The sequence below is a fragment of the Muntiacus reevesi genome, chromosome 5 (genome assembly GCF_963930625.1).
Source record: "Muntiacus reevesi chromosome 5, mMunRee1.1, whole genome shotgun sequence".
NCBI classification, from domain to species: Eukaryota; Metazoa; Chordata; class Mammalia; order Artiodactyla; family Cervidae; genus Muntiacus; species Muntiacus reevesi.
The window spans coordinates 46,964,709-47,032,670 of NC_089253.1; the positions used below are offsets into that span (position 1 = coordinate 46,964,709).

At 63.3% G+C, this 67,962-nt stretch overlaps 3 protein-coding genes and 1 long non-coding RNA gene across 5 annotated transcripts in view; all 4 read left to right on the top strand.

Annotated features, from left to right (window-relative positions):
• Positions 1-3,235, top strand: part of TH (tyrosine hydroxylase) — a 6,250-nt gene extending 3,015 nt beyond the window's left edge. Inside the window, exons 6-13 of the mRNA XM_065936760.1 lie at positions 144-194; positions 505-650; positions 755-890; positions 992-1,061; positions 1,470-1,526; positions 1,728-1,823; positions 2,069-2,202; positions 3,076-3,235. Of these exons, the coding sequence (XP_065792832.1) occupies positions 144-194; positions 505-650; positions 755-890; positions 992-1,061; positions 1,470-1,526; positions 1,728-1,823; positions 2,069-2,202; positions 3,076-3,235 (850 nt within the window). The remainder of the gene's footprint in view (positions 1-143; positions 195-504; positions 651-754; positions 891-991; positions 1,062-1,469; positions 1,527-1,727; positions 1,824-2,068; positions 2,203-3,075) is intronic.
• Positions 3,236-5,633: 2,398 nt separating this feature from the next.
• On the top strand, positions 5,634-6,374 carry INS (insulin). The gene is made up of 2 exons (XM_065938014.1): positions 5,634-5,820; positions 6,244-6,374. The coding sequence occupies exons 1-2, from the start codon at positions 5,634-5,636 to the stop codon at positions 6,372-6,374; spliced, it is 318 nt and encodes a 105-aa protein (XP_065794086.1).
• An 18,483-nt stretch (positions 6,375-24,857) lies between these two features.
• IGF2 (insulin like growth factor 2) lies at positions 24,858-34,121 on the top strand. Of its 2 annotated transcripts, none has more exons than XM_065938011.1 (4): positions 24,858-25,319; positions 28,003-28,168; positions 29,853-30,001; positions 30,155-34,121. In XM_065938011.1, the coding sequence occupies exons 2-4, from the start codon at positions 28,012-28,014 to the stop codon at positions 30,386-30,388; spliced, it is 540 nt and encodes a 179-aa protein (XP_065794083.1). In that variant the 5' UTR covers positions 24,858-25,319; positions 28,003-28,011; the 3' UTR covers positions 30,389-34,121. The 2 variants fall into 2 exon arrangements, with proteins under 2 accessions (XP_065794083.1, XP_065794084.1); XM_065938012.1 differs by lacking the exon at positions 24,858-25,319 and adding an exon at positions 26,151-26,295.
• Positions 34,122-65,195: 31,074 nt separating this feature from the next.
• LOC136168898 (uncharacterized) overlaps positions 65,196-67,962 on the top strand; it is a 15,103-nt gene continuing 12,336 nt past the window's right edge. The window contains exon 1 of the long non-coding RNA XR_010663353.1: positions 65,196-65,576. This is a non-coding gene — a long non-coding RNA (uncharacterized lncRNA). The remainder of the gene's footprint in view (positions 65,577-67,962) is intronic.

Here is a 67,962-nt window from a genome sequence, read left to right on the forward strand (position 1 = left end):
GCAGCAGGGAAACCTCGGCCCAGAGAGGTTAAGCAAGGCGCCTCAGCCACACAGCCGGCGGGGCGCTCAGCCTGGGCCCCTCCCGTCCACTCCCCACACGTCCTCCCTGAGGGGGCCTGGACTGACTGCAGACCCCTCCCCAGAGGCGACCCCATCCCCCACGTGGAGTACACGGCCGAGGAGATCGCCACCTGGTGAGAGTCCGTGGCAGAGGCGGGCCGGGCGGGCACAGGGGCCCGGGGAGGACCCGCAGGACCCCGTGCGGAGGCAGTGGCCTCCAGGAGGACAGACGAAGTCCAAGGGGAGGAGGGACTTCCCGGGGCCCCCACAGCTCCCCCAAACCCCCCCAAAGCCGCGCCCAGTGGCCGGCTTCTTGGGCTGGGAGAGACCTGCAGTGCGAGGCTGCCGGGGCCTGCCGGGGGCAAAGCAGAGCCCATGGGGTGGGGGCGCTCTGGATGCAGGGAGGGTCTGGGGCAGGCGCCGGCCTGAGCCCCTGGCCCGCAGGAAGGAGGTCTACTCCACACTGCGGGGCCTGTACCCCACCCACGCCTGCCGCGAGCACCTGGAGGCGTTCGAGCTGTTGGAGCGCTTCTGCGGATACCGCGAGGACCGAATCCCGCAGCTGGAGGACGTCTCCCGCTTCCTGAAGGGTGCGGTGCCCGCGCAGGATCCCCAGGGCCGCAGCCCGCGCCCGGCCACCCCCTCCGCCCCCGCCACCCTGCCCCTGACCGCCCCCCCCACCCTGCCCCAGCAGAGCGGACCGGCTTCCAGCTGCGGCCCGTGGCCGGCCTGCTGTCCGCACGGGACTTCCTGGCCAGCCTGGCCTTCCGCGTGTTCCAGTGCACCCAGTACATCCGCCACGCCTCCTCGCCCATGCACTCCCCCGAGCCGTGAGTGACCAGACCCCGCCCCCGGCCCGCGGGGGAGGGCGGGAGGGCGAGTCTGGGGTTCGGGGGACCCCAGCCCCACCCACTCTCCGCCCCCAACACAGGGACTGTTGCCACGAGCTGCTGGGGCACGTGCCCATGCTTGCCGACCGGACCTTCGCCCAGTTCTCCCAGGTGGGTCCTGGGGGCCTCGGGAGCCCGGTCCCCTGAGGGGCCGCCCACCAGTGGCCTCCCCCCCCACACCCCCGGGATGCACAGTGACCCCCCGGGCCGTGAGGCTCCAGGGGGCGTGCGTGGTCCTGGAATGGAGGGCTGGGTGGCCAGGGCCGGGCGTGCTCAGGCCCGCGCGGGCAGACCACCTTAGCTCATTGTCCGGGAAGAACCCTCCCCACGGCCCCAGGGTCCAGGCTGGGGCCGCCTCCCGGGCCTCGTGCTGCCACCTGCTGGCGCTCCCAGGAACGGTGGGGAGCGGTCCCGGGCCCCCAGCAGATCCAGGAGGCTCTCTGCACCCTAGCAGCATCCAGGAGACCCCAGGGGGGGCCGCGGACACCCCCAGCACCCTCACCGCTCCCCCCTCCACAGGACATCGGGCTCGCATCCTTGGGGGTGTCGGACGAGGAAATTGAGAAGCTGTCCACGGTGGGTTGTGTCCCCCGCAGGGCCCTGGGCTCAGGCCGGGCCCGCTTGTGCAGGCTGAGGTCTCTGCTTCTCGTGCCGTGACCCCCCCCACCCTGGAGCCGGCTCAGCTCTGCCCAGGGCTGGGGGGTGCCAGGGCCTCGGTGAGCGGGACAGCTGTGCTGACCACAGCGTCTCCCACCGACCCCGCCACTGCCCCATCAGCTATACTGGTTCACCGTGGAGTTCGGGCTGTGCAAGCAGAACGGGGAGGTGAAGGCCTACGGAGCGGGGCTGCTCTCCTCCTACGGGGAGCTCCTGGTGAGAGCCCCCCTGGGAGGGCCGGGGCCTGGGCCCGGCAGGCAGGACCACCGTGGCCGTCCTCCCAGACTCAGGCCTCCCGGGAGGCTGAGCAGGGGGCTGCCGTACTGGGGGGCCCCCACCGTCTCCCACACGCACCATCCCCAGGTCTCGGGAGGACCCTCGAGGGGCGGGCGGGTGCCAGTCGGGCTCTGGGGCTCCAGCCCCCTCGGGTCCTGAGAGCCCGGCCCCCCGCCTCCCGCCAGCACTCCCTTTCCGAGGAGCCCGAGATCCGGGCCTTCGACCCTGACGCAGCGGCCGTGCAGCCCTACCAGGACCAGACCTACCAGCCCGTCTACTTTGTGTCCGAGAGCTTCAGCGATGCCAAGGACAAGCTCAGGTGGGCTGAGGCTGCCGGGCAGAGACCCCCGCCCCCGCAACACTGCGCCTCCCAACTGGGCAAGCCGGTCAGCAGGCCGGGCCTGCAGACCCATTTCACAGGGGAGAAAGGGCGGATCTCAGTTACAGCGTCCCTCCCGCAGCGAGACCCCCTGCGAGTCTGGGGAGGGAGACCTGCAGGGTTGGTGGCCAGCTGAAGGCCAGACTTTTAGAAGGTGGAGTTTGACTCCGTAAGACAGATGTGTCTGACCTTGTAAGACGGATCCTTCCTGGTCTCCTGCCCTCTGAGCACCTGGGGCTGTGGGTGGGGGGGACAGAGACGGGAGGCTCTGCTGGGATGGCTGAGGGCCGGGGGGGAGCCTGGCGGGTCCTGGGCTCGGGGCGCAGTGGCCAGCATTCCCCAGGGGAAGGGGCAGAGCCCGACACACCCGACCCGGTCACCCTCGGGAGGGGCCTCTTTCAAGCCAGACTCCCGTTGTCAGGAGGGAAACTGAGGCCCAGGATCTACTGAGCCTGGAGTAAAGGGGTTGTGGATCTCACACGCGAGCTTATGGACAGGGACATAACGGACTCTCCAGAGCACACGTCTGGAGGCCTTCCTGGAGGAGGAGGCCTGGCTGCGCCTCCCTCGGGAAGGAGCAGGGCGGGATGGAGAGCCTGGCAGAGGTTCGCCTGGAAAAGGGCCTGTCCTCCCCGCCCCTTGCAGGAGGCCTTGGTCCCCAGATTTGTCTGGGTGGCTGGACAGAATGAGCTTTGGGGTCCTTGGGCTCAGAAAAGTCCTGGGGCTCTGAGCCCGCTGTGATGGGGGAGACGGGCCCCGCACCCCGGCTCCTCCCCACTGGTGACTGAGGGTCCCTGCGGCTGGCCCCCCCAGGAGCTACGCCTCCCGCATCCAGCGCCCCTTCTCTGTGAAGTTTGACCCGTACACGCTGGCCATCGACGTGCTGGACAGTCCCCACGCCATCCGGCGCGCCCTGGACGGCATCCAGGATGAGATGCATGCCCTGGCCCACGCTCTGAACGCCATCAGCTAGACGCGAGGCGCCAGCCACAGGCCCCGGTGGGTCGGCCTGGGGCTCCCGGCCTCCCCCCGCCCCCGCCTGCCCTGGCCCCGCCCACATGATGGGTTGGCTCACGGGGAACCCCAAGAGCCCATGGAGACCCCTCCTGCCAGAGGCACCTGCCCAGCGCTTGCCAGCTGAGTCGGCGTCTGTCCCGCAAGCTGCCCCTGTGCTGTGCCGCCCGCTTGCAACCTCAATAAAAGAGAGACTCATCCCTGAGTGCCCGCCTGGGGTCTTTGTCTAAGCCACGGGCTCCGCGCACAGCCCCAGGGCCCCACACGCTGCCCCGGCCCCGCTCAGAGGCTCCCCCGCTGCCCGCCTCCTCCAGGCAGCCTCGGGGTCATCCGCTCACCCAGAGGACCAGCCCGCCCCGAGCCACCAGCAGCCACAGAGCGCTGCGGGGGTCGGGCTGAGCTGTCCCGTCTCCGTGGGGTGATGGCCTGGCGGCGGGGGGCTGGTCTGGGCTCCAGGGACAGGGCTCACAGCTGCAGTCTCCAAGGCAGAGCTGCAGGCTGAGCCCCCCGATCCTCACACCCCGCCTGCTCAGAGCGGGACCTGGGGACGGCCCCCACATAGGACGTAGCAGCGGGGAGCTCTGCTGGACTGGCTCTGGGGGACCTCCCCGGGCCTCAGTCACCCAGCAAGGTGGGCCGGTGCTGGATTCTGCGCTCTGTTTACTTGCCCAGTCCAGACACAGCCTCCAGCTAGAACCTCCAGCTTCCTCCAGGACTGGCCCTCGAACCAGCAGCCTAGGGCTGCCCAGGAAGGGGTTGGCTCCACTGCCAGGACCCTGGCTCGAAAAGCTCTGAGGATGTTAATCCCGGGAACTCCTGCACTTTGGTTAAGACCTTGCAGGCAACGCCCTCCCCTCTCGTCCTCCCTGGGGGGGGTCTGTCCCTCCAGCCGCATCTCAAGCGCCGGGTTTGTGACCAGCCCTTCTGTAGTCATGTCCCACAGTCACTCCTGGGGTGACGTGCGCCGCTGAGACCCCGGGGAAGGGCCGAGGGCTGGCTCACCTCCCGCCTGCTCCGCTGGGCCCTGGGCCTTGCGCTGCCCCCGGGTCTGTCTGCATCCAGCCTCCTGCCTGGCACACCCCTCTCTAAGAGGCCACGGGATCTCGCCCGGCTTCAGGGGGGCCTCCGGACACCGTGATGTCCTGGGAAGACAGGCCCCAGACCCTTCCTTGGAGTCGGCGAGCCGCCAGGGTCCAGGCCTAACCCAGGGCACCGCAGGGGAGTAGCCCAAATAACAGCCAAGGGTTGCGAGGGGGTTGGGGGCTCGTCAGACGGGCTCAGCCCTCCGGGGCTTCCCTGGTGGCTGAGTGGTGAAGGCTCTGCCTGCCAACACAGGATACACAAGTTCGATCCCTGGTCTGGGAAGATCCTGTACTCCTCTGAGCAGCTGAGCCCGGGAACCACAGCTGCTGAGTCTGTGCCCTGGAGAGCAGCCCCCTCGCTCCACTAGAGAAATGAAGGCCCAGCGCAGCCAAACATTACATAAACAAAATTACATATATATAGAAGAAAGGGTCCAGCCCGGAAGAGATGGGCAGGGCCTCCAGGAAGAGGGGCGGGGCCGGGAGGGCAGCCGGGCGGGCGGGTGGGAGCCCCTGCGGCCTCCACACTGAAGATGAGAATCGGGGCCAGCCTGAGGGGCCTCACGACTGTGGGTCCCCGGGTTCAGCCCCTCAGCATCCCCTGGGAAGCTGGGGGTCTTGGCAGGCCACTGTGCTGGGGTGGCCCGCTGCCCACCCCTGGACCGCCGCCAGGTCCTCGGGGCCGCCCAGGGACACAGCAGGGGTCCTTCTTGCCCCCGCTGCCTGGACTAACGTGGACGATGGGGACCAGGCTGGCCGGGCAGAGGACTTCGCCCCCATCGGTGCGAGGGGACAGCTTGGCGTGGATCGGGCCCCTCATTAAGACTCTAATGACCCCACGGCCCCGAGAGGTGCTGACGACCAAGGAGAGGTTCCTGCAGACCCAGCAGTGGGGAAATGATCCAGAAACTGCAGCCTCAGCCCCCGGACCATCTGCCGCACTCTTGGAGGCCCTGATGACGGGCCCAGCGGCGGGCTCAGGGGCTATAAAGCCAGCAGGGCACAGCAGCCCCCCGCCCTCAGGACCGGCTGCATTCCAGGCTGCCAGCAAGCAGGTCGGTCCGCGGGCTCCGCGCACGCCGGGGTCTGGGGCTGCCCCGCTGGGACTCAGGGCGTCGGGGCCCAGGTCCGCGGAGCGGCAGGAGGACGTGCGCTCTCTCGGAGCACCCGGGGGGCCTGACCAAGGGTGCTGGGTGGCGGGCGGCCCCGACCGAGGGTCCCAGGCGCCCCCCCGGCCTCAGCCCCCGCTGTCCCCCAGGTCCTCGAAGCCCCGCCATGGCCCTGTGGACACGCCTGCTGCCCCTGCTGGCCCTGCTGGCGCTCTGCGCCCCCGCCCCGGCCGGCGCCTTCGTCAACCAGCACCTGTGCGGCTCCCACCTGGTGGAGGCTCTGTACCTCGTGTGCGGGGAGCGAGGCTTCTTCTACACGCCCAAGGCCCGCCGGGAGGTGGAGGGCCCCCAGGGTGAGCCCCCGCGCCCCTGGCCCCCGCCCTGGCCTCCGGTGGGCGCCTGGCGGGAGATCAGGGGAGATTTTTAAGAAGGAAAATGATGCTCTCCTGGCCATATCCTCGATGTGACAGGCTCCCTGGGGGCTGAGCCAGGACGACCCCCAAGGGGGCCTTACCCCCTTCACCCTGCCTTCTCACCGGGGCCCCCTCCTCCCATGAGGGCAGCTCTGGGGGCATCTGATGACACGAGGCCAATCCGGGGGCCGAGGGTTTTGGTGGGTGGCCCTTGGTGGCGATGGGGGGGTGCCTATGGGAGACGCCCCATGACCTGGAGAGGCGGCCCCGTCCTGGGTGGGCTGTCCAGGGCCAGTGGGTGGGGGAAAGGGCGGCCGGGCAGGGCGGGCAGGGGTCTCCTGCTGGCTAACCGTCTCCCCGCAGTGGGGGCGCTGGAGCTGGTGGGCGGCCCCGGCGTGGGCGGCCTGGACGGACCCCCGCAGAAGCGCGGCATCGTGGAGCAGTGCTGCACCAGCATCTGCTCGCTCTACCAGCTGGAGAACTACTGCAACTAGTGCGCCCGGCGCCCCGGCCCCGACGCCAATAAATCGCTTGACAAGCTCTGCTGTCGTGTCTGTGTGGCCTGGGGTCCGCGGCGCCCGTGGGGAGGGGCCGAGGAGGGTGGGGGCCCCCGGCCCGAGACCCCTTTCTGTTCTCACTGCGTCAGCATCAGCGTCTCCAAGCTGTCTCCACGCGAGCTGGGTGCCCGGGGTGGGGCCCTCCACGGCGGCGAACTCCCATCCTCAGGGGTCCTGCTCGCAAGGTGGGCTCCGCGGGGCACCCACCCAGGTCACCACCAGTCATACCAAGAGCCCGGGGCTGCCCAGGTTGGCCACGGCTCCGGAGGTCAGCGGCTGACCTGGCTGTACCAAGGCCTGGCCGGCATGCCGGCCGCCTAGGCCAAACCAATCCCCTCCTCTCCTGAAGGCGCCACCCGGGCCGGGGCTTGGGGTGGCAGGGCCCGGGGCCGGGTGTCTGGGCTCCCCTGGCTGCAGACCACTCAGAGGCCGGCCTGGCGCCCCGCTGGCGGGGCGGTCCTGCGTGTGCCCCGAAGGCTCTCACCCTGTCACCCCCTCCCCGGGGCACATCAGCACCCCCAGGGCCTCCAGAAGGCCCCGCCCCGGGGGAACGCCAGGGTTGTGCAGGCAGGTGGCCGGCCGGACACTGGACCCGGAAGAGGAGGGAGCGGGGGGCTGGGACGAGCCGTGATCTGCCCGCGGGCTCACGCGGGCGGGCCTGTGCACGCAGGTCGGGGCAGGGGCGCCCCGCAGGAGCTGAGGTATGTGGGTGCCTGGACCGGGGGCAGCTGGGGCTGGGAAGTGGGCGGCTGGTCATCGCCAGGCTGCCCTCAAGGCCCTGCCGGCCAGTGAGACCCTGGGGACCATCTGGATGCTCCCCTCCCCCTCAGGTGCCAGCAGACTCTGTAGAGAGGGCTAGGAGGCCGTTGGGGTCCCGGGGTGCGTGGGGCCATCCCAGGATACCCTGGGTGACGCGGGCTAGGGGGCCGGGGGAGGTGCGTACGGGGGCAAAGCTGTGGGTCGCGGTATGTCACGGCCCCCCACAGGGGCCTGCCTCCCTGACCCCCCGAGACTGGGGACCAGCCCCCCGAGTCTCTTCCACTAGTCCCTGGGCCTGGGTGATGTGGTTTTGAGCAGGAGGGCTGGAGGCCCTGGCATGAACAGGTCACAGAGGCAGGGAGGAGCAGCTGCCAGGTCTCCCTGGGCCCCTGGGGCCAGGACAAGGTCAGACTGGGTCTCCTGCGCAGCGCCCCTTGGCCGCTGAACCCCACAGGCCCCTGCCTCCCGGAGCCCGCATGCCCCCACGGCAGCCCGGCCCACGGACCTTGGCTCTGCCACCCGCCCAGGCCCTGGCTCCGCCCCTTCTGGGAACTGGAGGCCCGTCCTGGCTGCCCTTGGGACCTGGGCTTCACCGGCCTGCGGGGCTGACGGTGGCCACCCGCCGTGTCCGGCCCCGCGTATCACCCTGCTGTGGCTGTGGGGTCCAGGGGCCGAGAACGGCCCCCCACGGCCGGCTCACTGCCCCGGGCGTCTGTTCCGCGGGGAAGTGTCCTCACACGCGGCGGGGGTGGGCTGCTGCTCCTGCGCTCCTAGCGGGGCCCCGAGGCTGGGGTCAGGCCCTCCGGCATCCACCCGCTAAGGGCCTTTGCTGATGTGGCCGCCTCCAGGCTGGCCCCCCAGATCGTGTCTGCTCCTGGCACAAGGGAGCTGGCACCTACGCCTGGCCGTGTTTGCCTTCTCTGGGTGGCAGTAAATATTTACCGTCCCCGCTATTCTCCGGGCCCTGAGAAGGGCATGGGAGGTGGGCGCCAGGATGCTGCGCTGGGCCCCTCCCTTGAGGGTCCAGGGCCTACTGGGGGCCAGGCCGGGAAGAGGGAGAAAGACCAGGAAACAGTGGCTCGAGGGCCTCAGAAGACCCCGTGCAGGGCCCAGGCTGAGCCCCGGGCAGAGTCTGCGTCCAGCTAGGCTGGGAGTCCTCACCCTGGGGAGCCTGCCCCTTGACCCCGGCGGTGGGCCCCTGTCCACGCCAGGCGGGCGGTCAGAGCGGTCATTCGCAGGTAGAACCAGCAGAGGGCACCAGAGCCTCACTTTTGCTGCACTTGCTTCGTGCTGGGCGGCAAGTCCCAGCGGAGCCCCCTCTGCAGGGGGCCATTGCCCCCGCCGTCCACATTCCCAAGCGCCGGCACACAGGGGCCGTGCGGGACGCCCAGCAGGCTGGCTCCTGGGGCCTCTGGAGGACGCAAGCCTTAGGAAGGAGAGAGGGTGCCCAGGCCTCACCGCCTAGTCAAGCCGGCCCTCTAGAGCCCAGGTTCCCTGGGGGAGCAGCTGGACAAGGTGCTGGGTCCCCAACATTCTGGGTCACGTCTCCAGGAGAGTCTGACCCTCTGGCTGCAGAATCAGACCTGGGCCAGGAGGCCGTGGGGGTGGAGGCCAGTTCCAGAGGGGATGCTGGGGGCAGGGGGTGGCCGGGGGCCCGGGAGCTGCGGAGAGAGCAGGCAAGCGGGGTGGTGGGGCGCCCGCCCGCCCCTCTCCACAGAGGCTCAAACGCCGCACTCCCTGCCATCTGCTGCTGTCGGGGATCTGACCCAGGCAGCCCGTGGAGGGGTCCCCAGTGTGGCCCCCAGAAGCTGGGCCTGGGACTCTCACCACTCAGTGCCCACCCTCCAAGGCGCAAGGCTGAGATATGGAGTCCTGGGGGCACCCCTGGGCCCTCAGGATTGGGGTGGAGGTGGGGGCGGCCTCCAAGGCCCCCTCACACAGAGATGCTCAGACCCTGGGTCGTCCACTCCTAGCGGGGCCTGGCTCTGTGCTTTGCCTCCACGCTCACAAGATGGGGGTCAAGAGCCACAAGCCCAGGGCGGCCCCACCCTCCCGCCCCCCGTGGCCGAGGCTGCAGAGCCCTCGGAACCTCGTGGTGGTGGGAAGGGCGCATTCCGCCCGCCTCGCTCTGACCCCCTTCCTGGCCCATCTGTTTTTGGAAAACAGAGCCGGCACCCCCGGGGTGGCCCTGCAGCCCAGGGCTGTTCACACTGCGTCTCAAAGCACACGGTTTTCTTCAAAGTCCGGCCTCCCTTCAGAGCTTGACCCCGCTCCAGCCCGGCCTCCCCGGAGCACCCTGCCGGCTGCCCACAACCAAGGCCTGCTTGCCCGGGGACCTTGGAAGTCCCCTTCCCTCTCTAGGCCTCAGGTTCTGATCTGGAGGTCAGGCTCGGGAGGTGGCTCGGTGGGCAGCCAGAATAGGGCTGGGAGGAAGGGAACCTGAGGGTCCAGGTGAACCCGAGGACCTGAATCCACGACCCAGGCCTACCTGGTCCTACTCATCCTCTGTGGTCCCCCACGGCCCCCCAGGCTCCTCTGCTCCCCTAGAGTCCCCCACGGCCCCCGGCCTCCTCTGCTCCCCTAGAGTCCCCCACAGCCCCCCAGCCTCCTCTGCTCCCCTACAATCCCCCACGGCCCCCTGACCGCCTCTGCTCCCCTACAGGCCCCCATGGGCCCCAGCCTCCTCTGCTCCCCTACAGTCCTCCATGCAACCCCCCCGGCCTCCTCTGCTCCCCTACAGTCCCCCATGGGCCCCCCGGCCTCCTCTGCTCTCCTACAGTCCTCCACATTCTCCCCGGCCTCCTCTGCTCCCCTACAGTCCCCCATGGCCCCCCAGCCTCCTCTGCATCCTTACAGACCTCCGTGGTCCCCCCGGCCTCCTCTGGTCCTCTGTAGCACCCCCATGAGGTCTGTCAGCTCAGCCTGTCCAAGAAGGCTTCCAGGGTCAGGGAGAGGGAGAGGGTGGAAGGTGGGCTTGCTCCTTGAGGCCTAGATGAGGGGTCTGCGTTTGGCTGCCTGCTGGGGTGCTTCCCGGACTCAGGCCGGCTGTGGGGACAGAGCGACACAGAGACCAGGCTCCAGGCCGTGGAGGAGCCAGCAGAGGAACGGAAGAGAGGAAGGCTGAGCGCGGCGTCCTCCAGCTGCTCAGGTCAGAGGAGGGTAGAACAGGCAGGCTGGGAGGCTTCCTGAAGGAGGTGTCCCGCGTCCCCAGTCAGGGGCCGTGACCTTAAGATCGAGTCCACACTTGGCTGCCTCTGCCGCAGGTGCAAACCAAGCCTAGGGATCGCCGTGGGGCGGTTACAGCCGGCCCCGCCCTCCCTGCAGCTGCGCGGGGAGCCGTGTTCATGCTGAGATGGCGTCCTCCAGGCCCTGGCCACAAAGATGGCACGGGCTGAGGTCTGGAGGACACAGGGGGCCAAGTCCTGTGGGTACCTCAGCTCCCCAAAAGCCATCTGCCTGCTGGGGCCAGCAGGAGGGTCCACTGCGGGCCAGTGCGGGGCTGAAGGGTGAGAGCTGGTAGGCAAGGCAGGCTGGGATTAAGTCCTTGCTCTGACTGTGTGGTTTTGGCCAAGTTACTCAGCATCTCTGAGCCTTGGTTTCCTCATCCATCGCAAGGAAACCCAAGGAGACGCTCCCTGTTGTGGTGGCAGAGGGTCCAGCAGGGCCACACGTGTGAGTGAGGGCCCCCAGGCCTGCGGCCGTGGTGACGGCAGGTCCTCCGAATCGCATCCTCGGCTCCTGCCCAGCGGGACAGGCCGTGGCCTCAGACGTCCTCCCCGGCCCCAGCGTGTGCCACGTCGTCCCCCACGGGCGAGGCGTGTGGGCAGGCGGGCCCAGGGCGGGCGGCCCGTGTAGTTAGCGTCCTGCGGCTCCGCACTCTGCATCTCCAGCAGGTTTCTTCCCCTCTCTGGGCCTCAGAGCTCCGCAGGCCCGCTGCTCCTCCAGGCAGCAGAGGCAAGAGGCAGCTGACTCTCCTTCCACAGCAAAGGAGCAGGCCCCAGGGCTACCAGGGTGCCCCGTGGGTGCGGCTGCCAGGCGGAGCAGCCCCCCAGGGGAGGAGGCCCAGGGCTCGGGGGCCTGCGCGGCCCACCTGTCTTGAAATGAGTTGGAGGGCTGGCTGGGGCAAGGAGCGAGCATCCCAGCGGGCCTGGGGGCTCCTGTTTCCCCGGGACCAGGGCCAGGCTCCCTCCCCCCAAACTCCAGAGCCCTCTCAGTGGCAGGCTCTGCCTGCAGGGGATGGAGGGGATGACAGGGGTCCCAGAACCAGCCTGGCCGTGACTCGGCTACCAGCGTCCAGGAAAGAATGCTCGTGTGGTGAGGGGAGTCAGGGGCAAACATACCTTCACGTTGAGACAGTATAATGATGAGCAATGATAAACACGTGCTTTATCAGTAGGGGGGCTGGGCTGGGCACCGACCTGTGGGCGTCCACCTGTGAGGTCCGAGGGACGCGGAGACCCCGGGGTGACGGGCTCGCCCCTGCAGCCTCCGGGTCCCCTCACGCCCCGTCCTCTCCCGGCCTGGAGACCCCTCAGGCCTCCCGCTGTTTCCACGCTGCCCGGGGCAGCCTCACCCTGGCCTCCCGATGGGGCGGGGCTCTTGGGACAACTGTGAGTTCAGGATGGGGGCTCTGTTACCCCCTGCTCTTGGGTTTGGTGAGCTGGCTCCTCTGTTATCCTCCCAGCAATACCCAGTTCTAGAAAAGCCAGGTGCTTTCTCAGAAGGCTGTGGTTGCACTTCTCGAGGTGGCCACGAGGTGTCAGGCTTGGGTCAGGTTTGGAAAGCAGCGCAGGGCGCGGGGGTCAGGCGCCAGAGTCAGCCCCCCACTGCCTGAGGACGGGCTGGGGGCGGGCTGGGGGGAGCGGCCCCGAGCATCCTGCTCCAGAGCCTTTCAGTAATCTGACGGGTTGTATTCAGGTATAAACATAAAGCAGTTTTCTCTAATTCTCAGAACACGGTGGATGCTTCAGGAAGGCGTCCCCGGCTCAGCAGTGCTTGGGTCACCCACCTTGCCACACCCTTGGGGTGGGGGCCCCCCAGGACCTCCCTCCACCATCGGTTCTGTAATGCCAGGGCGGGGGCCTGATGAGAGCCTCAGGCCCGATGCAGAGGTGCAGAGCCCACCTGAACCCCAGCAGTGCAGGAGGCCTCGCCCTTGTGGGAGTCACCCCAAACCTTCCGGGGAGCGCTGTAATTCTAGAAGTGGCCACCAGGTGTCAGCATGAGGCCACTTAAGCCGCCAAAGGGAGGAGACACGCGGCTGGGGCTTTCTAGGAGTCTCCGAAGTCTGTCCTGCATGAACAGGGTCTGACCAGAGCCCTAGGCCGGGGTACCCCCTCCCAGGCCCAAGAGACAGGGGGGCAGCAAGGCTAGTGTCGTGAGGGGTCCCCGGCACCCCAATTTGCCTCTTCCTCCCAGCCCGTTCTCTCCCCGTGGGCCTCGTGGTCCCACCATGGATGGCAAATAGAAGGTCAAGCTGAAGGTCACAGCCCTTACAGCCGCTTTGCCTCCAGCCCTGCCTCAGCGGCACCGAGCTGTGGCCAGTCCTGGGGGCCTCCCCACCCCGAGCCCCTTTCTCTGCTCCCCTTCTTTGCTTAAACACTCTGGGGCTCGAGGTTCTGATGGAGTGAAATCGCCCTGCTTGGGTGTGGTCCCCTCTGGGGCTGTGTCAGAAACGGGGATCTGGGCTAGGGGCAGGGCTCAGATCCAATGCACTGGTTTAGGGGTGGGGGTCCCCCATTTCCAGGGGTTTGATCTGGGGGTTTGAGATGCTTCTCCCCTTTCAGCCCCTTAGCTGCCCACCTTCTTGATTCCTTGTGTGTGTGTGTGTGTGTGTGTGTGTGTGTGTGTGTCTTTCTTGAATTTGTTACAACATTACTTCTGTTTAATGCTTTCCATCTTTTGGCCTTGAGGCATGCGGGATCTTAGTTCCCCTGACCAGGGACTGAACCCGCAAGCCTTGCACTGGAAGGCGAAGTCTTCACCCCTGGACCACCAGGGAGGCCCCCCACCCTCTCAGTTCGGGGATACTCCCCTTGGTGGGCCTCTCATGCAGCCTCATTATCTGGCATGGGGTCAGCCTTTTCCCCTCACTGGCCCCACCTTAGTCGTGGGAAGCTCCAGCTAAGGCTTCCCATATGGATCGGCAAGGAGCTCCCTTGTGACATCTGGGCATCTTGCAGCAGACCCCAGGGGGCGGGGGTGTGTGGCACAGGCTGTGAAAACTCTAAGCCACAGAGTCCCCAGACAGGGCCAGAGTGGCATGAGCAAGTGACTGCTGCACCCCCAAAATTGTGGGGTGCCTCACACACTGACTCCCCTCTGTGTGAGTTGGGCCTGACTCAGGACCTCTAGCACCCTTGCACTCCTCTCCTGCCCAAGAGCCCAGGGGATGGTACGGCTCTGGGACTTCTGCATCTTGTCTAGGACACTCCCACCAGATCTGAGTACCCCAGCCCCAAGTCTGACTCTCTTCCCCACTGAAAGCCCTGTCCTCCTATCAGATGAGCTATCCCTCCAGCTAAGAAGGGAGTTCAGATGAGGGCTTGAAAGATGAAGGGAGAGGAGAGAATTAATGCCAGCCCAGGCTGGCAGGCTGGGGCACGAGGACACAGGGAGGGTGGGGGCCAGCGACCTGCAGGGAGCCACACGCACCTTTGCCTCCGGACGCACCCTGGCTCTGCCCCCTGCTCTACCTGAAGGCTCCGGGAGGAGATGAAGTTCCCAGTGAGGCTTGGTCCAAGCCGCCTGGGGCTTCACCCAGCTGTTGACACTTCTGGGTCCCAGGCTCAGCTGGAGTGCTGGCCAAGCTCAGAAGGCTGTGGACCCAGTCAACCCTCCCGGGGCGCCTGTGAGCAGGACGTGTTGCTTGGTACCTGCTAGTACCACTAGCTGCGGCAGCCTCAGGGCCTTGCTCCACACCTGTGGGGTGGCGGGGGTGTCAGATGCCACCAGGGGAGAGAGAAAGCCCCCAGGCGTGCCCCCTGCCTCTGGAAGGAGGACAAACCTGGCCGCGCTGTGTTGCAGCTGCATTGGGAGCCCCTGAGGGAAGATTTTTCTGACCATTCTCGAACGCTGATTTTTCCCCAAGATGGCCCACCCCCATTTAACCCGTGCCACGCCCACTGGCATGCCAGGGGGGGGGTCAATCAAGGGAGGACCCGCCCACCCCCACCCCCCTCCACAAAGCCCCACCTCCCAGCTGGCAGCGAGTACTTTCGGCTAATGCCCATGCCCACTAACACCTTTCTGCCAGGCCAAGGGTGGGCCAAGTCTCCACCCCTGATGTGCCATGCCCTCACGTGGGAAGGCGCCAGGGCCAGTTGCTCCAGCAGGCCGAGCAGCACCAAGTTGGCGCAATGCTGCCTAAATTTGGAGGGGTTTGGGGAGCGGCGTGGGGCGGGGATGAGGTCAGGGGTACACCATAGATCCCGCTGGCATTTGGGCAGGCGCTCCATGGTGGAGAGGCTCGTCTTCTGGGGGCCATTACAATGCAGGCTCTCAAAGTGCCCTTCACCGTGTCTCCAGCCTCAGCCTCATCCCCCTCCTCTGCCTCCCGGTCAGGCTGCTGGAGGGTCTGAGCACCCCCTGCCTTGGCAGCGAGCGCTACTGCTGGCCCGGCCAGCGGTCACCTGCCCGGCAGCTCCCACAGAGAGCCCGGGGCATCAGCGACTTCCTGGTCCTCTTTGTCCACTGCCCGGGAGCCTTGGGGGCAGCACAGCGGTTACAGCACAGGTGCCTGGGCTTCCCTCCCTCGCACGCGCCCCTCTGGGTGCTAAGAAAGCTGCCTTCAGAGCGCTCAGGGAGCAGTGGGCGGGGGGCAGTTGGCAGGAGGGGGCGGGCCCGTGCTGCCAGAGGGCTCGGGCGAGCTCCCACTTTGGAGGGGACAGGACAGGTGGGGAGGGGACCCTTCAGGGGAGCTGCCTAGAGCCACAGGGGCTTTTGCATGGGAAACACGCTTTCCTTCACTGAGCTGGCAAAATGGGAGGGGTGGGCTGGAGCGTGAGGGCACAGCTGCTTTTGGAAAAGTAAAAGGATTTTCCTGTGTGAGAGGTTCCCTCTGGCTGCGCCCCGCCTTCCCCGATCCCAGCCAGAGACAAGCAGGATGCTGCAGCGGGACTGAGACCCCGAGGTCTGGGAGTTGTTTCCCACACCCCTTCTCTCCCCACTCCCTGCACCGCCCCTCCCCCAGAGAATCCCACCGTGTAATTGGAGAGGATGGTGAGAAGGACCAGGGAGGGGTGCTGCGCCTTGGGGTCCCAGAGCAGAGTCTAAAGAGGACCGCTTCTCTCCTGCTGACAGTGTTCCGGCTGCCCTGGGTGGCTTTGTTTTGTGCATGGAGTGTGCGCCTCCTCCACCCAGACTCCCATGTGTTGTATGTGGGAAAGCAGTTCACTTCCCCAGAGGAGCGCAGGCTCCCACCACCCTCAGCTGCCCCCCCAGGGCAGAGGTGTGTGTGCCTACCTCCCTCCTTGCTTCCATTCAAGGTGGGAATGTGCTGGGGTAGAGGGGGGAGTGATGTTGCATGCTGTGACCCCTGAGGCAGGCTGTCTGTGTGCGCCCGAAGCTCAGGCAGAAGTCCGCCGCAGGGAGGGGCAGCCTGTCCCACGGACGGGTCTCCAGCTGCTCCCGTGGGACCCTCTGCAGGCCTGGCCTCAGGGAAGCCCAGCTCTAGTGAGCTGTGGACACGTTTCCCCCTCCCTTCTTCAGAAAAGGCAGAGCTGGGGAGCCAGAGGGACAGGCAGGGGAGCCATCACCCAAACCCTGACAAGGTGACCCGAGGGCCTCTCCGCCTGACGGCCAGCGGAGGGGCAGGGGCCAGGGCCCTGGCTGTGTGTGTGCGTGCACGCGTGTGGATTTGTTTTAAAAGACACTGTCTCAGGAACACCCCTCTGCTCTCCCCCAGGGGACAAAGAGTCGCTACTGAACTTGAGGAAGAGAAGGTGGCCTCCGGCTCCCAACCTCAGGGCCCCACACCCACGCCAGGTCAGCCCTTTGCCCAGGCCGCCCCCTGGCCAGAGCCCGTGGCCGGCCAGAAACACCAGCCCAGAGGTCAGCTGCTGTGACCTGCGGCTCGCGATCCCCACCCGCTCAGAACCGAGGCCAGCGGCCCCAGCCCTCAGAGGTGAGTGCTCCGGACGCCCCAGGCAGGACGGCGTGCCGCCGGCTCTGGACAGCGGCCTGCTGTCCTCCAGGGCTCAGAGCCCCGCCTCGGGAAGCTCCAGTTGCCATCACCCCTTTCACAAGGAGTGGAGCCTCCAGGAGGCTGGGTTCGTATCAGGGTGACACAGCTGGAATCTGGGGTTCAGATGGTCGGCTCCTGGGGGCTCAGCTGCAGGCAGAGCAGGCCCCCTGCCCTCTGGGCAGCGTGGTCCTCGGAGGGGGACTCCTGGTAGAAGGACAGAGGGACGGGGAGGGGGCAGCCCAGGGGAGAGGCAAGGGTGACGGGTGAGGACAGAACTGGAGGAAGGAGCGTGCAGGCAGAGATCTCCAGCAAGTTGGGGAGGAATCCTGGGAGGCCCCCGGAAAGCTGGGCTCAGCAGGGCATGCCAGACCCGGCCCTCCCTGCCCTGGGCCGCTGCTGTGGGGCCTCACACGGGTGGTTTGACCTCTCTGTGTCCCCATCTATCAAAGCAGGGGGGCAGTCGCAGAGCGGGTGGTTACTGTGTGGTAGAATGAGGCTTCCTGTGTGTGCCTTGGGGAACGGAGGGGGACTCTGGAAAGGCTGGGGGACAGTCAGACCCTCCTATTACGCTGCTGGATGGAGCCGGGGTGGGGGCAACAGGCTGAGCCGCCCCAGAGCGGGCCTCGCTCCAGGGTCTCTGGAAGCGGAGGATGGGGGCTGTGTTCCCGGTCCTGACCCCAAAGCCACAGAGGTCACTCTTCAGGGCCTGCCGTGGGACCCAGCAGGTGCCCCCTTGCAGGCCGATTTGCCCACCGGAGAGAAAGAGAGAGAAACTGAGAATGTTTTTCAAAGGTGTCTTTAGTTCAGACTCTACATAGAACGGTACAACAGTGGCCGCGCCTGGGTCCTTGCAGCCTGGGGGCCTGGTGCCCCACACTCGTGCGCGCTGCCGGCGTTGGCCTGTGGATCAGGGCTGGTGGTGCCTGGGGCGGGTTGGCTTGTGCCGTCGTGGGGTCCTGCCATTCCGTCCAGCTGCCGCCTGGGTCCCCGGGCTTCCAGCCCTGCTGCTGGGAGCAGGCGCATCCCTCCGGCATCCAGTGCAGGGTGCTCACCCCTGGCGGCGCCAGGCGCCCTGTGGGGGCTGAGAAAGGAGGCGCTCAGGGGACTCCTGGAGAATGAGCTGGGTTTGTAGAATGCTGGGCTTGGTCCCAGGGAGGTGGGGAGCGACCAGCTCGGAGCCAGAGCCGGGGGAGGAAGCGGGGAAAGGGAAGGCAGGCTGCAGGGCAAGCGGGAGCAGGGAGCCGCCGCAGAGCTGGAGCCTGGAGGGGCTGGGCTTCCTGGGGTGAGTCCGAGTCTCGGGGATGAGTGTCCTCTTGGAGTATGGCTGGCACATCAGTGGGGGAACCAGGGCTGCTGCAGAGCGGGAGGGAGGGGCAGGTGGTGGTGCCTGGGGCCGAAGTTCCCACCAGCCAAGCCCTGTGCTGGGGGAGACCCCTGTCCCACAACACACCAGGGCCGTGCCCCTCCTACTGTGGTGGGGGCTGAAGTTGGGGCGACCTGGGCGGCTGGTCCGGCCGGGAGTGGCTAGTGCCCGTTGAGCACCACGGTGACCCGGGTCTGCCCCCGACAGCCCTGCCCCTTTAGCTGCACTGGTGAGTAAATGAGGCGCGGGCTCAGCCTGCACAAGAAGTGCCCCGTGCCCCCTCCCGGCCCGTGGCCGGGGCCAGCACCCAGGGTGGCCTCTGCCTTCCTACCTCCAAGGTCCAGGCACGTGTCTCCAAGCACCGGGCCGCAGCATCTCCAGGGCTGGAGCCTGTTCCAGACTGAAAACAGGGAAGGGTCCCCAAAGGGCACACACCCCCCAGCATGAAGACACCCAGAAAGCCCCACGGACACACACCTCACCCCGGCCCCCCACCGCCCCCAGCCTGGGAAGCAGGCCTGGAGGAGAGGTGGGGAGCCCAGAGCAGGGCCAGGGAAGCGGAGACCCTCACCCGCTCTGGGGTCCCAGGGAGCTGAGGTCTGCAGACAGACCCTTTAAAAACACTCCTCACCCCCAAATGCACAAGCAGCCGCCCTGCCAGGCTTCCCGGGGAGCCCCCTCCTCACCCTCCCTTCCTTAGGCGAAGGCCGGACGCCGGGGCCTGGGACTGCAGAAGGCTGGTGGGGAGGGAGCAGGGCAGTGATGGGTGGGGGGGAGACAGGCCAGATGTTCTTGGAATGGACACGGGGTGATTGATGTGGACTGGAATTTGAAGGGGGAACATTCCCCACGTGCCTTGGGCTCCGGGTGGAAAGTGGGCTGCTTTTTTCATGGTGGGGGGGGGTCCTCCCCATCTTGCCAAACTCCTCTGAAAGAGCCGCCTCAGTCCTGCCCAGGCCCCACACCTGTCCAGGGCATTAACCTCTGCCTCTCCAGAAGGTCAGGCTCTGGGATGCCCCCTTTCTAGCTAGGGTCCCTTTGTGGGGTGACCATGGGGACAGATATCAGCTGGTGAGCTGGTCCTGAGGCCCCATCATCCTGCTGCCACCAGCAGCACCCCCACGCTGGCAACACCCTCAACCCACAGATGCGCAGGAGGCAGCCGCCCCCCACCCGCAACACTAATTCCAAAGGGGTGATCCCGTTCCCACCAGTGCGTGGGGCTGGGTAGGATTCAGCGTTCCTCTTGTTTGTCTTAAGGAACTAGACTTTCACAGCCGGGAAAGGGAGGCTTGCCGTGAACATTCTCTTAGAGAAAACGAAAGGAGACCCCTGACCCCCGCCACCATCAGTCCTGTCTCCCCCCGCCCCCCATTCTCCTCCTCTTCCCTAGTCCTTCAACTCTCTCGCGTTATCAAAACAAAATTGGGTTCGCCCTCGTCGAGGGGCCGAGAAGGCCCGGACGGCGCTCGTGGAGCGCCGGGGGTGAGCGGGGACGGCCGCCGGGGGTGCTCCGGGGCCCCCCAAACCGAGCTGGGGACGAGCCTGCCCGCGGCGGTCGCCGGGCCGCGGCTTCGCCTAGGCTCGCAGAGCGGAGCGCGTGGGGCGCGGCGGCGGCGGGGAGCCCGCGGGCCTCCTCGGAGGCAGCCGAGCGGGGAGCCCAGAGCCCCCCGGAAAGCCAGGGAGCAGCGCCCCGTCGCTCCCCCGCCGCCCCGGCGTGCCTCCCTTCCACCCGACGCGCCGCCGCACGGAAGCGCTCTCAGGGGCGAGGAGGCAAAATCGGGAGAAGCCACGTGCCAGCCCCGCCGGGGCGGCGGGCGTCCCAGGGAGACCCGCTCGCCGCCCTGGAGCCGCCGCCGCCGCCGCCGCGCGCAGCCCGCGCCCCGATCCCCGGGGAGGGCGCCGCCGCTCCGCGCGAGTCCCTGGGGCGGTGGATCCGCAGCGTCGCGGTGCCTCCCTGGCCGGAGCTCAGCCTGCCAACGAAGCTCTGCATGCCCAGGGTCCCGGCTCATCGAGCCACAGCCACCGCTCCTCCTGACACAGACGTTATTTTATTTTTTATTTTTTCTGGGCTCTTTCGAATTTAAGATTTCCTCCCTGATCTCCCCCAATACATTCAGCATTTCCCCAAGTCACAGGATTTTTTTTTCCTTTTTTTGACATTAATTTCTGGGGACCTCAAAACACATAAGCCCCTACTGGCTTTCTCAGGTTTTCACTGGTGACCTGGGTCCCCACACTTACTGGGTGTTTTCTCCCACCCAGGCTCTTAACAGTTTCACTGTACCCCCCACCCTCACCCCCACCCCCAGGTTCTACAGAGTTACACAGTGCCAAACCCTATTCAGAAAAATTTAAACATTAACTCCAGGTCCTGGGCTCAGGTTGACTCCCCAGGATGAACACGGTGTTTTTTTGGCATTAAGGCATCTTTCCCAAAGAACAGGACTCTTTCCCTGTGTCCCCATAATTTTGGTCAACAGGGGCTCCCAAGCTTACTGCCCCTGTCCCGGCTCCCCCTTGCCGAAGCCCTGTTCCTCCGCTTCATTAGAGTTTAGGACATAATCTGCTGAGCTCTACAAATTTATTGGCCCCAACCTGAGTTCCCTAAATTTTAGGTAAAGAATCCCAGGTCCCCCCACCCCTGCCACCCCCTCGAAACAGACTGATCAATTTCCCCAGGGCCCTCAGAGTTGGAAGGTTGCTGCCTACGCCTCACCAAAATTTATGCATTAAGCCCAAAGCACAGTGACCCTCTTTTTGAATCATAAACAGCCTGTGCTCTGATTTCCTGAGTTCCACAAAATTGAGAAGATGGTTTTTGGCCCCCAAAACTCACTGAGCAATTTTTTTGGTGGGTCATAAAGACATGGGGCATTCATCTCTGGGGCTCTCCAAGCTTCCTTGACACTAGTCAGGTTCCTTGACATTTAGACGCTGTTACCCAGGCCCCCAAACACACAGCACTTATCCCTTGTGACCGTGGGTCAGGCCGGTCCCCCCAAATCACGCATCTCTCAGGTCCTCCGGGTCAAGCCAAGCACAAAACAAACACTTGCACAGAGCCTGTATCTTGTTTTACCAGGCTCTTTTGAGTGTCCCAGTAACCAAATATTCTGAATATTTTCTCCGCCTCATAACATTCTGAATATTAAAAAATTCCCTGGGCCCCACAAGCTTACTGACAAGAATCCGGGTTTCCTAAAATTCAGAACTGATCCCAAATTCCAGGCCAGCCGACTGGACCTTTTCCCGGTGCCCTGTGTGTGGACACACTGGGCTCTCAATATTGGGCATCACCCTCTCTAAGCTCCCCAGACACATGCAATGCCAAAGAAAGGCACTGATTTCTCGGGCCCAAAGCATTTCTCCAGGCACTCACTGAGTCACCCCAAATTCAGTCAACATTTCCTGGGTCTCAGACACTGTCAATCTTCTGTAGACCACCAGGCCCCACCGCCTAGGAATTCTTAATCCTTTCCCCCTAAAACTTCGATATTGACCTTCTGTTCTCCTGGGGACTTTGAAAGACTTCTTTGGACCCCCAGATTCAAAAATTATTTTCTGGGGCCTCTGAATTGTGATGCTGCCTGCTAGCCCTCCAAAATAAACTGAGAATTTTTCCCCCTTCTCCACAAAACAACTGAACTTTTTTGAACATTGATTTATGGGTTTCCAGATTTTATGATCCTTACTTACCCTGAGTCCTCCTAAATTTAGGCAATTTTCCACAGGCCTCCCAAAATGAAATTGCCCCGATAGCGAAAAATACCCCTAGGTCCTGGAAATCTCAGGTATCACAGGCCTGCGTCCTACAAGATTCCTTGCTATTAACCAGGTTCCCTGAAATTTAGATATCAGTCTCTACTTAACAATTTTCATGGATCCCCCACACTTGGGCCATATCTTCCTAGGGGGTCCCCAAATGCAGACAGTGCCCAGGAAAATATTTTTTTTTCCTGTTCACCAAAAATAAACTAATCAAACCCAATTTAAAAATTAAAATATTAAAAAGATATTGATTTCCTGCCTTCTCCAAATGTATTGATCACACCCCAGGTTGCCCCAAATTTAGATCGTGTTTCTTGAGTTTCTCAAGGACATTGAGAATTTTCCCAGAAGCCACAACAATTATGGAAGTTAACTTTGCTCGGGCGCTGCAAGCGTCCACTAACCTTAATTTCTAAATCTTGGAAATGATTCTCCACTCTTCTTCACCGCACCTGGATCCCCAAGACCCACCCACTGTTTTTCTTCCCCGAATTTTAGACCCTTTGCCCTTCTGGAACCTCCCAAGTTCCACACGGAGAATTTCGCTCCGGTCATGGTCATCCGCAGACCTACTGCCCTACAAACGGGGCTGTCCCACAAGCCTGCTGACCTACATGCCCGGTCCTCACAGTGTAGACCCGGCTCCCCTGTCCCCCGCTGCACGGAGCAGCCTCCCCGGCCCTCAGACTCGGGTTCTTTTTCTGGAGTCTCGAATTTTGTCATTAATAACAGCTCCTCACCCCGACGCACCCTCCCTTGGGTCCCCACTTCAGGACCTTCGTTCTCCTCCTTGCAAACCAGGCGACTCCGCACTGCGTTCCCGGCAGCTGGGCATTGCTCCCGGCCCCAGCGCGGTCTCTGCAGCTTCCGTAGCCCCGCGCCCCGCGGGCGCCGGTTCTGGGCCTCTCCGCGTCTGTTGCGAAGTCCCCGGAGCTCCTCGGATGCGGGAAGTTTCTCTCGTCCTCCCCACACACACTCGATCGGGCAGTGTGTCCGCCAGGACGTAGGCAGGGCTTCTCCCGCGTCCAGGAGAACGACTGGGCATTGCCCCCAGTTTCCCCCAAATTTGGGCATTGTCCCCGGGTCTTCCAACGGACTGGGCGTTGCCCCCGGACACTGGGGGCTGCCCCCGGGGTCTCGCTCACCTTCAGCGCGTCCACCGCTCGCCGTAGAGCGCTCTCGCTGCCTCGACTCCTCCGCGCCCGCGGACGCAGCCTCGGCCTCCAGCCTCGCGGTGAGCTCCCCGCCGCCTCCGCGTCCCGGCCTGGCTCCCAAACCCACCCGCCGGCGTCCCGCCGTCCCGAGCGGCTGCCGGGGACAGCGGCACGGGGCGCGGGAGCCGTGGGGCGGGCCAGCCCCTCGGCCGCCCCGCGCGCTGGGTCGGGTCCCGAAGACCCGCGCCGCTTTCCTTTGCTCTGTGCAAAGATCACAACGGGGGGAAAGCGCCTCGGCGACCTCCAAGCGGGGCCCGCAGGGCGCAGGGCAGGAGGGACGCGGAGGAGAGGCGCACCCCCGCTCAGGCGCGCGGCGCCTCCAGCCGCCCGGGCGCCTCCAGCCGCCGGGCGGAGGACTAGGGTAGGCGCGCGCCGAGCGCGGGAGACGTGATTGATGGCGGAGCGAGGGGGCGAGCTGGACTCGGGCTTCCGCCGCCGGCGGCCCCTTCCCCTTGGAGTGGCGCGCGTGGTCGGGGCTCCTGGGGCGGGTGGGGCGCGGGAACTCGTGCGTGGTTTTGACTTGGTAAAAAAAAAATCACACCCACTTCTTACATCGTCCAAACCCTCTAGGAGATGGTTTCCCCAGACCCTCAAGTGACCGTGGTGGCCCCCGGGGCTGAACCCGAATCTACGCAAGTCCAACGCATAGAGGACGGGGGAACCATTATCCGGATATTTTGGGTGGGCCCCAAAGGCGAGCTGCTTAGACGCACCCCGGTGAGCTCGGTCATGCAGGTAGGATTTGAACGACGTTTCCCGCCCTGCTCGTCTCGCCCCTGGCACACGGGCGCAGCCCGGGCCGGCCCCATGCCTGGCCCAGACTCAGGCCTGGCCCGACTGGCCCTCTCCACGTACCGCACCTGGCGTCCGCCGAGGCCAGTTCCTGCGCGGCACCGGGGGGCGCTCGGGCTCCGGCTGCAGCTCGAGGTGAGGTGCTGTGCCTGCTCGGGCAGGTGGAAACTGCGCGCCTCGCCCGAGCCCAGAGACTCCCCGCTTCTCCAGCAGGTCCCGGCGGGTCTGGGGGCCCGCCACATGTGCCCGCACACACAGGGCACCCCGCCGCCTAGCCCCCCGGTGGGGCGCGGGGATCCGGCCGTCGCTAGGGCGTGTGATGCCGCCCACGCTGGTCGTCCCGGGTCCCCCGTGTTCTGTGCAGGGACTCTGGCACCCCGGAACCTCAGACAGGGCCCCCACACACTTTAGAATAGTGATTCTAGATTTCTTTCGAACTCTGAGGATCCCTGCCCCCACTCCAATCTCGTCCCCGCGCACCCCACAGCCCCCCCCCTCACCGCTGCCCCCCGGGACCCCAAGCCTGGCCCCCCCTTGGCTCGAGTTGCAGAGGCGGTCCGGGGGCGGGGCGAGGACCCCTCGAGCGCCCATTGGCGCGGGCACTCGGCCAGCGGGGCCCGAGCGGGCGCCGAGCCGCGGGTGGCTCGACTATAAGAGCCGGGCGTTGGCGCCCAGAGTTCGCCTGCTCTCCGGCGGAGCTGCGTGAGGCCAGGCAGGCCCCCGGCCCCCCCTTCCGGCCGCCCTCGCCTCCTGGCCCTCGCCCGCCAGCGCCTCCACCCGGCTGGCGGCCCCGCGTCGACGCCGTCCGCTACGCTGCTGACCCCCATCTCGGGCGCCGTCGGCGGGGCCGGGCTCCGCCGGCCTGCGGATCCCCCGCCGCCTCCTCTTCGTCTACCTCAACGCCCGTCCCGCTTCGCCCGAGGAGGCGGTCCCCCCCGCAGGCAGTCCGGCTCGCAGGCCGCCGGCGTTGTCATCCCCCGCGCTCCCCCCTCCGGCCCTCCCCGGCGCGCAGCCCGGCCGCTCCCCCTCCTCGCTGCGTCCCGAGCGGCCCCCGGCGGCGCCACCGCCACCCCCCCGAGGCCCGGGCTCGCGACGGCCGAGGGCTCCGTCGGCCCAAGCCGAGCTGGGCGCCCGCGGCCCGGGTGACGCCTCCGCTCCGCCCCCCTCAGCACCTTCCCCGGCCCCCGACGTTGCGCCCTCTCCTCGGCTTCTCTGCGCTCCCCGGCCCCCTCTCCTGCCTCTGGCCCCGGCCCCCCGTCTTCTTCCGCAGCCTTCCCTTCGCTCCCTCCCGTCCCCCCCAGCTCCTTGCCTCCAACTCCCTCCCCTTCCACGCCCGCCCTCTCGCCTTCGCCGTCCCAAAGTGGATTAATTATACGCTTTCTGTTTCTCTCTCGCTGCTCTCTCCCGCTGTGAGCCTGCCCGCCTCTCGCTGTCCTCTCTCCCTCTCGCCCTCTCTTCGGCCCCCCCTTTTCACGTTCACTCTGTCTCTCTCACTATCTCTGCCCCTCTCTGTCCTTGATACAACAGCTGACCTCATTTCCCGATACCCTTTCCCCCCCTAAAAGTACAACATCTGGCCCGCCCCGGCCCGCAGACAGCCCGTCCTCCCTAAAGAATCAGAGAGAATTTGCCCCCCCCCCAAAAAAAAGCCATCCCCCCGTTCTGCCCCGTCGCACATTCGGCCCCGGCGACTCGGCCAGAGCGGCGCTGGCAGAGGAGTGTCCGGCAGGAGGGCCTTCGCCCGCTGCTCGGTTTGCAATACGCAGCAGGAAGGTGGGCGGCCCGGTGCCGGCTTTCAGGTAAGCGGCGCGCGGGCCGGACCCGGCGGGGCGGCGGAGCCCGGGCGGACGGGGCTGGGGGGCTGGCGGTGCCTTCCCCGGGCGAACCCCGCGCTCTCCCCTGCGCCGCGGAGCAGGGGGCGCGGGGTGGGGGCGGGGAGGGACTTGGGGAGCGCCGGGGGAGGTGTGAGCTCTGTGCGAGGCGACTTCCTGGTCGCTTGCGGGTGCAGGGGGCTGTTCCTCAAAGTTTGTGATTTGCGCCGTGCGGGGGCAAGGGCGGGCGTGGGGGGGCGGCGGCCGTGTAATGAGAAGGGGCGCAAATCTCAGAAACCCACCCTGGTATGTTGACTCCTTGCCAGCAAGACCGAGAGAGGAAAACTGGGTGGGCGGGGCCAGGATGGAGCGAGGGGGGCCGAGTTGGCAAGAGAGTCCTGCCAGACGCCACATTCCCTCGGCGCCCCCCCACCGCCTCCCTCTCTCGGTCCCCGACATTTCCAACCAGGAATCTGGGTGGAGGGGGGCTGGTCCAGGGCTCAGAGGGGCCCGGAATGGACCGTCCGGAGAGGGTAACTGCCCCTGCCCCCGTGGGCAGATGGAAGTTTCCATACAAGGAGTTGGAAAGCAGCCCCCTCCGGAACCGCCCCCCCCCATTTCCTTGTGCCGTGATGGGCTGGGGGTGCAGGAGGGGCCCCCTCCCCCGCCCTGGGACTTTGCTGAGACGCTGGGGCTAGCGGTTGGGGGTGCAGGAGAGGAGGGACTGGCTGGGCGGACGGAGGGGGCGGGAGCGAAGGGGGCGGGGGGAGTGGTCAGCTGGGAGCGGGGTGGGGGCAGGGTGGAGCCGGGGCTGGGAGGAGCCGGCCCAGACATAAAAGCTGAGGCACTGACCAGCCTGCAAACTGGACATTAGCTTCTCCTCGGAGGCAGCCTTCCAGCTTCCTCCTCCTCCTCCTCCTCCTCATCCTCCTTCAGCCCCAGCGAGCCTCCTGTCCAGCTACAGGTAACGCGGCTCTGGAGCCAGGACCCCGCTGCGCTGCGGCTCCCGCCCGCCGCCCGCAGCCCCCTCGGCTCCTGCCTGCCGCCCCTCACTCAACCCCCACCCCTCCTCCCTGCCTCTGCCCCCCACCCCTCCTCGGCCCACTGGCTCACCTGGCCCGTGGGGCTGCCTGCCTGCCGTCCAGCCTCGGCTCTCCGCTGGTGTCCTGGACTGGACCCCACACCAAGTGGCTGGGCTTGCAGAAAGATGGAGTTGCCGCTCGGACAGCAGGAATTCCTAGCTGGCCAAATTTGCTTTCAGAATTTGGAGGGGGCGGCGGTGGGGCAGCGGGGAAACAGGCGGGGGTTTCGCCCAGCCAGGGGCGGTGGGCGAGGTGGCTGTTTAGATCTTCCATGGAGCTGGCCCCTGCTTGTCAGGGGCTTAAGCGAGACTGAGTTTCCTCCTCAGTCCTCTCATTTCCTACACGATTTATTGCATCAAAATTCCAGCATGCAGCAACCTTGCTCCAGGCGGGGAAGGCTGTGCGGCTCGGCGCCCCGTGTTCGCTGGGTGCAGTGTCTGGGACGGACACATGTGGGCAGCCCACCGGGGCCCTTGCTTGAGTAGCCTCAGGGTGACCGGCAGAGGGGCGCCGGGCCGTGACTGTCCTCCCAGAAGGGGCTCGTGGCTGGGCCTGCCTGCCTGGGGGGCTTCCACCTTTTGGACAGGCGGAAGTGGCTCGCTGTGTCTCAAGGGAAGCCAAGGTCCTTCCCCTTTACAGGGCCTATTTACCCCAGTCTGCAGCCTTGCAGCCTTGTGAGGGGGTGTGTCCTGAGGTGTGTCTCTTCCCCCAGATGGGCCCTGAAGGGACCTGGTGTCTGGCCCCCCGGGGGGTCCTGACCTTCAGCTCTCCGGGTGGGGTTTGGCATCCCAAGAGGGGAGCAGCTCTGGTGTTCCTGGAAGGACTTTGAGGCCCCTGGCCATTGGGAGTGTGATGCGAGGCCTGGAAAGGAGGCTTTTGGTTTAATGTGTGTTTTGGGGACCCGAGGGAAGACTGGGGTCCGGGAACTAAGTGATGCCGGAGAACGAGGCTCCTGGGAGCATGGCTGGCACCCCATGTCAGCCACCAGACCCTTGACCTTTGCTCAGCCGCAGGCCGAAAGGTTGGGAAAGGCTGTCTGGGAGGGAGTGACATGGGGCCGGGACCCCCCGCTGTTGCCTGGGGAGGGAGGCTGGTCCTCCTGGCGCCCTTGCCCGGCTGGTCCTCTGGGATGCACATGTTCTGTGCCGGGGTGGGGCCCTCTGCCATCTTGGCTGGTGCAGGGAGGCCCAAGAAGTGGCCAGTGCCTTGTGCTGGCCCCGCCCCCATGACTTCATAGGACGGAGGCCAGGTCCAGTGTCCAGCACTGGCCCCTGCCGCTCTGGGTGTGGCCAAGCCTCGGCAATAATAGGAGGGGGACAGTGATCCCCACGTGAAGGTACTGGTGCCCATCAGAGAGGCTCTACCCCCGGCCCTGCCCTCCTCGTGGGGTGATTCTGCATCCCACCAGCCTCAACAGAGAAAGCTCTTGTTGTTCCTGTAATTAAAGCAATTAAGATTAAGGAGAAAGCCGGGCTTCAGATCTGCAAGTGGACTTGGGTTTAGGAGGTGGCGGGCTTGGGGTCCCACGGGGGCGGGCGTGTCCTGCGGCGGCGGGCGGTGCGGGCTGGCTCAGCCTCTGTCCCCCGCAGGCATCATCGATGGGGATCTCAGCGGGGAAGTCGGCGCTGGCGCTTCTCGCCTTCTGGGCCTTCGCCTCGAGCTGCTATGCTGCTTACCGCCCCAGCGAGACCCTGTGCGGCGGGGAGCTGGTGGACACCCTCCAGTTTGTCTGTGGGGACCGCGGCTTCTACTTCAGTGAGTAGCTCCCTGGGGCCGGGGCGGGCGCAGCAGGTCCTGCCTAGGTGCCCGAGTCCTCCCCACGGTCCCCAGCCGCCTCTGCAGGTCCTCCGGCCTCCCCGGCTCGAGGGCTGGGCCCAGGCTTCTAGCACACGGCTCACAGTCCAGGGAGAAGGGGCAGGTGTGTCCACAGGGGCTCAGACCTGAAGCAGCAAGTGCGGGTGGGGGCGGAGGGGGCGCAGACAGCCTCTCCCTGACCTGCCCATGGGCAGAGCTGTGGGCAGCGGCTTCCCGCACCTCTTGTCCACGTCTTGGCAACGGGCACGTATCCGTGGACTGTTAGATTTGAAATGCAATCACATGGGTTGAACGCCATTAAGAATAAAGGCGCTTGTCACTGGGGGTGTGAGCGTGCATGCTCAGGGACACCTGGCTCCATCCGCGAGGGGCCCGCTGCCCTGATGGGAGGCAGGGGGTCGGGGCCTGGGCGGGACCCACGCTCGAGGGCAGCGCGTGGTGCAGGCGCTGCCTGCTGGCCTGAGCGTTTTGGCTGGTTCTCACGGTTCCGGACGGGGGCGCCTGGCTGAGCACACGGACCCCTCTGCCCCACTCCGCCCTGCGGCAGGGCGTGTCCCCGATGGAGGCGACCTCTCCTTCAGCGTGGGCTCTTGCCCTCACCCCCCATAGTCTGGGCCTCCGATTCTTTACCGTCAGGAGAGCGTCCACCTGGCTTCCAGGGGAAACGAGGGAGCAGGGGCAGCCTGACCCTCAAGATGGGGCGTGTGCCCTCCCTGGGCTCAGCCAAGCACCTCTCGGGCCGTGGGGGGGCGGGGGTGGGGACACGGCTGGGGCAGCCGGGGGAGGGTCGTAAGGCTCGAACCCAGCCCACCACCTCCACGAGGCATCTTCCTCCACAGCTGTTACTTACCCACACTCTGAAATGGGCCGGCAACGCCCGTCTTGGCATGTCAGCGCTTTGCTCTGAAAAGCACGCCTGCTTCTTCATGCTTCCGAGGCCCCTGCCTGCCCTGGCCTCTCCCGTGGCCTCTCTCTCTGCCACCCTTGGGGGCAGGAAGTGGCACCGCAGCGCCTAGTGCCGGCCGGCCCTGGCACAGGCTTGCCCCCCTGACGGGCGGGCTGGGCTGAGCCCCCAGCCCGTTTGACCCTGCAGCCGGACCCCTTACTGGGGGCTCCCTTCCCGCCCCCCCCCCATGGACGGCGAAGGAAGGCGGGGACTTCACGTGGCCGAGTCTGGAGCCTGCGGTGGGGGGAGGGGAGGGCGGGAAGAAAGGAGGGCGTGGTCTGTGCAGCTCCTCACTCCTCTCCTCCCGTCTTCTCCTTCTTCCGTTCCTGCTGGTCTCAGCGGTGGCCTCTCTAGGGCCATGGGCGCCTAGGCTCCTGGTTGCTGCAGGGGTGGCACCTGCATCCCAGCCGGCCTTCGGGCCGGGACCCCCCTGCCATTCGAGGAGGAGGCACAAGACGCCAGGGGCTGGTTCTGGTCACTCACGCTCACTCTCCCTTCTCGCCTTTCTGGGGCCCACCTCTCGCTTCCTTCCTCCACTCCAGGCTGCAGCTGGCTGTCCTTGCAGGGCCACTGGGTGTCCCGTCCTGAGGGTGAGGGCGGGGGGCTGGCCGGAGGACCCCTGCCTCTGCCAGGTGCGGGCACTGACCTGTCCTCCCTTCCTCCCTGGGGGACCGCCAGGCCGACCATCCAGCCGCATAAACCGACGCAGCCGTGGCATCGTGGAAGAGTGTTGCTTCCGAAGCTGCGACCTGGCCCTCCTGGAGACTTACTGTGCCACCCCCGCCAAGTCCGAGAGGGATGTGTCTGCCTCTACGACCGTGCTTCCGGTAAGACGGCCCCGCAGCTGCCCCCCTCCCCTCTGGGGGCGTTGGCACTGGCTGTCACACCTGCCGTCACGCCTCGGGCACCTGGGGCATTGGGCGTCGCCCCTGTGTCCCCCGGGGGCCTGGGCAGCCCCTGACTCGCTCTTCCTCGCCCAGGACAACCTCACCGCTCACCCCGTGGGCAAGTTCTTCCGACATGACACCGGGAAGCAGTCCACGCAGCGCTTGCGCAGGGGCCTGCCCGCCTTCCTGCGAGCGCGCCGGGGTCGCACGCTCGCCAAGGAGCTGGAGGCGCTCAGAGAGGCCAAGAGTCACCGTCCGCTGATTACTCTGCCCACCCAGGACCCTGCCACCCACGGGGGCGCCTCTTCCGAGGCATCCAGCGATTAGAAGTGAGCCAAACGTCGTAATTCTGCCGAGTGACACCATCCACCTTGCGCCGTCCTCTTGGCCGGGACCGCCCCACTAAGTCCCTCTCCGAAATCTCTGCACCCTCCTGTCTGCGGGCCTCCCTACCCCAGCCCCTGTGCCCCGACCTCCCCACGTCAGGCAACACCCCCCCGGCCCCCTCCACCTGGCCGAGGGGATCAGAACAACATCTCTAAAAATGTACAAAACCAATTGGCTTTAAACATCCCCCCAAATTATCACCCCCCAAATTACCTCCAAATTATACAACCAAAATTGCAATCATGAACCCCTCAATCAGCCCCCTTGAAACGAATTGGCTTTTTAGCAACACCAGAATAGCAAACCAGCTTTCCAAAAACTTCTAAAAAAAAAAAAAAAAAAATCAATTGGCTGAAAAAAATACTAAAAATAAATTGGCTTAAAAACAATTGGCAAAAAAAAAGAATTCGCCCCCCCCCCCCCCTTCCTTCTCATTCCTTTTGGATCTGGACTTAAATTGGCTTTGATCTAATCATTGAAGAGAAAGGAAGGGGCCAAATTTGCAGGTAGGCTTGTCCCTGCTGGGCAGCCATCTCCCCGCCACCGCCAGGCCCTCCCCGGGTACTGGCAGTGTGACACCAAAGACCCAAACCCGCTCCTCCTCCAAGTTTCCATCACTGAGACCAATACAGAGCAGTGAGGGGACCCCGTAAGACCAGAGGAGGGGAGCGCGGAACAGAAACCCCTCATCGCACTGATAAAATTGAATTGGCAAAAAATAAAATAAAATAAAATTGAATTGGCAAAAAAAAATAAATAAATAAAAATAAAATTGAATTGGCAAAAAAAAAAATAATAAAATTGAATTGGCAAAAAAAAAAATAAAATAAAATTGAATTGGCAAAAAAAAAATAAAATAAAATAAAATTGAATTGGCAAAAAAAAAATAAATAAAATTGAATTGGCAAAAAAAAAATAATAAAATTGAATTGGCAAAAAAATAAAAAATAAAATAAAATTGAATTGGCAAAAAAAAAAATAAAATAAAATTGAATTGGCAAAACACCCCCACACTCCAAAATCTGACATCACAATCCTTACTTCAGAAAGCACACACAACCCTACACACACACACACACACACACACACACACACACACACACACACACACACACACACACATTCATGCAAACTCACATCCACATTCTCACATGCATCCATGCACGCGCGCACACACACACACACACACACATTCATGCAAACTCACATCCACATTCTCACATGCATCCATGCACGCGCACACACACACACACACACACACACATTCATGCAAACTCACATCCACATTCTCACATGCATCCATGCACGCACACACACACACACATTCATGCAAACTCACACACATCCACATTCTCACATGCATCCATGCACGCACACACACACACACACACACACACACACATTCATGCAAACTCACATCCACATTCTCACATGCATCCATGCACGCGCACACACACACACACACACACACACATTCATGCAAACTCACACACATCCACATTCTCACATGCATCCATGCACGCACACACACACACACACACACACACACACATTCATGCAAACTCACATCCACATTCTCACATGCATCCATGCACGCACACACACACACACACACACACACACATTCATGCAAACTCATACACATCCACATTCTCACATGCATCCATGCACGCACACAACACACACTCACATGCATCCATGCACGCGCACACACACACACACACACACACTCTCTAGGGACACCCGAGCCCAGCCTTTGTGCAGCTGAGACCGAATCCCGTCCCAGACTCCTTTCTGAGCTGCCCCGCGATGAGGTGTTACTGTTCCGGGCTCCCCTCTTGTCCCCTGGGATGCGCCATGGTGGGAAGGTGTATCTCGGGCTCAGGCAGGTGGTTCCATCTTTCCGAGAAGAGGATGATCCCCACTTCTTCTCGGCACCTGTCATGACCCCACAGCCCACAGAATGTAAGTCCTGGGTGCCCCCAGACCCCAGGGGCATCCACGCACCGACCATCGTGCAGAGCGAGGAACGGCCAGGCGGGAGATGGCTGCAGCTAAGCCAGACAAGCCCTACCACATAGCCTGACCCCCTGGGTGTGCTCCTGCAAGACCTGGGGAGCCCCTCCCCCGAGCACACCTAGGGATCATCTTTGCCAGCCTCCTGGGGAAGCCTCTCAGAAATGAGGGGCCCCCCCGGAGGCTGGCAAAGGTGACGGGGAGTGTGGGAAGTCTGGAGGATGGAGGGGTGGGTGGGGGGCAGTGGGGGCTGGGTGGGGGGACATTCCTAGGCAGGAAGCGGTCCAGCAAGATTTTGGAGAGAAACGTTCGGGGGGAGGGAACAGCGAGGCACTTGCAGAATTACCGACAGAAATTAGAACCCAAATTGACGCCAATTGATCTATCTCCCCTCTTTAATTACTCCTGGGGCATCTTTCCTTTTTTTTTTTTATCCCTCCTTAGCTTTTTACGCGCTCATTTACCAATTTGCTCCCCACCCCACGTAACAGGGGGGCAGTGACCAAGGACGAGGAACACACGTAGTCACCACCGTCACCCGCGGCCCTGCCGCCATCCTGCCCTCCGCCATTTATCGCCTTTTTTTAAATTTTTTTTTTACTCTGTCCCTGTCGCTTGGGTTGAGTGGAGAGTGGAGCCTCTGGGGGGGTGCTGGCCACTGTGCCCCCCAGAGAAGTCAGGGGAATGGAGACGGCCGCTGCCCGGCCTGGCCCCCGGGGGACGGTGGCTGGTCCCCGGGGGGTCCTGAGGGGCGGAGGAGGGGGCGGGGAGGCGTCTCTCCAGGTGTCAGGAAGGTGCTCGGTGGCCACCAAGGTGGGGCCCCTGGCCAGCCCGGCTGGCCAGGGGGGAAGGGGCTATGGATGTGTGAGTGAAGGTCTCCAGCGGGCGGGAGCAGGTGGCCGCCTTCCGCGCACTTGGGGAGGCTCTCCCCGTACCCCTCGGGAACAGCTTGCCCGCCTCCTCAGCGCCCCGTCTTGCCCCCAGGAAGCTCGGAGCTCCGCAGGGCTTCCTGGCGTCCAGGCGGGGTGAGGTCGGGTGGTAGGAGAGGCCGGGAGAGCCGGGCCCCGCAGAGCAGAAGAGCTGCGCAGTTTTCTGACCGCTGGGTCACTTGGGCCCCGAGGCCCTCGGGTCTGGTGACACGACACGGCCACCACTCTCGGCACCTCGGGCTGCGGCAGGGACCCGGGCGACTGGGGGCTTACCTCACCCCCGCCTCTGCCCCCAGCGCAGTCCCCCTGCACGGCAGCCCGACTAGTGAGCTAGAGGCCCGACGCCGTGGGGCCCCCGTGACGGGGCTGACACGACCCAGGGGGCGGTTGTGCCAGTCCACCCCAGACACAGCGGGCAGCTCTCCGTGGGTCAGCTCCATCCCGACCCGGGGCCCCTCCCGACCTCCGCGCCCAGCTCGTGGCCCTCCATCTTGTCTCTTCCCCGAGTCCCCCCAGCTGTCTTCAGCGGGACCCCCTCTTGGGTCTCTGTGCCATCACGCGGGGACCCCCACGCGCAGAACACCGAGTGTCATCGTGCCCGCCGCCCCGTCCACCGCGGCCGTGTTCTCCTCCTCTTGCCCGTAACATGCTGTTTCTGGCAGAATCCACAGCCTGGGTTTTGTCTTTAACCTTTATCGCTCGCCATCCCAATAAAGCATTTAAAATTATTTTTTCTGAGTCGTTTGCTCTTTCTCTGGGGTGCCTGGTGGGGGAAGGGAGGGGGAGTCTGAGCCCTGGGGAGGGGGTGGGGTAGGTGGGAAGAGGGGGCAGGGAGACCCTGGGGGGTACCTCCTCTGGGCCCTCACAGCGAGGGGGCGTGGGGAGGACCACCGGACAGCCTGCTGCCCTCAGCAGTTGGGAGGGGGGCTCCGGGGCCACCTCAAGTTCCAGGTCCTCAGAGCTCAGGGCTGGGCAGAGTCCTGGGGGCTTTTACAGGAGCCCACTGATGAGAAGCAAAGAGCCTTCACTGTCAGTCAACCCCAGGGAGCTCTCCCAACCTCGGGGGACAGGGCGTGGGGGGTCGGCCAGGCTCTGGAAGCTTCTGGAGACTGTTGCCGGTGCCAGAGATGGGGACTCGGGGCCACTCACACCTGGGGACTCTCATCACCTGCGTGCCCACCTGCATGAGCAGAAAGGAGCCCCTGCCCCCAAGACTGAGAAGCCCTCCCCTGCTCAGCCCTGCCCCACTTCCCAGACCCCTCTGACTTCTAAGTACCCATGCTCCTCGGAAGACAGTGAGGCTGGCCTAGAAATGCTCGAGGGCTGCCCACCACCCACCACCCCCCAGCTTATGTACCCCCGCACCCTCGGTCAGCAGATCTGCCAGTGGGCACCCAAGGCTCTCTGCCCCATCTGGGTAGTGGACACCTTGCCCGTGAACCACTCACTCCCTCTCTGATACTTAACGCTTGGCCTGGTGCTGGGCTGTGGCCTCGGGGGTCTCGAGGAGTGTCCCCGGGGTGGCCACACTGCCCATGCCCACTGAGAGCTCAGTGTTGGGGTGGGGAGCTGCCTGAAGGAGGTGGGATCAAGAATGATGGGAGAGGCTGTGCTGGATAGGGGCCATCGTGAACTGGGGTTGGGGTGTGGGCCCAGCTTGGGACCCTCTGCCCAGCGCTGCCTGCCCCTGAGACAAGCTCAGAGTTTGCCTCCCATCAGCCCTGTGCATGCAGCCCAGCGCGGTGCCCCTCCCCAGACCCTCGGGTTTCTGGGTCCAGGGTCTCCCTTCCCCCCCAGCTGCGGGCAGCCCAGCCTGCTCACCCACTACAGCCGAGTCACCCCTGCCTCTGCCCGCACCCCGCTTCCCCCACGACCCCTGCAGCCTCCCTCCGCTGGGCAGCCCTGGGCACAGCCAACCCTGCTCCGGCGGCCCTCCTGAGTAGCCGCAGCGTTGGCCCACTGCCCTCGCTGCCCCCACCCCTCTTGGCTGGGTCCAGCCAGGTCCCAGGTGCCCCGGTCTGCCCAGTCTTCCCCTCCTGCCCCTCTGCCTGCTCTGCAAGCTCTCAGCGCACCCTTAGGGCTCCATTCATCCACTCGTTCCTCCATTCATGCCCACGCGCTGCGCCCCAGGCTCGGCATCATGGAGGCAGAAACTGGGGTGATTTTCAGGAGAGAGTGACTCGGGAGTATGGGCCTGGAGGAGGTGAGGGTGGAGTCTCCCCGGAGGAGGTTGAAGGACTGGGTCGTCTTGGGCTGGGAATGGGGGAGGGGGAGGGGTCCGCGTGGGGGATGCGATCAGAGGCCACTGTCGCTCACTCAAGGGACATTTGGGGACTCCCGTGGTGGTGGGCTGGTGGGTTGAATAGTGTTGAATAGTGTCCTTCCCAGAAAGACATGTCCAGTTCTAAGCCCCAGAGTCCTCGAATGTGCCCTGGTTTGGGCAAAGGGTCTTAGATGTCATGAAGTGAAGGGTCTGGAGATGAGACCGTCCTGGATTTAGGGAGGGCCCAGACCCAGGGACAGGACCGGGGAAGGAGGCAGAGAAGGGGCCGCGTGAGAGTGGGGCAGAGACTGGGGGGACACGGCCACAAGCCAGGAGCCCCAGAAGCTGAACGAGGCAGGAAGGACCCTCCCCTGGAGCCTCTGGAAGGAGTCCGGCCCTGGACACCTCGGTTTTAGCCCAGTGAAGCTGACTGCAGGCCTCTGGTCTCTGGGACTGGGCGAGAATGACTTTCTGTAGTTTTAGGCCATCCAGTTAGTGTCATCGAGGAAACGAGTTACGTGAGGGCTCTGCGGGGCAGAATGGGGGTGGGGCACGCCACCCGCCTGGTGGGTCCCCGCGTGTCCCCACTCCTGACCGCCGCTCGGAGGCCAGGTGGTCTTCTGAAACATAGACCATGCCCTGCCCCCTGCAGACAAGCAGATTCCTCATGACAGCTTGGCCCGGGGCTGGCTGAGCACACGCATGGTGTCCCTGCCTGATGGCCTGGGAGCCGGCTGCCTCTGCCCAGATTGGGACTGCTGTCCCTGCGGGCGTCCGGGTGCCCCTCGGGAGGCCCTCCCCGACCACCCTCTCAGGAGCGCTCCTGCCACCCAACCACCTGCTGAGTGAAGAGGACGCGGGGAGGGCCGGAGGTGACCCTGGGCTTGAGTGTGAGCCCCAGGAGGGCCTGCCTTTGCTGAGCCAGAGGCCCTGGAGGAGCTTCCTGGCTGCTCACCCCACTGTGTCTCCCCCTGGCATCTTCACCTGAGCTGCCAGTGGCTCCTGCCAGGGCCTGAGCAGCCCCCTCAGTACATGGCAGACCCCCGGCCCGGCGTGCTCACGGCTGCCACCCCTCACCTGCTCCAGGGTCCTCTGTCCCGCCCCCTCAGCCCTCGGCTGCACCAGCCTCTGGACCCTGCTGCCTCCAGCCTTGGTCTCTGCTCCAGCCACTCTCCACGTGTGCCTAGAGGCCCCTGGCCTGCCCTCCCCATAGGATCCTCCATGGCTCCCATGGGCCACCGGGCAAAGGGGTGCAAGCCTCAGGCCAGGCCTTCCTGGGGTCTTAGGCACCCAGCGCGTTCTGGCTTCTTGGGGGGTCATGTCTCAGTCCCCACGCCCCCCTGCCCGGCTCCCGGGGTCCTGCTCTGCCTGCCCCCTCTCTGCCCCTCACCCCTCCGGCTCCGCACAGCCTGACTGCTCTGCCTCCTGGGCTCTCTAACACCCTGCACGCTTTCCACTGTGCTCTGCTGTCCTCGCTCATCACTGCCCCCACCCCTGGGTCTCTAGGGCCCGGAGCTGCCCCTCCGTGTAGACAGGGGGCCTGGCGTTCAACCCCCTGCCTCTGTCCCCAGACCTGCCACACCACAGGTGCATCGTCCCGCTCACCATCAGGTCCTCCCAAGCTCTCCAGAGTCCTCGGGGGAGCCCCCAGGGCAGAGCCAGCCAGGAAGAAGGCCCTGGAGGCTGGGGGCAGGGACCCCACCACACACACCCCCAGGGAACCCCTTGCCTCCCAGCCCGTCTGCGCCCCTCCTTCAGGGGAGAGCCCCGCCTTCCCACATGGCCTCATCCCTAGTAACCCGCGTCCACCTGCCCGGCGGGTCCTGGCTCCCAGGGTCCTCGCGTCCCCCTGGCTGGGGCCTGGTACCCAGCAGGCACTCCCATGCAGGTGTGGTCACCCCGGGCAGCCCGGCCTACCTGCCCAGCCCCCTCTGGCCTCATTAGGGCAGCTCCAGCCTCTCCCTCCCCAGCCCAGCCAGCCCCAGCCTCCACGGCCAGAAACCACAGAGAAAATGCCTGTTTGTGCCAGTTATGCCGAAAGCAAAACAGTTTGTGGTTTGTGACCCAAATTTTTTGCCTTTTTTTTTTTTTTTCAGAACATAACAAAGCTCAAGACAACTCCCCCCACCCCCACCCCCCCAGGCAGACAGAAACAATCTGTTTATACTGGCCCTCGCCCCAGGCCGGGCCCTCCGCGCTGGTCGGCCTCGCAGAAGGGGTGCGGGGCCTGGCCAAGGGGGGCACCCCCAGGCTGGGGTGCTGGGGGCTGAGGGAGCTCCTCCGTCTAGTTGAAGGGGGGTCCCACAGGCCCGCACAGAGGATGCGGCAGGCTGATGGGGTCCCTGGAAACCCCCACCTGAGTCTGTCATCAGCCCCAGGCCCCACCCCTTCTCACGGACCCGTGGGATGGCCGGGTTCAGCCCATCATCCGCCTGCCCGCCCCGCATGGCACCCCCTTCTCCCTGCTCCTCCAAAGATCCTTGCCCTAGCCCCCTGGGGGTTGTGGACCCTCGTCCAGCTCTGCATGGACACCACGGCAGGGGGCACGTCCTCTGTCCTGGGGGCGGGCGCCCGGGGAGGCCTGTGTCCGCAGAGCGGCAGCTGAGACCTTGGAGGTCCCAGCCCAGACCAGGCGAGAGTGAGGCAGGGCCCCTCCCAAGACCCAGCAGGGCCAGGCACAGGCTGGACCCCAGAAGTGGGGGCCCTCAGGACGCAGGGCGCCCTGGCCAGGGGCAGGGAGTGGACCCCTTCCCACTCTGATCACTGTGCTCCGCTCCCCCGGGGGCCCCGCCCCGCAGGCAGCCTCCCCCTCGGCCCCTCCTTGGCCCGCATGGAGTCTCCCATCCTCCGGTACCCCAGGCGGCCAGAGCCTGAGGGGAAGGAATTCCTGGGCTGAGGGCTCAGGTGTCCTGCAGGCAGATTCACAAGCACCAGTGGGGCTGAGGCAAAGGCGCCTGGAAGCCCCTGGGCCCAAGGAGGCCCACCCAGAGGGGGCGACTTTGCTGCTGACGCCGAGGCTGGAAGGGCGTTCAAGGCAGAGGGAACAGCCTGGGTGGCTTTGGAGTGACCTGAGGTCTGAGCAGAGCCGCTCAGGTGTGGTTGGTTCTGGAGACCAGGAGGAGCTTGCGGGTGGGGGCGCGGGTAGAGGTGGAGGGGACAGAGCTCCCGGGGAGTGTAGGATGGGGAAGAGCTGGGAGTGGTGGCCCAGTGCCCCTGCCCCAGGGCAGGTACAGGCCCCCCACTCCCGGCAGGTGGTGGAGGCGGGAGGGCCTCCTGCCACAGTCCTGGAGATGGGCCAGGTCGCTGCTGCCGGCCAGCAGCCCGCGCCCCCGTCTGGCCCAGCATCATTTGGGGAAGGCCTGGCCCCGTACCTCTGCTCCCCCTCCCTTCCTTGTCGTCCCTGGCCTCCCCGAGATCAGGACCAGATGCGCCGCTGAGCAGGAATTCTAGCTATTTGGTTAGCCAGTCACTCCAGGGAGTTTCTGATAAGGCGATTTGGTTCTCAGTGGAGCTGGGGAGGGGGAGGAGTGAGAACAAGCGGCTCTCGCCCCCACCCTCCTGGAGCCCCAGGGCCTGGGATGCCCGCCGGCCAGGGCCTCGCCCGGCCAGGCCACTCTGAGGAAGGGAGGCTTCCCAGGCCTCTTATGGCTCCGGGCTGTGCCAGCAGGTGGATGCTGAGGCTGCGGGGGTGCCCGCCCCCAGGGGCCTGGGTGCAGAGTTTCAGTGGGCAGGGAAGGAGCCCACCCTGGGGCCAGCGGTATGCTCCCCGCCGCGACGCCTGCAACACCCCTGTGAGCGCGCCGCCTCCCAACTGCTGGTCCTCTCCGCTCTCGTCTTTTATCCATTTATGTACGTGCCAGGCTCTGAGCCGGGCCCCGGAGCCGTGGAGATGGATAAGGTTCCATCCCCACCCTCGAGACAATTGTCATGCATGAGGACCCTGGTACGTCAGCGCACGGTAACAGGGAGAGCAGGCCTGCAGTGGGGCCCAGGTCGGGGGAGTTACCCCGGGGGAGGAGGCTTCCCACCTGGGACTCTGGCCCTCTCCTTCTCCAGGCCACCTCCTCCCAACGGCTGCTGAGCACTCAGCCCGCTCAGGTGGTGGGCCAGCCCTGCTTGGAGCTTGACGACCCCGGGGTCCCGGGCCAGCCTCTTATCTTGTTCCGCTCTGCTCTTATGGCGGCCTCCTGGGGCCATCTTGACCCTTTCTCTGGTCTTCCAGCCCTTAAGCACTCGGCTTCTATCTCTGTGGACCCCAATACCCCGCCCAGTATCTGGTGCAGAGTGGAGACCCAGCGTGGGCGCCCTGAACGAACAGATGGGTGAGCGGGTGTAAGGGTAGGTGTCTATATGTGTATATGTGTGTGCGTATGGATGTATGTCTTTGTGGGTAGGTGGGTGGGTGGGTGGATAGACAGATGGATGAGTAGATATATATAGGGGTGGATATATGCAAGAGACGTGGGCTCAATCCCTGGGTCAGTAAGATCCCCTGGAGAAGGAAGCAGCAACTTACTCCAGTGTACTTGCTTGGGAAGTCCTATGGACAGAGGAGCCTCGTGGGCTACAGTCTGTGGGGTCACAGGGTCAGACAGAGCTGAGCAGCTAAACAAGCTAAACAACAACAAAGTGGACTGCAGGTCAGCGTGTGTCCGCTGGGGTGTCCCCGCGGCCGCGCCTAATGGGGGAGCAGGGGACAGAGCAGAGACTGAAATTTACTGGATGTCTATCCCTGGAGACATGCTCCATGCTGATTCATATAGAAATGTATCTGCCTTTAGAGTCGGGAACACAATAGGGATTGAAAGATATTTATTGATTAAATGGAATTTGAAGATCTTGTTTAAGTGAACACGGGCTTCCCTGATGGTTCAGACGATAAAGAATCTTCCTGTAATGGAGGAGACCCGGGTTTGATCCCTGGGTCAGGAAGATTCCCTGGAGAAGGGAATGGCAACCCACTCCAGTAATCTTGCCTACAGAAGTCCGTGGGCAGAGGAGCTTGGGCAGCTGCAGTCCGTGGGATCGCAAAGAGTCAGACACGACTGAGCGACTAACACACAGCAAGGGAACATGCATCTGGAGATTGTCTTAAGGACCTAGAAAATCTGAACTCATCAATAAACACGCTGCCAACTGAAAGCTGTAAAACCCTATCCTAGGAAAAGGCACAGGGCCCAGAGAGTTTTATGGGCAAGTTACTTTTTCTTCAGCGTTCAAGATCAGTCCTCTACTGTACAAGATGTTTAAAGCATAGAAGATGAACACAATTATGATTCATTTTCCGTGTCCACATAACCCTGATACCCAGTCAGGAGGACACACAGAAAAAGGGAAACCACAGACTGAGCTCACATGTGAAGACAGACACAAAAACTGTAAATAAAGGAATGAGCAAATTAAATCCAGCCGTGTATTGAATTGGAGTAATAATACACCCTGGCCAAGTGGAGTTTACTTCCAGGAATGCAAGGATGACTCAACATTAGGAAATCCGTTAATATCATTGTGTTAATAGGCCGTATGATAGGAAAGAGAGAAAAAGCCATACAGTAATAGCTTGACAGATAAGTGCCCAGACACGTTCCATAGCATTTAAAGTGCACTCCCCATTATAAACTTGTTCACTAGGGAAGACATAGAAAGGAGTTTCCTTAACACCAGAGAAGAAACTCGTGTTCTCCGCCTGCTGCCTCTCCCCAGCCTGCTAGCCCATCACCCTCTGAAATCAGCCCCACCACCATCCATGCAGCCAAATCCAATGTTTTTCTTTTTAATAAGATGTGGCCTGTCGGGCGCTTTCGCTGGCTCTGCCCTCTACCCTCCCCACCCCGTCCTGAAACCCCTCTCGGCTACACTTCTTGCGTGGAGAAGTCAGCCTCTGACAAACCAGCCCTCTGGCGGACAACAGTCAGAAACCTTGGACAACAGGCGATCAAACAAGTGAAAAGCTACCCAGGGGCTCCAGAGAGTTAGCAAAAAGCAGGTCGTTTTGGAAAGGCAGTCATAGTTCAGGCATCCTGAACCCCAATCTTTCTGGCTTGAGGAACCAGGAGAAGGGGCCTGGGGCAATCAAGATTGCTGAAGAGTGAGGCGGGAATCCCAGAAAGAGCCACGAAGGGGACGTTACAGATTTTATGTATAAACTCTGCTCACTTTCCAGGCGCGAGGTGTCTCTGCAACAGAACAGTCACGAAGTGTGTGATGCAAATCAAGGTGACATGATATACCTGGGGACCTAGGAATAGGAATTTTCCTCTCAATGGAAATATATTAATCGAGGCCAGCTCTGAGGTCACTCAGATACTGGACTGATCCGATACGGACTTCAAAAGAGCTAGGATAACGATGCCTGTGGAGATAAAGGAAAACACATGCACATGAATGAAAAGATGGGAAATTTCAGCACATAGAAAATGCTAGAAACATCTAAGTGGACGGTGAGGGCAGAAAAATTCAGTCTCTGAGATTAAAAAAAAAAAATCACTGGAAGATATTAGTGGCAGAATGGAGATGATGAGAGAGTCTCTGAACTTGAAGACAGGCGGGGAGACGTTATCCAAGGTGAAGCAGAAGCAGAAAAGAAAATTTGTTTTTTAAAGAACAGAAACTCAAGGTCATATGAACGGTATTAAAAAGTCTAACACACAGGTGATTAGGGTCCTGGTAGGGGAGGAGCAAGAGAATGGGGGAGAAAAATATTGGAGAAATAATGGCTAAAATCTGCCAAGAAGTCCAGCAAAACCCAAAGTGGATCAATTTGAAGCAAACTGCACCTGGGTTCATCAAAGTGAAACTGCTGAAAATGAAAATCCAAAAGGATAGGTTTGAAAGGAGGACGCATTACATTACCAAGAGCAATGTGCTAAAGGTGGCAGACTTCTCAACAGAAAAGTGGAGGCCAGGGGAGAGGATGAGATGCTGAGAAAGGCTGAGGTCGCTCAAGTTGGCCTCGGGAGGCCCCTCTGCATCCCGTGCCACTCCAGGTATCTCCCACACCCAGGGCCCAGGAGCGGGTGGGGGTGCGGGGCAGAGGGAAGGAGGCGTGTGTCCCTTCCATGGGTCACGGGACAGGTGGGTCTCCTTCCCGGGTCTGGAGGGAGGCGTGACAAGGAAAAGCAGGGATGCCCGCACCTGTGGCAGGTATGGGCCAGGTCGGTGCCAAGTCTGTTCTCTCAACTGCACAGGTGGGATCTCGCATGCCACGGATGTCTGAGAGATGCCTTGAGCGCAGAGTCGAGGGCTAGGCACCCCATCCTGTGGGCGATGGGGACGTTGCCGGTGAGAATCACTTTCGGGGATGACTGAAGAAAGTGGGCTGCTTTGGGGCAGGCACCTCTGGAGCATGCCACCCCCGGCCCAGCCCGGCCCGGGGCTCCCGGGAGAGGAAGCCGAGGGGGTCAGGCCCCCTAATCCTGGTCATCCCCGCCCACCATGAGTTCTGTGGAAGCCTCTCCCAGCACCCCAGGATTTCAGGTCTGATTCCCTGTGACGTCCGGGGAAGGGCATTCCTGAGGGTGCCCCAGACGAGGGATGTGGGGCCAGCTGCCCAGCACAGGCCGCAGTCTCCCTGCACGCTCTGCTTGCCGTCAGCACAGAGGCTGGGCTCTTCTCCCAGCACTTCACCAGGGGTTCTAAAGAATTCCCAGAACCAAAGGAGTCCAGCCGCTGCCAGGCCGGCAGGCAAGGCTCATGGAGGCAGCAACAGCCGTGGAGAAGCTCAGGGTGGACAAGGGGGAGGTATGAGGGGCGCGGGGGACTCTGTCCTGGGAAGTCCACACCTGACTTGGGGGCAGCCAGGAACACATGGAGGAGAAGGATGGGCCGTGGGAGCCCCAGGAATTGCATTCCTCCAGGTGAAGCTGGTCGAGGAGGGTTCCCTGGAAGAGGAGAGGCTCATGGAAGGCCTCGAAGGCCGAGGAGAATTGAATCAGGAGGGCAGACAGGCGGGGACGGTGGGGTGCGTGCACAGAGAAGAGTGAGGGGACTGGAGCTGTTCTCCCACCAGGTATCTTTATAGGAGCGGAGTTTGCCTGGGGCGGGGGGCGGGGGCGGCAATTTCAGGGGGAGGCTGGAGCGAGGGTCTCCCGGCCTGCTGGCCTCTGCTCCAAGAGGCAGCCGCGGAGCAGGCTCCCAGGCCGGCGGCCAGCTGCACTTGAGAACGCACTTGACAAAGTAGTAAACTTTATTAATCCCACGAAGCTGGACTCTGGAGTGTGTCTTGATGCTCTGCAAACGCGGCAGGGCTCGAGGCGGCGGCTGGCACCCCCCGGAGAAGCCCTCCCTGGGCGGCCTGAGTTCCAGGCTCAGCGGCCACCAACCTGCACGTGCTGGCCGCGCTCTCCGAGGAGAAGGACCGTCCTGTCACCTCGAGGGAAGCAGCCTGTGGAAGCCGCTGTCGGTGATCCCTTTCGAACTTCCAAGCAGAATCTGGGGCACGTGCACACGCGCGGCGTTCCAGTCCCGAAAGATCCCGAAGAGCCAGGTGACGGCATTCCTGGGCCCGAGTTTTTGCTCTCAGCCCTGGAGAGCGTGGCCTTGGATGCTCCCGCCTAACCTGGGGACCGGCACATCCCAGTGGCCACACACAGGGAGGAGTCCCCTGAGAGAGCCAGACAGACCGGGGGCGTTTTCCCCCCAATCAGCTTTACTTTGGAACAATTGTAGATTTACAGACAAAACTGCACAGGCGGTGGAGAGTTTCCCGAATCCCCCCATGCGTGTGTGGAATGGAAGACTGCGAAGGTCCCCAACCCAGCTCCCAGCATCACCTGGGGTCACCGGGATTTCTGCTCCATCCCCCTTCTGCTTGTTCATCATTTCTTTCATCTCCCGGATGGAGGGGTTTTCAAAAAAACAGCATCTGGAGAGGTTGCTGATGGGGCTTCAGACCCCACAGTGCAGCCCACTTTTGAGAATCCACCCCTTGTCGGGGTCCTGGGAAGTCCCCTGAGTGACCCTCCCTCTCCCCAGAGGCCGCGTCTCCACGGGCACTCACCTTCCCCAGCCACAGAGCTTTCCCGAGCCTGAGGCCGTGCCACGCTTCCCACTAAATGTGCTTTGTCTTGAAAAGCTTCGTGACTTTTTTGCTTAAAAAGATGCTTTATGTTAATATGGAGTATCTTGTGACTTTTAATTCACTTAGAATATTTTTAAGATTTTTTGATGTGGACCATTTTTTTAAAGTCTTTATTGAATTTGCTACAATATTGCTTCTGTTTCCTGTTTTGTTTTGGCTGTGAGGCATGCAGGATCTTAGTTCCCTGACCAGGAATCAAACCCACATCTCTTGCGTTGGAAGATGAAGTCTTAGCCACTGGACCACCACGGAAATGCCTAGAATACATATATTTTTCTAATTTTTAAAAATTCAAATATTTGAGAACATTTCCACGCTTTAGTGTTAACATCTAATCCGGCAAATCTCAGCGGATGCCACCCTCCCTCAACTAACGCTCTTTGGGATCCTCTATAATCTTCAGGAATGTCAAGGGGTCCCGAGGCAAGAATAACGGGGAGCGGAGGTCACGGGGCCAGGGCTGGGGAGCAGCTCTGTGTCCAAGCTGCTGGGTCTCATCTCTCTGCGCATTAAGGCAGGGACCACAGGGGCGAGGGAACCTCACGGGTGGGCTGTGTAGACCGTCTGTGCTCCGTTGGCAGCGGCACCAAAGATCCGCGCCTCATAGCCCTCAGAAAGGGCAGAACCGGTTTAGGGTTATGAGAAAACTTCGCAGAAATTTCAGAGTCCCCTCTACCCCCCGCCCACCACACAAAACACATGCAACACGCCCCCACCGTTCACGCCCTGCTCTCGGGGAAGAACTGGTCGGCATCAATGAACTCCTATTGGGACGTTATTACAGGTAACGACGGTCACGCTTCCCACCAGGGCTCACCCTCGGAGCTGAGCATTCTTTGGGCTTGGATAGACGTATAAGGGTGGGTACTCATGGCAACAGCATCACGGGGTCCCGAGAAATAGTCTCGCTCCCCTGAAAACCCTCAAGCTCTGCCCGCTCATCCCTCACCCGCCGTGAACCCCCGCAGCCGCCGAGCCTTTCCTGTCCCCTTTGTCCTGCATTTTCCAGAATGCCACGCAGTTGGGTTTAGGCCACGCGTGGCCTTCTCAGACCGGCTTCTCCCCCTCAGTCGTGGACATTCACGTTCCCTCCATGTCTTTCGTGGCCTGACAGCTCATTTCTCCATATCACTGAGTAATTAATAACAGTCCATTGTCCCGAAGGACCAGTTTATTAATCTATTCGCCCAGGGAAGGGCATCTTGGTTGCTTCTGCGTTTGGATGATTGTGTGTGAAGCTGGTTTATGTTGACCTCTGTGTGCAGATTTTCTTTCAGCTTTTCTCTTTAATCCAATTTCACTGCAAATGGCTTCTGGGTTTGCTCAGAACAGTTTTGAAGGCCATTCCTCTTTGGCCCCTTGCCGGAAGGACTTGGTAGGGTTCACAGCGTTCTCTGAGGCTTGACGCTGTCTGTGTGAACACCCGGGTCTCTCGCCAGGTCCTGTCTGTCCCCGCCCGGCAGCAGCTCCATCCTGGTGTTGGTGGTTCTCCGTCCTGACTCTGGTTTCCCTGTGACGTGTTCTCACATCTTGCCGGCTAAGCCCCTCTCTGCCCTGCTACTGAGAGCCTTCCCATAAAACTCGCCTCTTACCTGAGTGTCCATCGACAGAGGAACGGATGAAGGAGGTGTGGGACATGCATACAATGGACATTACTCAGCCATTAAAAAGAATGAAATAATGCCCTTTGCAGCAACGTGGATGGAGCTAGAGAGCGTCTTACTGAGTGAAGTCAGAGATAAATATCATAAGATGCCGCTTCTATGCAGACTCTAAAAGGAAATGATACAAATGAACTTATTTACGAAGCAGACACAGACTCCCAGGTTCAGAGAGTGGACTTGTGGTTGCCTGCGGGCGGGGCTGGGGAGGGATGGCTCGGGAATTGGGGGTTGTGGGTGGCGTGTACCCACCGCTGCTCCTGCCTACCCGCTCAGTCGTGTCCGACTCTGCGACCCCGTGGACTGTAGTCCGCCAGGCTCCTCTGTCCATGGAATTCTCCAGGCAAGAATACTGGAGAGAGTTACCCTGCCCTCCTCCAGGGGATCTTCCCAACCTAGGGGTCGAACCTGGGTCTCCTGCATTGCAGGCAGATTCTTTGCCACTGAGCCCCCAGGGAAGCCCCCATGTACATACGACTATATGTAAAATATACAACCAACAAGGACCCACTGCAAAGCACAAGGAAGCCTGCTCAGTATTATGGAACAACCTAAACGGGAGAAGAATTTGAAAAAGAGTCAGATACGTGTGTATGTGTAACTGAGCCACTTTTTGCTGTAGGCCTGAAACTGTCACCACACCTGTACTCAGATAGCAAATAAAGTTTTGTTTTGTTTTAAGTCTCCTCTTATTCCGCTCACAGCGGGCACGGCCAGGGAGGCTATCGTGAACCCTGACCCACCGGGAAATGCAGGGAGCCTGCTCCCCAGCTCCGGGCCTCCTGGCTGCCCCAGGAGCTCGCTCTGTCTGGGGAGAAGCCCGCTGGACGAGATGCTGGCTCTCACGCCCCGGCAGGCAGGCCCGCGCCTTCAGACACAGAGCCTTGAGGCCGAGGCTCTCATCCGAGTGAGCTTTCTTGCTGTGGCTCTTCGGGGGGGGGGGGGCGTAACAGTCACTGGTGTGCTCCTCACCACTCACACCTGGAGCCTGTCCCCGCGAGTGGCCCGGCTCAGAGCCTCCTCGCCTCTGCCCCGAGCACCCACTGCATGCCGAACGGGGTGTCCCAGCCGTGATGTTCCCACCACCCCCAGCCCGTGACTCCATGGGGCTTTGCGAGGGGGTCCATGCGGAGCCCAGCGTGCTCTGGGCCTCTCTGGGCAAGCTTCTCTTTACACGCTCTGGCGACAGGGCGCTCACTCTTGCCCCACGCTGACTGTGGCCCACTAGCCCCTGACCCTGGGTCTCTTCCTGGGACCCCCCTCACGTCCCCCTCAAGCCAGGTGGAACCTCCCTCAGGGTGGCACCTCGTGGGGCTGCACGCATTTCTACTCGGATCGTCCCCGCTTTCAACTGAACTCCACAGCGAGGCCCCAGGAGGGCCCCAGGGGGACCCCAGGGCTGGGAGGGGGCACTCCTCTTCCTGGCCCAGAATCTAATCCAGCCGTGGGGCAGCAGACAGGAAGGGGAGCAGGTGACCCCTGCTGGCTTGCAGGATGCCCGCCCAGTGTCCCTGCCCCCTGACCCCCACGGAGCCCCGCTTAAACTCACGAGTCCTCTGGGAGGGCCAGGCAGCCCCCATGGGGTAACTGAGCCCCACGTGGTGGGGGGCCGTGTGCGGGGGCCCCACACCCTGGCCCCCTTCTCCCTGGCCTGGGCATCAGAGACTGCGGGTCTCCTTTGAGGGTTACTTCAAGGATGCGGGCAGCCCACCCAGCCGGGCTTCTGGCTCCAGCCCCCATCTCCGCTGCCCGTGCCCTGGGGACCCCAACCCAGCCCTCACGTTTGGGGAAAACCACCCGCTTTCTGTTTGTGTACACAGTCCGCCTGCTTCCCGCGAGGTTGGAGGGTCGGCGCGCCAGGGAGTTGGACGTCCTAGTCCTCACGGGCCCGCTGCTCCGAGGAGAAACTTAATCACTTTGTTTTCTTGGTTTAGGTTTTGCTTTTTAATAAAAAAAAAAAAAAATGACCCCGCTCGGCTCTGGCCCCAGGCCTTGTGACGTTCCCTGCACAACAGGCGTCACTTTAAACGCTTGGCCGGCAGGCAGCTCAGGGCCAGGGCTCCCAGGGCGGGCGGTGGAGCCCAGGACTGGCTCCGTGCTGGGGAGGCTGGGGGGCGAGGCGGGGGTGCCAACCTCCCCGTCCTGCCGCCCGGTCGGCAAGGCTGGGACCCTCCCCAGGCTTCGGCCCTCAAATGGCAGATGGGCTGGACAGGGAGCGACCTGGGGACCTGCCTACCAAGATGGCACAGGAGGGGTGCCAGGAGCAGGGGCCACCAGAACCCTCACGGCCCCCCAACAGAGCTCCCGGCACATCCTGTTTCCAGCACTGAGCTCACCCCGAGGAGGAGAGAGCCGAGCCGTCTCTGCACAGACAGAGGGGGACGCGACCTCGGTGACTGCCGGGGATGCGGTGGGCAGGGCAGTGAGGGCCGGCCTGCTGGCAGTAAGGGTCAGGGAGGGAGACGGGCCTGCGGGGCAGGGAGGGGCGAGTGGAGATGCTTCTCCGGGAGGAAGGAAGGAAGGAAGGAAGGAGGGAAGGAGCCGTGCAGGCGCGGAGCCCCGGCTGTGTGGCAAGGTGACTCCCGTTATCGGGAGAGCCAGTTATAGCGCCCACCGCTCACCTCACCCACTCTGTCTCACCTGATGTGGACTCCACACAGGCCTCCTTCCCTCCCGAAGCTGGACACTCGCTCGGCGGTGAGACCAGAAGGGCCCCATGTGCACGCGCCTGCAGGGTGTCGGGGCGGTGGAGAGGCGATCCTGAGGGACAGGAGAGCAGGTGACTGGGGTCCGGCTGCTGACCTGAGCCAGCAAGGAGACGCAGCGTTGCCCCAGGGCCTGTCAGGGCCTGTCAGGGCAGAGGGGAGGGCAGGGGCTGAGCCCTACCACGGGGCATGGAGGGTGAGGGGGTTCCAGGAGCATGGAGCAGGGCGGGCCCCTCTCCATGAGTGTTAGAGTCTTCATCTCAGGAGCAGAGCACAGGTTCAGGAGGGGGAACCTGGAGTGTTTGAGAATGGCAGGACAGAGTGAGTCTGCATCTTCTGAAGGTTTGGGTCTGCACATGTGGGTGAGGGTGAGGGGGTTAAACAGAGCATTCTAAGTCCCCAACCCACAGGCAACGTCTGGAGATTTAAACTGCAGCAGAGGCAGAGGTGTGCAGCCAGATCAGGGAGCTGGAGGGGACAGAAATGGGAGGTCAGGGCCGAGAGGCTAGGACATGAGGCCTCCACGCATCAGCCTGTGCATCCACCCTCACTCCCCCGACCACCCATCCGTCCATCTGTCCATCGACCCATCCATCCACCCGCATCCATCCACCCATCCGTCCATCTGTCCATCCACCCATCCATCCACCCCCATCCATCCACCCATCCGTCCATCTGTCCATTGACCCATCCATCCACCCATTGATCCACCCCATCCATCCACCCATCTGTCCATCCACCCATCCATCCACCCCCATCCATCCACCCATCCGTCCATCTGTCCATCGACCCATCCATCCACCCATTGATCCACCCCATCCATCCACCCATCCGTCCATCCATCCGTCCATCCACCCCCATCCATCCACCCATCCGTCCATCTGTCCATTCACGCATCCATCCACCCATCCGTCCATCCGACCACCCATCCGTCCATCTGTCCATCCATCCATCCATCCACCCATCCGTCCATCTGTCCATCCACCCATCCATCCACCCATCCATCCACCCCCATCCATCCACCCATCCATCCGTCTGTCCATCCACCCATCCATCCACCCCCAGCCACCCACCCATCCGTCCATCTGTCCATCCACGCATCCATCCACCCCCATCCATCCATTCATCCATCCATCCGACCATCCATCCACTCACCCATCCATCCATCCACCCATCCATCCACCCATCCATCCACCCATCCATCCACCCATCCATCCACCCATCCATCCATCCATCCATCTGTCCATCCGACCATCCATCCATCTGTCCATCTGCCCATCCATCTGTCCATCCGTCCATCCACCCCCCATCCGTCCATTCATCCATCCATCCATCCACCCACCCCCATCCATCCATCCACCCATCTATCCATCCATCTGTCTGTCCATCCATCTATCCGTCCATCCATCCGTCTATCCATCCATCCACCCATCCATCCATCTGTCCATCCACCCATCCACCCATCCACCCATCCATCCATCCATCCATCCCTCCATTCACCCATCCATCCACCCACCCCCCATCCATCTATCCATCCACCCCCCCCATTCATCTATCAATTCATCCATCCACCCACCCCCATCCATCTATCCATCCACCCATCCACCCATTCATCTACCTATCCATCCATCCACCCACCCATCCATATATCCATCCACCCATCCATCCACCCATCCATCCACCCATCCATCCACCCATCCATCCATCCATCCATCCATCCACCCATTTGTCCACCCATCCATCCGTCCATCCATTTTTCCACCCATCCATCCACCCATCCATCCATCCATCCATCCACCCACCCATCCATCCACCCACCCACCCATCCATCCAACCATCCACCCATCCATCCATCCATCCACCCACCCATCCATCCATCCATCCATCTACCCATCTGTCTATCCACCCATCCACCCATCCATCCATCCATCTGTCTGTCTATTCACCACCAAATGCCCAATGGGCCTCTGGGCAAAGACTGAGCAGCGGCCTGTGCATTAGGTGCAAAGTCCCAGGTGGGAGCGGTGTGGTTCCTTGGGGGGGAGTGGTAAAGGAGGGGGGCTTGAGGTCACCTGGATAGGGAGAGGCACTTGGAGAACTGGCCTGGGAAGCTCTGAGAAGGATGTGGCTTCTTCTCGAGGCAGAGGCTAGTGGAGGGTCTGATCTCAGTGTCAGAGGATGCTGAGTCAACAGCCCAAAGGGGCCGGGGCCAAGGCCGGGCCTGGTGGGGTGTGGCAGAGGAGGCTGCTGCCATCAGTCTCAAGGGGCTGGAGGTGGGGCTGAGGGCCTTTGCTGGGGGCTGGAGGTGCCCAGGAAGGATGCATCCCAGGTCCTGCTGGAGCTCCTGGAGGGATGCGATTGCCTTGACGGAGTGAAGGAGGGGCCACAATGCAGCAGGATCTGAGAGGCCCAGGTGGGGCCCAGGGCCAGACTCGGGACGTTGCTGAAAGAGGCCTGGAGGTAGATGGTGCTGCTGGGTGGGCCCTGGGCAGGTGGCCTGGGGAAGGGGCTGCTTCCCGCCTGCCGTTTTAGCTCCATCCCACCCACCCGCCCCCCCAGCCCCGGGCATGGCATCTCCTACAGGCCAGCCTGGAGATGTTTGCAGGAACTCTCAGTGCCTCTCCCCTTGATGGCCCCACGTTCTGGCCGCCTCACCAGCGAGGGCTGGCCCCAGGCCCCAGACTCCTGGCCGGCAGGGCTGGCCCGTGCCCTGCCCAGAGCAGAGGCGGGTGGGGAGGGGGTGTGGGAAGAGGGGACCCGAGGAGGCGGCCCTTGGGCTGGGCCTCGGGGGTGAGGCTCCAAGGTGAGCTCTGGCCCCTGGGGTAAATCGGCTCAGCTATTTTTTGCATTGAGACGTGGGGTGAGAGGGCAGCGGGAAGTGTTCTGTGTTTCCACTGAAGGCACAGAGCAATTCGGTCATTCGTTTTCATTCCAGTATCTGGAAAACAGCTGATTCTGGAAACCTAAGCCTTCCCTGAGCAAGGAGCGAGGAGGAGGGCGCCCCACAGGCCGGGGTGGGAGCTCGGGCCCAGGGAGGCCTGGTCTCTACTTGGAGGGGGGCTGCGACTGGGCCTGGAGGGGAGAGCCCCCACACCCCCGGAGCCCATCCCACCCACGAAGCCCGGCCAGGTTTCTATAGCACCGGTGAGCCTGACACCCGGGGTTCTGGAAACTTGGTGGGTTAATCTGGGCACTAATCCTAGCAACAGGCCGGGCCTGCAGCCACTTGTTGCCTGGGGCCGCTGAGCGGGGCCCGAGACCCTCCCGTAAGGGACCTGGTCACCACCGAGCCCGGCTCTCCGGGTCTCAGCACTGGGTGGAGCCACCCCAGGACACAGGCCGGCCTGGGGCCCCTTCCTGGGTACCCTCTGGGCTGCCGAGGGTCCCTGAGGATGCCGTCACCTCGAGGTTGCCAGGATCAGAGATTAGCAGGTGCTCGAGGCCGTGTGGCTCCCCGCAGCAGGCAGGAGGAAACCGGGGGCCGCTGGGCAGGCTCCGGAACCCTGGCCCTGGGTCTGCCCGGGCACTAAGGACTTGAGGAGGGACAGCTCTGGGAGCCTTGACCACAGTGCCCGCTGCATGTGCGTGTGTGTGTGTGTGTGTTGAGTACGCACCAGTGTGGGAGGGACTGCTCCTCTGTGCCTCTGCCTGTCTGCCTTGTGATCCAGTGGTACAGGTCTATCCATCATCCATCCATCCCTCCCTCCATCCATCATCCATCCGTCCATTCACCATCCATCCCTCATCCATCATCCATGCATCCACCACCCGTCCTCTCACTCACTGATTCGATAACAGCCCAGAAATGTCCGTACCTGGGGGCTGGCTGTGTCACCCAGGGCGAAAGGATCACCCCTCCGTGACCACCCCCACTTGGGGCTGGAGTCTGTCTTGGACTCCTCATGCTGCCCTCCTGGGCCCTTCCCGACCAGCCAGCCTGGTTCATAGCTGGACCCCACTCCACCTGAGGCTTGGCCTCTGCCTGGATGGGGATGAGGTCCTGAGTCCTGGATCCCGCAGGGCAGGGCCCTCTTTCCCGGGGGTTGCGGGCACAGGCTCCCAGATACACAGAGGTGGGGCGGCTCCACCAGCCTCGGCGCAGGTCCAGGAGATTCACGGCTGAGTGATGGATCCTAGGAGCTGCTGTTGGATGCCGCGGACGAGGGGCTGACACGGATCCCCCCTCCCCACCCTCCATCCTTTCCTGGCCTCTGGGTCAGGCCTGGACTCGAACCCACTGGCCAGTCTGCTCTCCTGCCAGTTGGAGGTCTCCAGGAAGGAGGCAGACTCCAGACTGGCCATGGTGGGGGAGAAGTGGGGAGCCGGGGGAGGCCAGCAATAGGAAGGGGACGGAGGAGAGAGAAGGGGGCTGTTGGGCCTTCAGCTGAGTGACCTGAAGGAAAGGAACATGGAGAAGAAGCCAAGGAGAGTTCTGGGCGGTGTGGGGGAGGCAGCCCCAAGTCCTCCCCAGGCCCTGCAGAAAGGCCGGTCTCTCCATGAAGCCTGGGGGGCAGCCAGGGCAGCCGGAGCCAGGCCAGGAGCCTTACCCAGAGGAGCATCACCTTTTCCACTGCCAGGCCCTTTTTCTTTTCTCCAGCCCCCCACCCCCAGCTCCCTGGCGTCCAGCCCCGAGAGCCCCAGCACCCCGTCAGAGGTGGAGGCGGCCTGGGTGGAGCAGGGCGGCAGAGGGCAAGGATCAGGCCAGGCCCATTGTTTAGAAACGAAGGAACTGACTTCAGCCCCCGGAGCAGGGCCTCCCACCCCTCCCGGGCTTCCTGCTCCCCAGGCGGCCAGAGTGGACTTTGTCCACCTTATTTGGGGATTGAGCAGCCGCTCGGCATATGCGTCCCTGAATCCGCAGTCTCAGGGTGGAGGGTACCTCTGCAGTCTCTCTCTGTGACTCAGACTTATAGCCTTTTGGTCAGAGAAAGCGCTAATCAAGTATCCATTTGATCCTCCATCCAACTGTCCATCTACCCTTCCAGGTATCCACCAACCCCTCATCCACCCACCTAGCCATTCATATGTCAACAGCTGTCCTCCCTTCTACACTCACCCATCCAACCATGCATCCACCCCTCCATTCACCATCCACCACCCATTCATTCAATATCCATCCATCCACCCATCCATCCATTCACCCATCCATCCATCCCGCCATCCACCATCTATCCGTACACCCATCTATCCACCTACCCACTCCCCTCCTATATCCTTATCCATTCTCCCATCCATCCATCCATCCATCCATCCATCCATCTATCTGCTAACCATCCATCCACCACCCCTCATCCAATTTGTAACCTAACAGTTTTGTAGCATCTTGATTTGATCATTGGAAGCTCATTGCCAAGAAAGCATTTTGAATAAATTCCCTGGCCAAGAAGCAAAACGCTGCCTCACTTTGTCCCTTTCGTCTGTGGCTTGCAGAATTTGAACTATTGTGAGTCATGTCTGGGGCCAGGGCTAGGACACAGGGCTGTGCCGTCAAGACTTTCCACTTTCCATGATGCAGACGACAGACGCACACGTGCGGCACCAGTGGGGCCGAGATTCCCGTGGGGCAGGGTCTTTGCTGGCTCTGCGTGACCTCAAACAAGCACCTCGTTCCTCTGGTCTTGGCTGACTCTTTGTTACGCTGAGTTGCCGAGACTTCTGTGAGGGTCAGTGGGGAGCAAGAATCTTCCTGATTCAGCAATTTCAGTGTCCCCAGGAGAAGCTGGGATGGTGAAACCAAGGCTGTCCAAGGAGATGGCTGACACGGGGGCCCTGTTGCTGGGATTCCAGGCTCTAGCAGACAGTGCCCCAGCCCCTGGGACTATCATGCATTAAGGGGAGAAACGAGCTTTGGATGGTAGGTAGGCGGCCACAAGACCACTTTAAGTCTGTTTCCCCAGCAGAAGCACTCACGGGCCCTGTCTTAACTCTCAAGAATCCTGGTTGCTTAATTATATGGTCATTAACTGGGCACATGGCCATTTAATTATATGGTCATTGTCCTGAGTGCTCATCTCATTTGAACAAGGTTTTGAAGGATGAATAGGAGTTTTCTGTGTGGAGGAAGGAAGGACATTCCAGACGGAAAGAACAGAGATGAGAGAGAGATCCTGCCTGACGTTTTGGCTTTGTAGAGGGTCTGATGTGGCTAGAGCTGGCATGCAGCTTATGTCCAGGCCGGAATTGGTTGTAATGGAGAATGGAGAGGGAGGTGGTGGCAGTGAACCCAGGACCCCTGCTCCAAGCTCTACACAGCCCTTGCGGGGCAGTCGGCCCTAGAAGGCGCCCCTCTGGTGTGCAGTGGGTTTGGAAGTCTCCCCGAGTCTGCCGGCTGGGGCGGCCTCTGCACTCAGTCTGCCTGAGCCTACCTCTCAGGCCCCAATCCCCAGCAGCCTCTCCTGGCCCTCCGGTCCACCCTGCTATCTGCAGCCCCGGCCTGCTGTCCTGCGCTCCTGCCTTCTTGGAGCAGAGCTCTGAAAGCCCCTGGTCACGGGGCTCTGACAGCAGACTCTCAGGCCCCATTCAGGGACCACAGGCCGTCTGAGGGGACCCCTGACCTGTGGTCTGAGGCTCCTTGGCCCTCGTCCTGGGCTCAGGCCTCAGCAGACCCCGCGGGAGCAGGTGGGGCCTGGCTGAGGTTCCGGGCCGGAGCCGGCTGGGAGATGGGCCGCGGCGACTGCCTCCCGGGCAGGGTGGGTTTCTTGTCTTCCACTTGGCCTGGGAAGTGACCCCAGCTGCCCCCAGCAGCCGGCGACGTCAGCATCTGGGGTGACCAGGCCCGGGGCCGGCACCTGCCCATGCTTCGCCATCTAAGGTGTGGGGACCAGGCTCCCCAGACTCAGGGAGGGCGGCCCTCACGCGGCTTCTGGCTGGTGCCCGGGTAGGCCGGGCTCTGCCCGCGGACCCCCTGCTCCGTGCCGGGCCTGAGCTCTCATCGGTCACGGGCACACGGAGCCCCGCACGCAGGAGGTGCCCACCAAACGTGTGTGTGAATAAACGGATGCTGGCCGAACTGAGCGTGTCGTCATTCACGGAGGAGTGGGAGCTTTCAGGGGCCTGAGGGGAGGCTGGGGCTTCAGTCGTATGTAGACGGCAGGCTGGTGGCGGGCCAGGGCGCCAGGGCCCAGGGAATTAGCACAGAGACGGGGAGGGCAGGGGTCTGCCCCACCCCCTCCCCGGGAGCCTCGGGACAGTCTTCAGGGGTGGCCAGTGCTGTGGACCGTCTTGTGGCGTGGGCACCCTGACCAGCGGCCCCCATCAGCCTTCCCAGATCACCCATCACCCTCCCCCGTTCCTCCGTCACGCCCCCGTCCCCCCGTCACCCCCTGCCCCTTCATCACCCTGCCCCCAGCGCCCCATCACCTCCCCGGCCCCCGTGCTCCCGTAGGGGCTGAGTGGCAGCAGACACAGCAGCTGGCACAGCCCCGAGCGGCTCCCTGGTCCTGGCCTCGGGCGGACGGGCGCGTGGGGCCAGGCCCGGCCTTCCCCTCGGGGCTGCGTGCGGGGCGTGGCACGCAGCTCAGCAGCCTGGCACCCAGAGGCCACTCCCTGTGAGGCCGCCCTGTGCCAACCGGCAGGGCAGCCCGCAGACATTTATTACATTCCTGCGATGAAGACGCAGGCACGGGAACCACAGCTGGAGGCCTGGGGCCCGGGGAGGCCACAGGTGCCCCTGGCGGGACCACGGTCCTGCCAGGTCCGAGGCGGGGGCTTCACGGCACCCTAGCCGGTTGGGGTGGGTCTGTCTCTCGGGCGTTTGGGCCGGGCTCAGCCAAACTGCTCCCCAGAGTCTGGGGTGCAGGTCAAGATCTGGGCTGGCCTGGCTCACAGGGCGCTGACCCCGCCAGACAGGGTAAGGACAGGTGTGGGCATGCACATCGCTGCCCTGGCTTTGGGGCTGGGGACTCCGGGCCCCGGGGTCCTCGTCGGCTCAGGACGGGAGGCAGGGGGCCCGGCTGCCTGCAGGACTTGGACGCCTGGCCTCGAGGTTCCACTCGGCCTGGGGCCATCCCCGCGCCAGCGCTGTCGGGGCAAGAGGCCCCGCTGGCCCGAGAGGAGGTGCACTTGGCCCATGCCTCAGACACGCTCGGCCCGGAGAGGAGGTGCAGAGTGGACGAGGGTCTGAGGCATGTGAGGCGGGCCAAGGAGACTGCGGCTGGGGGTCCAGAGGCTACCCCCCACCTCGGGACAGAGCTCCCTGGAGGCCCCAATGGCGGGGCGCCCGCCGTCATAGTGGGGAGCGGGAGGCCTGAAGGAGGCGGCCGTGAGGATGGACCAGCCCCACTGCTGCGCCCGGCGGCTGCGCCCTTGGAGGCTGGGCCCCCACTGGGGATCCGTTCCAGGCCGGCTGTCTCCTGTCCTTGGTTCCACGCCCCAGCCCCCAGGCGCCCTGTCCCTCCATGGCCCCCTCTCTCTCCCCTCCACCATGGAGGAAGGCCTCTTAGCCCCCATCTGAGGATAAACACGGAATTCTCCATTTCGAGTCTATCAGGAGCTTTAAGGACCATCATGGTGGCCTCTCTGCTTCCTTCCCGCCGAGGGTCAGCAAGGAAGCGCTGGCTACCGGTGCAGCTTGGAGTCAGGTAGACCCCATGTGGCGGAGAGACCCCTGGGCTCCGGCAGCACATCTGGGGCTCTCTGCCCCTGGTTTTGGGGGGTGTGCACCAGCCCTTCCTTGGGCAGAGAGCCTCTCTCTGCTCCTTGGGCCTGCCTGCCCGGGAGGCACTTGGATTCCAGAGACACGGACTGGGCCCCAGCCCTGGGCACCTGTTTCCTTGGCTGCCTTTTGCCCCGTGTCCACCCTGATGCCTCCACCCAGGGACGGGCCCACCCTTCCCCTGGCACCTTACATCCCACGGACACCAAATAACTGCCCACTCCCCCTCCCCAGCACTGCACGCCGCTGCGGCCAAGCCCTCTTTCTAGCATCTTGCATGTTAACTCATGGCCTCCCCAACGCAATCCTTGCAGGCGGTGTTGGGGGTGTCCTCACTTCACAGACAGGGAAATTGAGGCGGGGGGCCTGCTTCCTGACGCTCCTGGCAGAGGCTGTGGGCAAGAACGGCGGCTGCGCGTGGCCCCCTGCGAGAGGCGCTTTGAAGCTGAGCCACGGGAGGAGGGGGTGCTGCCTCTGAAAGGAACGGGGAAGGGGTTCCTGAGGCAGGGATGCCCTGAGTCTTGAGGACACGGGGAGGGCCGTGTGTGGCCGGGTCCTCATGCGAGTGGGTGCCAAGGGGAGGCTCGGGGGAGGGTCTGATGTGGCTCTGGGGCAGCTTGGGTCCCGAGTGCGTGTGGCTGCCGGCTAGAGAGCTGCCTTGGGGTGGGCGGGCATCCCTGTGAGGGTCAGAGCTGGCTCCAGGAGCAAGAGGAGCATCTTGATGTCTGGGAGCTTGGCGTGGGTGGAGGGATGAGCCATGAGCCCCGATATGGAGCTCGGCAGGGAGAAGGCCAGTGAGGCCTGGCATGGCTGGAGGAGGGTGGCGGTGGGCGGGGCAGAGGTGAGGCTGGGCGGGGAAGGGGAGGACCCCGAGCGCTCCCTGGAGAGGCCCCCTGTGACCCACACACAAGGGCCCCGGTGAGTCTATGTGTGACCCCGCCGGGGTTTCCCGGGCACACGCCTCCTCTTCTCCTTGGAAACGGCTCTGCAAGGATCCAGATGTTCTGTGGGTCCCTCAGGCCCGCCTGTGCCACGTCTGGGCGCCCGGAGGCAGCAGGCAGGGCCATGGCCGGGATCCAGGGTTTGGAAGGTCCCCAGACGCTGTGGTCACTCTCTGGGCTGCCGTGGCCGAGCGGGAGGCTCAGGCTGTCTGGAGGCCCAGGCAGACCCAGCTTCAGGGCCAAGAAGAGCAGGAAGCCACGGGGTCACGGGGAAGAAAGGGGTGTCTGGCAGGGGCTCGTGCCAAGGGTGCTGCTGGGCGGTGGCCCAGGGCCAGACCCGGGTGACGGCTTCCGCCCGCCGCCCCGCCTTGCTGCTTGCACGGGCTCACGGGGCCGGCCTCCACTTGGCCGGCTTACGGCGGGTGCGCCGCACGCCCGGGGGTGCTCCCTGGCCGCCTGCCCCGTCCGGCCCAGCCCAGCGCCTCTCGTCACCTGTGCCGGGCAGCGGGCTGGTTCGTCCACAGCATCAAATGCAAACCAGCCCCGCCTTCCTGGAGCCACCAGTCCCGTCCTGGTACAGAACGTCCTGGTGGGTACCCGGGGGAGGCGGGATCGGTCATCTGTGCGGGGTTGGGGGGACGTAGGAGGGTGACATATGGCTCCAGAGAGGGGGACCCCGGGCTCTCAAAGCTGAGATGCGTGGGGCCTCAGATGGAGCAGGAGTCACCCCTCGTCAAGGAAGGCCCCGCCCCGCCTCTGGCTGCCGTGTTGGAGAACGCGGGGGTGCGTATCTCTGCGGAAAGCAGATACTTCTGCTTTACTCCGGGCATCCCTGGGCTGGATGACCACATTTCCCTGCCTGGCCTGGAAGCCTTTGCCGCATGGCTCTTCCCTCCACAGCTGGCCGGACGGGCCTGCAGTGGGCAGGTGCAGTGACCAGCTGGAGGACCATGCCTGTCCACCTGAAGCCCCACCTGGGGTTCCTGCAGCCACAGGGCAAAGCCCAGGACCCCCTGGACCATAGTGGGGGTCCCAGCAGGCTTCGGGGTGCCCAGCTGCCCCTCACCTCTCCGGCGTCCATGGAGCTGGCTGGCCGCTTCGCAGGGTGCTATTCCTGTCCTGGGGGCTCCCAGCTCAGGGAGAAGGGGCCGAGACAAGGGGAAGGGACGCACGGCAGTGGGGATGTGGAGATGCTCAGGACACTCAGGACCCCGGGACCGCAGGCCTGGGGGCAGCGCGGCGCCCTGGGGGATGGGAGACAAGTGTTAACAGGATCTGGATCCAAGGGCAGCCCTCGCTGCCGCACGGTCGCCCCAGAGCCCCGGGGAGCTGGGGTGAGGTGGGAGGGGTGTGACCAGCTCACTTCCTGAGAAAGATGGTGCCTCAGAGCTGGAGGGGAAGAGGGGAGCCCGGTGCAGGTCCAGGGGTGGACGGGCAGGGCCAGGCAGGCAGGAGGCTGAGGGGCTCCGGCCGGGGGACCTGACCGGCGGGCTGACTCTCCAAGCCTCCGTTTGCTGTCTGTGCTGCGGGCAGTCCCTCACCTGGCTTCTCGGGGCTACTGTGAGCTGCGCGGACCCTCAAGTCCGGGGAGCCTTGGCTGGTGCCAGCTGTGTTGGGGGGGCGGCCCAGCCACCGAGGCCAAAGCCGTGCGCTCTGACCCCCGCGAACAGCCTCTGGTCGCACTGCCCTGGGTCTGCTGCGCTGAGCTCAGGCGCCCGCGGGCAGACCCAGGTCAGCATGCCTGTCCCCACTCCGGGTCCAGGACCTGCCAGTCCACCGCAGGAGTGCAGCCGGGCTCTGTCTGGCCCAGCCGGGGCTGGCCCGGCCAAATGTCGGGGTGCTGTGGACTCCCCCAGGGGCCCGCAGGCGGGGCAGGTGGGAGAGCCTTTGGAGAGCCTCTGGCAGGCGGGCCTGCGTGGGCAGCGGGCACCCCGAGTCCCCGCCCCGGGCTCCGTGAAGGCACATTCCTGAGGCCGCGGGTCAGCGGCCCCCCTCGGTGGGGCCTTAATGAGGAAACAGAGTCTGGAGCTCTGTAACCGTGACAGCCCGCGGGGGTGCTGGCCGGGCCGGGGTGGGTGGGGTCGGGTGAGATGCAGCCCTGCCCTCGCCCCCAGTCGTCTGACCCCCAGCTCATGGCGTGTGACCGCCGTCTCCCCGGGCCGGGCTGAGGGTGACCGGCCTGGACGCAATTTATCCCGAGTGCGTGCGCGTGTGTTTTTGTACCTCGTCACTGAATCCCGTGCGTAGTGAATTAGTTTCCTGATGTAGTAAACATTTCGGAAGGCCAAGATCCTCTCCCTCCTGTCCCCGTGCCAGCGAAATTCCCCGAGCCCCGCCCTCCCTCGCTGAGCGGGCTTGTTCCTCATCCAGGAGGCGTTAGCCCTGGTTCCAAGACCCTCGCGTTGAACCCCAGAGTCCCCCCCAAGTCCCAAACCTCCCTGCCAGTCCTGTTCCCTCTGGGGGGAGCGTTGCCAGCTAAGGGTTCAGCGGGGCTCCCAGGCAACCCCCCCACCCGGGGCAGGAGTAGTCAGAGCTGGCTCTCAGGCCTGCAGGACAGTGATGATCAGGGGCTTCCAGTGAAGGAAGGTCTGAGTTTGAACCCGTTTCTTAAAGCTGGTCTTGACAGCCGAGGAGCGGGGAGAGGACCTGGGCTGGAGGCGGTGGACCAGCCAGCCCTGGAGGCCATTGACCAGGGCAGCTCCTCGAGGCCACAGCGGTCCATGGCAGGCTGGAGAAGTCACAGCAGGAGCTGGGGTGTCCTCGGGGTCCAGCCCGCGGGCTCTAAGGTGGACGCTGTGGCTGGTCCCGGGTCCTCCCAGCTCCCCCGGCCCAACACTGTGTCCAGGCCACTGGAGGCCCAGGGCCCTCTGAGAAGAGATCCTCCGTGGTCTGACGGTCGAGTTTTCCTGGGGGAGGGATGCTAAGGCCCCAGCATGCCCACTGTGCCCTGGAGGCCCAGGGCCCTCTGAGAAGAGATCCTCCATGGTCTGACGGTCGAGTTTTCCTGGGGGAGGGTTGCTAAGGCCCCAGCGTGCCCACTCTGCCCTGGAGGGTTCCCAGGGCCCCGGCTCTGAGGACCGCTGTGGGACTCGGACCTGGGCCCCACGTCACGTGGCTGCGTGTGCTGGTCAGCAGCTCCTGGCATTCCGGTCCCGCTGGGTTCTCCATGGGGCCTGGGGGCGGGTAGGTGATGGGGAAACTGAGGCAGAGAGAGGGCAAACCACTGCTGGCAGGCACCGTGGGAGGCTGGACCCAGCACACTGACCCGCACACAGCCCTGTTCCTGCTTGGCAGCCGGGGCCGGGGGAAAAGCGACCGCACAGCAGTGTGAGTGTGCGTGCCCTTGTGTGTGTTTTCACGTGCGTGTATGTGTGTGAATGCACATGCGTGCAGGGAGTGTTTCCATGGTTCTGTGTGCACATGCCTGCATGTTTGTGTGTGGGTTTTCACATGTATATATAAAAGTATATGGGTGCACACGTGTGTGTGGGTTTTCACGTGTATATATATATAAGTATATGGGTGCACACGTGTGTGTGAGCTTTCACGTGTGAATATATATATATATGAGTGCACATGTGTGTGTGGGTTTTTGCGTGTGTGTATATATATATATGGGTGCACACGTGTGTGTGGGTTTTCACGTGTATATATATATAAGTATATGGGTGCACACGTGTGTGTGAGTTTTCACGTGTGTATATATATATATATGAGTGCACATGTGTGTGTGGGTTTTTGCATGTGTGTATATATATATATATGGGTGCACACGTGTGTGTGGGTTTTCACGTGTGTATATATATAAGTATATGGGTGCACACGTGTGTGTGAGTTTTCACGTGTGTATATATATATATGAGTGCACATGTGTATGTGGGTTTTTGCGTGTGTGTATATATATATATGGGTGCACACGTGTGTGTGGGTTTTCACGTGTATATATATATATGGGTGCACACGTGTGTGTGGGTTTTCACGTGTATATATATATGGGTGCACACGTGTGTGTGGGTTTTTGCGTGTGTGTGTATGTATATATATATATATGGGTGCACACGTGTGTGTGGGTTTTCGCATGTGTATATATATATGAGTGCACATGTGTGTGTGTTTTCACTTGTATATATACATGAGTGCACACATGTGTGTGGGTTTTCACGTGTGTATATATATATATGGGTGCACACGTGTGTGTGGGTTTTTGCGTGTGTGTATATATATGGGTGCACACGTGTGTATGGGTTTTCACGTGTATATATATATATATATGGGTGTACACGTGTGTGTAGGTTTTCACATGTATATATATATATGGGTGCACACGTGTGTGTGGGTTTTTGCGTGTGTGTATATGGATATATATATATGGGTGCACACGTGTGTGTGGGTTTTCACGTACATATATATATATGGGTGCACACGTGTGTGTGGGTTTTCGCGTGTATATATATATACATATACAGGTGCACACGTGCTCTTTAGTGTGTGTACTTGTGCGTGCACGTGTGTGTGCGTGAGTGTGCGTTTCTGTGCCCCTGGCCTGGATCTGGTTGCACTGCTGTTTTCTTACACATGTTTGGCATATTTTGCTGCTGAGTTGGGGGGCAGCGGTTTGGGGGAGGCTGGGCAGTGGGGGAGGGTATGTTTATGCCAGTTGTCCACCCAGGCTACACATTCTTGTGGTTGTGTCTTTAACTTGGTAAAAATTTGGGAAATTTCTAAATAAAACAAAACAAAGGAAAAACATTTTCAAAAGGATTTCAAAATCGGTGCTGCCACTTCCCCCAGTAACCAGACCCATGGGGCCTGGGAGATGACCCTGAGTGGGGAGCACGGAGACGCAGAGCTTTCTAACAACTGAAGGGTCAGTCGTGCCGTGAAGGGGTGAGCTCCCCGTCAGGAGACATACACAAGCCGTCCTGCGATCCCCACCTTCTCTGTGACAGGGGTCCAGAACCTCAGGCTCAGGGCGGGGTTTGACGCCTCCCTGGGTGGTTTCGAGGCGGCGGGTCCCCAGCTCTCTGAGGCCAGTGGGGGCCCCGCAGGAGCGTGGTTGTGAGTCAGGCTGGTGAGGCAACGCCTGGAGCAGGAGAGAGGCTGCTGGTGGACGGACGTGCTCCCAGCGAGGGTGGCGGCCGGTTTGGGGGAGTCTTTGCTGACTGGGGAGGTGCAGGGGGCTGCTAGGCCGAGTCATGCGGTGTGGACGGGGGCCCAGCTCTTGACAGCCCCTGCCTCCCTCGTGGTGGGCCACGGCCAGGGCTAAGGTCGCTGAGAGGGGCTGGTGCGGGCAGCCACGCCCCTCCCCTGGCAGGGGCTCCGCGATCCCGCGAGCAGGCTGCAAGACCCCAGCAGGCCTGCGGGCGCCAGGGGGCAGGGCTCTGTCAGCGGGAGGCAGGGGACCCCGGGGCTGACAGTGGGGGTCAGTCTGGCTGGGGAGCGAAGGGGTTTGGGGCTACAGGGGAGCCTGGGGGCAGCGGAAGGCAGGAACGTGGGTGAGGCCAGGAGAGGTCCAGGGCGGCCTGGGGGCTTAGCGGCTGTCGGGCCCAGACCAGGGGCCCCCACAGGGCCGGGACGCTGGGGCTGCTGGAGGAGCAGGAAGGTCGGGGGCCGCCAGGCCGCCCACAGTGACTCGGCACCCACTCTGGGACACGGTGGAGTGAAAGCCCCTCGGATCTCTGCTCAATATCGCTCCTGTCGGCCCCCCAGTCCCAGGGCGGGACTGGTCCTGGGGCCCACCTGTCTGCGGGGTCAGCGTCCGTGATCGGGGCCTCATGTGCCTGCGAGGGGCTGACCTCCGCCTTCCGCACTAGGACCTTGTCCTTGGTGACCCTGCCTCCCTGGGTCAGCCTGCTGTCCCCAGGGACTCAGGGGAGCCCATGGAGACAATTCAGGGCCCTCTGGGGTCTGGGCCTTCCACTTCCCAGCCAGATCTCCTGCGTTGTTTACCTGCGAGTTCTAGCTTGTGACGGCTCCCAGTTTCATTCCGGGCTGGAGGGGCATGCTAGTGAGGAGGTGGCAGCCCCAAGGTCGCCGGGCAGGGCTGACCTGTCCCCTCCGTGCCTCTGAGCTCAGGTCCAGGCTGGCAGCCTGGAGGCCAGTCTCCGAGGGCCCTCAGGACGCCCCCTGGGCCGCGTGTCTGGGCTGGGAGCCACAGGACTCCGTGGGCCTGCGGCCAGCCTCGGCGGCCTGCTCCCACTGTTCCGGACGTCTAGGGCCCGGCCAAGTCTGGCGGCTCTTCTCTGGGCACACGCACTGCACATTCCTGTCTTTTGCCCTTTGCCCAGGCAGTACCCCCTCCCCTCACCATCGCCTGCCTGCCCTCCCACCCACCCCCACCTCCCGTGTTCGGCCTCGAGCCAGACCCCAGGGCTCTGTCACTTTAAGAGGGCGATGCCCATGGCCGTGGTTGACTGGGAGCGCCTAAGATGAGGTGCCACGTCTCACCCGGGGGTGGGACCACAGGGACCGCTTGCCGATCACTGATTGTGGCCAGGCAGGCTCTGCCCTCCGGCTGAGAGGGCCACGGCTCTCTCTCTGGGGCCCTCTGTGGTTCCCCGGCAACCTTGGCTGTAACCCAGGCCCCTGGCCGGAGCCCCGGGCCCTCACTCTTCCTCCCGCACTCCAGGTGCCCCGGTTCCCACCACCTGGGCCTCTGCCCCCCTCTGCCGGGAGCGGCAGCTCCTCCTTCCTTCCTGCTGCAGGCCCCGCACGCCTTCCATACCCAGCTCAAATGTCAGCCCCTCGGTGCCAACCACGTCTCCCTCCTCTGTGACCACGTCTGGCTCGCTGACTCGGGGACCTGATTCAGAAGCCGCTTCCCGAGGCTCCCCACCCACGGGGCCCCTTGCTGGCCAGCACTGGAGGTGGGGCTGTCACAGGTAAGGAGACCCAGGCAGGGGCGGTTAAAAAAGCCCACTCCGGAGGGGCCGGGGTGACCGGCTGTGATCAAACACCCCTCGCCACCAGCTCAGGAGGGCGCTGGACTGGAAGCCCAGAAGGTCCAAACTGCGGGCGGGCGGGCGGCGGCTCACGGGGGCGGGCTGCCAGCCACCCCCCAGCGGAGCCACAAGCGGCCACTCAGAGGGGCAGGGGCGTCGCCTCCCTGGGCAGCCAGGTGGGAGACTCCCTGGGGAGAGTCGGCGCCCGCACCCGCAGCCCGCCCCTCACCCAGACTCACCAGGAGAGCCCGTCTCTCTCATCAATGACTGTTCTCGGCTCCTGCTCGGGCTGGGCGTCTGCACTGAGGATGCGCAGGGGCAGGGCAGGCCCGGCCCCGCCCCCAGGAGCCCGGGGTGGCTGGTGAGGGCTGGAGCTGGCGGGGATGACCCACGGGAGGTGCCCGCAGCAGGCAGGTCGAGCAGCACGTGAGAGCCCGAGAAGCCCGTGGCCAGCAGGGAGCGGGGACAAGCCAGCCCCCAGGTGGGTGGGTGTCCTGGGTGGGGCCGGGGCGTCTATAAGGAGACAGTGAGTGGGGGCCGTCCAAGCCAGCCTTCCCCCCCGGGAGCTCCCTGGGGGCGACAGCCTCGCTGCCCCAGCTGGCCGATCCTGGGGACCCTGCTCCTCCTACAAGCCCAGGAGTTCCAAAGGGCTCTGGCCCCGCTTTACCAGGGCCCCTCTGCCTGCTGCCCAGGGATGCACTTGAAGGGTGGGCCAGGGAGGGGCGGGGTGATGCTTTGGGAGGTGGGGTCCGCAGGGGCAGGGTGAAGCCGTGGGAGGTGGTGGTTGTCTGGGGCTGCGGAGGTCTTGAAGGCAGAGCTGTGGACTGGCTGGGGGCCTGGCTTGAGCCGGCGGCCGGCTGGAAACAGGCCCGGGGGCCGCTGCAGAAGAAGGGCAGAGGGAGCGGGAGCCGGGTGAGCCCCGGACGGGGCCGAGCGAGGCAGCGGCTGCCGGAGTCTGCGTGCAGGCGGAGGCCCAGAGTGTGGTCCCGTGTGTGGGCCGTGAGCAGGTCTCTCCCCAGACCCCCACCCAGGAGGCTCCTGCCAGGCTGTGGCAACAAGGCCGGGGCCCACCGCGGCTCACAGCACCTGCTGCTGAGGTTGTAAAGATTGAGAAAGGCAATCCCCTGGTGGTCCAGGGGTTAGAGCTCTGCGCTCTCACTGCTGAGGGCGTGGGTTCGGTTCTTGGTTGAGGAATTAGCAGCCCATAAACGGAAGGGCATGGTCCCCGAAATAAAGTAAAATAATAACAGCTGAGTTAAATGGACAGAGAACAATGTGTTAGTTTTAGGCATACATCGAAACAGTCTGACAGGCGTATACATTGCAAAAGGGTCCCCGCGGTGAGGTTCGCTAATGGCCGTCACCCCGCAGTTACAGTTATTTTCCCCTCCATCCTCACGTAGTGGCTGCGGGAGTCTGAGGCGGGGGCGCTGTGTCCCCGCCACCGCGCGGGAGTAGAGACCGGAGGGGCCCGTGTCCTCGGGACGGGCCCGGGCCCGGCTGGACCTTGGGCCCCTCAGCTAGGAAGCAGCAGGCAGAAATGTAGGCAGAATGCGGCTGTTTCCGATTTATAAACTAAGCTCCACGCGCTCTGGTGACTGAGCTGTTTTCGGCTGGCGTGGCGGCCACAGGGTCTTCTCACCGACCCCATGAGCCAGACAGGGCTCCATTTCCAAGTGGTTCCAAGTAGTGGCATCTGCGGACGCCCGGGAGTGTGGTGGGGAGCCCAGGCGTGTGGTGGGGGCCCTTGCGGTTGGGGACACTGCCCGATTTCTGGAACCCAGCCCACCCCTGCCCGGCGAGCCCCGAGGCCTGAGGCCCTGCACGCACAGTCCCCCAGCACCCTGCGGGACCCGGTAGTCAGGACGCCGGCTGGGGTGTGAGGCCCAATCTGGGGCCCCCTGCCCATCAGCCGAGCAAAGGGCATCGCCTGCTCTTACTGTGGAGGCCCACGGGCGGCCGGGGCTGGGGTCCCTCGCTGGTTCTCGCCCACCCCCACGCCGGGAGCCCAGGACCTGCCGTCAATCGGACCCTGGTTTGTGGTCGGCAGCCATGGCTGCCCCTGTGCCCTCAGCCCCTTGTCCTCCGGCCGTCGGCGCCTTGGGTCCCTGGCCCGGGTTGTGGCTGGGGTGTGGGCAACTGCCGTCCAGGTGTGTGCTGGGGACACGGACGGCAGCAAGCAGAGGTTCGGGGGGTGCCGTCATTTCTGGGAGAGGCGGCGCGAGGCCCCCGTGTGTCCAGCCTTACCTGGCCCAGAGCCGAGAAGCCCAGGCTGGGATGCGAGGCACTTGTCAGGCGGGCGGGCTGCTCCAGGGGCTGCAGCCCA

Bases quoted from the DNA above. Each gene is read 5' to 3' on its own strand.
- INS (XM_065938014.1), top strand. From the start codon at position 5,634: ATGGCCCTGTGGACACGCCTGCTGCCCCTGCTGGCCCTGCTGGCGCTC. The intron at 5,821-6,243 runs GTGAGCCCCCGC...GTCTCCCCGCAG, and splicing joins GGAGGTGGAGGGCCCCCAGG to TGGGGGCGCTGGAGCTGGTG.
- IGF2 (XM_065938011.1), top strand. From the start codon at position 28,012: ATGGGGATCTCAGCGGGGAAGTCGGCGCTGGCGCTTCTCGCCTTCTGG. The intron at 28,169-29,852 runs GTGAGTAGCTCC...GGGGACCGCCAG, and splicing joins GGACCGCGGCTTCTACTTCA to GCCGACCATCCAGCCGCATA. The intron at 30,002-30,154 runs GTAAGACGGCCC...TTCCTCGCCCAG, and splicing joins CCTCTACGACCGTGCTTCCG to GACAACCTCACCGCTCACCC.